The sequence below is a fragment of the Macaca fascicularis genome, chromosome 10, assembly GCF_037993035.2.
Source record: "Macaca fascicularis isolate 582-1 chromosome 10, T2T-MFA8v1.1".
NCBI lineage: Eukaryota > Metazoa > Chordata > Mammalia > Primates > Cercopithecidae > Macaca > Macaca fascicularis.
Window position 1 is genome coordinate 105,113,721 of NC_088384.1, and position 56,684 is coordinate 105,170,404.

At 41.8% G+C, this 56,684-nt stretch overlaps 1 protein-coding gene across 13 annotated transcripts; it reads left to right on the top strand.

The window, feature by feature from the left end:
• The first annotated feature begins 702 nt into the window (after positions 1–702).
• Positions 703–48,537, top strand: CSE1L (chromosome segregation 1 like). 13 transcript variants are annotated; one of them, XM_074005515.1, is made up of 27 exons: positions 703–814; positions 10,604–10,688; positions 11,804–11,949; positions 12,760–12,855; positions 15,988–16,130; positions 18,955–19,056; positions 19,128–19,273; positions 19,937–20,027; positions 21,254–21,361; positions 22,760–22,852; positions 24,841–25,008; positions 25,122–25,251; positions 26,649–26,714; positions 27,182–27,384; positions 28,492–28,576; positions 30,048–30,109; positions 35,195–35,331; positions 36,457–36,560; positions 39,134–39,231; positions 40,360–40,510; positions 40,969–41,177; positions 42,162–42,259; positions 42,354–42,439; positions 43,454–43,535; positions 45,786–45,932; positions 46,386–46,617; positions 48,297–48,537. In XM_074005515.1, exons 4-27 carry the CDS (start codon positions 12,771–12,773, stop codon positions 48,384–48,386), a joined length of 2,916 nt encoding a protein of 971 aa, XP_073861616.1. In that variant the 5' UTR covers positions 703–814; positions 10,604–10,688; positions 11,804–11,949; positions 12,760–12,770; the 3' UTR covers positions 48,387–48,537. The 13 variants fall into 13 exon arrangements, 7 of the variants coding, with proteins under 7 accessions (XP_073861616.1, XP_073861618.1, XP_073861617.1 ...); XM_074005517.1 differs by having other exon boundaries at positions 10,604–10,656; positions 11,800–11,949; XM_074005516.1 differs by having other exon boundaries at positions 10,604–10,656.
• Positions 48,538–56,684: the final 8,147 nt, after the last annotated feature.

The window sequence follows — 56,684 nt, forward strand, 5'->3', positions numbered from 1 at the left end:
GACATTTGCGCTGGAATCTAAACGTAAAGAAGGAGCCAATAATTCAGGGATCTAGAACATCCCAGCACAGGGAACAGCAAGTATAAACGCTCTAAAGTGGAAATAAGCTTGGAGCTTAGAGGAACAAGAAGAAAGTGGGGTGGCGGAGCTGAGTGAGGGTGAGGAGGAGGGAAGCAGAAGGTGATCAGGGCAGGCAGGGACCAGATTATGTAGGTTTGTCGGCTGTAATGAGTACCAAAAACTTACATACCAAGCCAGGCGCGGTGGCTCACGCCAGGAATCCCAGCATTTTGGGAGGTCAAGGTGTGCGGATGACTTGAGGCCAGGAGTTCGAGACCTGCCTGGCCGTGTCTCCCTCTAAAATAGAAGCTCCAAGAGGGACAGGAAGTTCTCCTGCGTCTGAGACCCTATGTGCATGACCTTGAATCGATCAGCATTGAACAATTCCTACGTGCCAAGCCCTGACATCAAAATAGGTCACAAGCCAGCAGCCGCTCGCTGAATCTGCGTTCCTCTTTGGAAAACGGAAACCGTGAAGCCTGTTGGAATGGTCAGAGCCAAAGGGCATTGTCACTTGTGACATCAGCGCAGAAACAGAGCGGGGTCCGGATTGGCCCTTAGAACTTGGGTGGGGACAGAGCATTCCTGGCCCCGCCCCCTGCAGCGGGCCGCTCGCGCATGCGATCTGGCCTCAGCCTCGCTGTCGCGCCATTTTGCCGGGGTTTGAATGTGAGGCGGAGCGGCTGCAGGAGCGGGTAGTGCCAGCTACAGTCCGCGGCTGGGGTTCCCTCCTCCGTTTCTGTATCCCCACGAGGTGAGGCGCGGGCCGTGCACGGCCTACCAGAGTGTCTCTTGGGCCCCAGCTGAGGAAGGGATGAGGCGCTCCCGGTACTTCCGAGCGCTAGGGAGTGAGAACCGCGCCTCTGGGCGAGAGCGGAATGTGGGCCCGGGGCTCGGGCGGTGCGCTGAGGCAAGGTCTTCGCCTCCCTAGGCAGCGCTCGCCGCGCCTCGCGCCGTCCTAGGTTTCTGACCCAGGCCCGACGGCTCCGGGGCCTGTGAGGGGTGAGGGCAGCTGAGGCGCGGCCTAACGCGAGCTTGCGGATTGCCCGCCCTTTCCTCTCCATCACGGCGCTGATTGGTTGCGCCTCCGCGTCTCCGCTCGGAAAGGCTGCTTCTTATTGGTCGCGCTCGCGTGTCCGTTCTCTGCGACGGGGGCCTCCAGCAGCGCGAGCTGGGTGTGCGGCTCCGAGGCCTGCCCAGGCGGGGACTGCGGACGCGTGGAGCTGCGGCTGCCGCGCGATCCCCCCTTGCCCGAACTCTAGTGAAGCCCCCGAACTCACCCTCTCTAACCTCTGTACTTGAATCCCTGACTGTAAAACGGGCATCGTGATCTCACTTTGCTGAATCGTTTGTGAGAATTCTAGTCGGTACACCCGGGACATAGAAATCCCCTGTAACAGGGGGGTTCCCTCATTCTGGGAGAAACGCTGTGCCGTGGTGGTTCGGAGCATAGACTTTGGAATTATATCGCCTGGGTTCATTCCAGACGTAACCTCTCTCTAGGGGTGTAACTTGGGGCTGGTCACCTTAGCTCACTGAGCCTCCATTTCCTTAGCTGCAAAATGGGTTTAATAACGGAATCTACCTCGTAGAGTGGCTTTGAGGATGCTCTGAGTTATTTACCGGGGTTTACAAAGGTTGCCTGGGAGCTGATGGTTGTTTATTCATCTCTCCCACCCATCTTTCTCCTTAGCCAGTATGGTTTTCTGTTTTCTTCCATATTCCAGGCTTATTCCGATTTAAAATTATTTGCACGTTCCTTTTGTTTGCTGGGGAATTACCAACATCATTTTTGCAAGGCAGGCCCCCTCCCAAGTTTCCCTCACCTTAGGCCTCCGCTAACCAACCTCTTTTCTTTTTCTTTTTTGTGAGAGGGAGTCTCGCTCTGCCTCCCAGGCTGGAGTGCAGTGGCGCGATTTCGGCTCACTGCAGCCTCCGCCTCCCGGATTCAAGCGATTCTCCTGCCTCAGCCTCCCGAGTAGCTGAGACTACAGGTGCATGCCACCACACCGGCTAATTTTTGTATTTTTATTAGAGACGGGGTTTCACCATGTTGGTCAAGCTGCCTAATCAACCTCTCTAGGACCCTTCTCTCATGGCTGTCCATCAACATCACCTGGTTTATTTACTTCATAGCATTTACTAACAATTACTTATTGCTTACTTGTTTATTATCTTTCTCAACTGCTAGAATGTAAGCTGTTTGAGAGCAACGACCTTGTCTGTCTTGCTTACTTCTCTCTCCCTGGTGGGTGCCACCTCCCCCTCGCCCCCACCGCCCCTGTGCTTGCCACATGGTAGATGCACAAGTATTATTCTTCCTTGGAGGCACAGAAGAGGACCCTTTACTCTTGGATTCCACCAATTGTTCTTTTTCGCCTCACCTTGGACCCACATCGTCAGATCTTTGGCCTTTCTTTGTATGTCTTTTTTTTTTCTTTTTGGCATGCTTTCAGAGGATCCTAATGGACCTAGTCGCTCCCCTCCTACAACCCTTTATCTTTCACTTCTTACCACCAGTGCAAGGGAAGTCTCTCTCCCCTTCTGATTACTTCTGCTGGTTGGGGTCTGGGATAGGATTGGATGGATGCAAGAGCAGTGCTCTAGTTTTGGAATTAATTTGTTTATTTAATAACTTTATTGAGCATCCACTTAATCTCTGGGAATATAGTGAAAAAGCAAAAATGGAGAGGGTCCCTTCCCTTGAGAACCATGTATTCTCGTGGGTGAAAGAAAAAACATTAGATAATTTCAGATAGTGACAGAATTATGTGACAGGTGAAGAAGGCTTTTCTGAGGAGGTGATCTTTGGGTAGAGACCAGCCATTAAAAGGTGAGGGGCAGAACATTCCAGGTAGAGAGAATAGAAGACTCAGGGATAGGAACCGGCTTGGAATATTGAAATATTTAAGGAATATCTTAGGTTCCTAGAGTGTTATGTGAAGAAGGGAGAAGTATCCAGGACCCGGATCATAGAAGGCTTTGTAGGCAATGTAAGGAGTTTGGATTTGATTCTAAGTGGTATATTCCTATGATTAGAAAGCAGAGGGTAGGTTGAGGTGTTGGGATATGTTCTTCATATATGGGTGCCAGATAGTTTTCATTCATTGGATCTCTTTCCGTATTCCCAAATTTAAGGCCTCGGGAATGGTTCTCTAATGTGTTGAGGACATATCTAAGAAAAAGGCAGATATCTTGGATCAGCTTATGTCACAGATGTCTGTGAGATGGCTTTGGAAAACAAGGCTTTTATTCCAGAAATCTCCACCTATAACTGAGGGCCTATGGGAAGATGCTAGACTTAGGTCTGGCCATTCATTCAACAAGAAGAACTTGGAAATTTAGATGTCAGGCATAACTGATTTATTGTGATGCTTTTTTAAATTTTTAAATTGTGTATTGATAGGGATTTCCAAAGATAGTTCCGTGGAGAAAGAAAAGTATCACCCTCTCATTTAAAGGTGATAAAAATGAATTATTCTCTCTCTCTTTTTTTTTTTTAAAGACACCATCTTACTGTGTTGCCTGGGCTGACCTGGGCTCAGCCTATCCTACCTCAGCCTCCCAAGTAGCTAGGACTACAGGCATGCACCACCACACTCAACTAATTTTCATATTTTTTTGTAGAGATGGGGTTTCACCATGTTGCCCATGTTGGTTTCAAAATCCTGGACTCAACCAATCTGCTTACCTCGGCCTCCCAAAGAGCTGGGATTATAGGCATGAGCCACCCTACTTGGCCAAAATAATTTTTTGTTTCTAGTTTGAGTCATTTTTAGATCAGTAACACTTTTTGCATTTATATATTGCTAATATTTCAGAATGTCAAAGTACCTTTACTTGTGGTCACATAAGATTAGACCTTGATCTTGTTGATAATTATGAATACCTGCAGAATGTTCTCTAAAAGTCCCTGATTTCTCTCATTTTCTCAAATCAAAGATAAGCTTAGAATTTGGTTTTATAGACTTTATCAGTAAGGCGATATAAAAAGGATTTGTTGACAAATAGTTCCTTAAAGAAAATTTCCAAAGAATAAACTTTGGGAGGCCAAGGTGAGTGAATCACTTGAGCTCAGGAGTTCTGGACCACCCTGGGAAACATGGGAACCCCGTCTACAGAAAGAACACAAAAATTAGCCAGGTGTGGTGGTGCGTGCCTGTATTCCCAGCTACTTGGGAGGCTGAAGTAGAAGGATGGCTTGAGCCCAGGAGGCAGAGGTTTCAGTGGGTCAGAATTATACCGCTGCATTTCTCCAGTCTAGGCAACAGACCCAGACCCTGTCTTAAAAAAGAATATTAAGATTCTGGGATCTATGTAGTATTTTAACTTTGAGGGATTATAACATGCATATTTATGTAACCCCTCACTTTTTCTAAAACTTAAAAATAGTCCCACCCTAGCATCTCAACTTAATCATTTTAGGTTTCATTCTATTATGTGGTTTTATTTATTTATTTTTATTTTATTTTATTTTATTTTTAGAGACAGGATTTCACTCAGTCACCCAGACTGGACTGCAGTGGCAAGACTGCAGCTTATTGCAGCCTCGACCTCCCAGGCTCAAGCGATCCTCCTGCCTCAACTTCCCTAGTAGCTAGGACCACAGGAGGGTACCACCGAGCCCAGCTAATTTTTAAAATTTTTGTAGAGACAGGATCTCACTATTGTTGCCAAATCTGGTCTTGAACGGTCCTTGGGGTCAAGTGATCGTCCCATCTCGGCCTCCCAAAGTGCTGGGATTACAGAAGTGATCCATCTTGCTCAGCCTGTTGTGGTTTTAGAATCTAAAAGGTCGTGTCCACCTCTTCCTGTTTGACACAGTCAACCAACCAAAATAAAGATGAAGAATAATATTTTTGATGGAAACATCAAAGGTATCTAGCTTTTTAAAATAGTACAACAAATATATAATAGGTGCTCATCACTATTGTAAGACTCTAGGGAGATAGCAGTGAACAAAGCACAAAGTCCCTGCTATCGATGGAGTTTGCAATCTAGTGAAGAAAGAAGCACAGTAAATGACAAAAGAAGTTAATATGCCTGATAAAATGTACTTGGAAAATAGTAGAGTAAGGGCATGGAGAGTAACTGAGGTGAATCCTCTTTTAGATAGGATGGTGCAGCAGGCATCTCTGAAAAAAAGATGACATTTGAAAAGAGTCCTTTCAGGCCAGGCACGGTGGCTCATGCCTGTAATTCCAGCACTTTGGGAGGCTGGGGCGGGCAGATCACCTGAGGTCAGGAGTTTGAGATTAGCCTGGCCAACATGTTGAAACCCCATCTCTACTATAAGTGCAAAAATTAGCCAAGCGTGGTGGCATGCACCTGTAGTCCCAGCTACTTGGGAGGTTGAGGCAGGAGAATCGCTTGAACCTGGGAGGCAGGGGCTGCAGTGAGCTGAGATCACGCCATTGCATTCCAGCCTGGGTGACAGAGCAAAGACCACTGTCTCCAAAAAAAAACAAGAGAGTCCTGAATGAGAATGAAGTAGGCAGTGAGAACCATGTAGCTTTCCATGGGCAAAGCTCTGCAGGCAGAGGGAACAGTAAGTACAGAACCCTGAAACAAAAGTGAAAGCACTGGCATGTTTGAACAGGTAATACAGGATAAATCTTTTTTCAGAGACAAGAGTCTCACTCTGTTGCCCAGATTAGAATGCAATGGCATGATCATAGCTCACTGCAGCCTTAAAATTCTGGGCTTAACCTATCCTTCTGCCTCAGCCTCCAGAGCAGCTGACACTACAAGTGCTCGCCACCATGCCTGGCTAATTTTTTTTATTTATTGTAGAGACAGGGTCTCACTTGTTGCCCATACTGGTCTTGAATTCCTAGCCTCAAGTGATCCTTCTGCCTCGGCCTCCCAAAGTGCTGGGATTACAGGCATGAGCCATTCTTCCAGGCCAGAACAAGTCTAAAAGTTCACTTTCTTGAGGTACTTTTGAATAAACACATTTAATTGTGGCAATTAAGTTGGTCATTTGTTCATCTGACATTCATGCAACTGAGTTCCCACATTATGTTGGGGCTGCTAATGATTGATCCTAAAGGAATAATCTCCAGTCTTGGCTGGAAACTCACATTTTTCTGGGTGACTGACATGTTGTGACTTATGCTTTAGGTCATACAACAAATGCTTACAAAATATGTACTGTGTGCCAGATAATGCTGAAGGTCCTGAGCATACAGACAAAAGTCCCTGCCCTCAGGAGCTTGCAGTCTAGTATGTGTGTGAGACGACAAAGAAGTTAAAGATGATTTCAAATGAGGGTAATTGCTAACACAGTAAAACAAGGATGATGTAGATGGTAGTCGTAGAAGGCCTTTTTGAAGAGTTGACAGTGGGCTGAGTGCTGAATGGTGCCCATTATCAAATTAGAGGATGAGCATTATTATGGTCAGGGAGAACTCTTGTGGCCAGTTTGTAGAACAGAAGGCTTTTGTGCCTGGAATGTAGCAAGAGCCAGGAAGAGGTACGACATGAGGTCAATAGATGCCAGATTGCGTGGACTCTGCTGTGGTAAGGGATTTGGTGGTGGTGGTGGTGGTGGTGGTGGTGGTGGTGGTTTTGGAGACAGGGTCTCACTCCCATTGCCCAATCTGGAGTGCAGTGGCCTGATCACAACTCACAGCAGTCTCAACTTGCTGGATCTACAGGTGTGTGCCACGACACCTGGCTAATTTTTTGTATTTTTAGTAGAAACAGGGTCTTGCTGTGTCAGCTCAGGCTGGTCTCAAGCCGGCTCAAGCAATCCACCTGCCTTGTCCTCCCAAAGTGCTGGGCTTACAGGTGTCAGCCACTGCACCTGGCCAGGAATTTTGGTGTTTAATACAAGTAATTATGAGGAATCTAAGGAGTTTTAGTTGAGAAATAATACAAATGCTAGAGAAACATAATGAAGAAAGTGAAATGCAGATTTATTAAGAAGTGTGTTTTTAAAAATCAAGAAAATAAGCCCTGTGTGGTGGCATGTGCCTAGTCCCACCTATTCCAGAGGCTGAGGCAGGAGGTCTGCTTGAGCTCAGGAGTTAGAATCCAATCTGGACAATACAGTGAGACCCCCTGTCTCTCTCTCTCTCTCTCTCTCTCTCTCTCTCTCTCTCTCTCTCTTTAAAAGACAGAGTAGATCTGTGAATCTCCCCCTGCACCCTCCCCAGGCAAGTTTCTAACAAGCTACCTTGCCTGAATCCCCAAAGGTAGAATAAATTTGCGTATGGCAAAGAAAGGCCAATTTTCTTTAACTCAGATACACTGATGTTAATGATTTAACCTGACCACAGCAAACTAACTTTTTTTTTTTTTTTTTTTTGGAGACTGAGTTTCTCTCTTGTTGTCCAGGCTGGAGTACAGTGGTGCAGTCTCACCTCACTGCAACCTCTGCCTCCCGGGTTCAAGTGATTCTCCTGTCTCAGCCTCCCGAGTAACTGGGATTACAGGCATGTGCTACCATGCGTGGCTAATTTTTAGTAGAGACAGGGTTTCATCGTGTTGGCCAGGCTGGTCTCAAACTCCTGACCTCAGGTGATCCGCTCCTCTCAGCCTCAGAGAGTGCTGGGATTATAGGTGTGAGCCGCCACACCTGGCCCAAACTTTCATGATTTCATAACCGATCCAACATTTCAACACAGAAAAAAGGAATAGGAAGATACATAGATTAAATCATTGCTTTCCAAAGTATGTTCTATTGAAAAGGGGTTCTGTAGCCAAATAATGGGAGAGACTAGGCAATCCTCCCACCTCAGCCTCCCAAGTAGCTAGGACTACAGGGCCCCACCACCATGTCCGGCTAATTTTTTGTATTTTTAGTAGAGATGAGGTTTTGCCATGTTGCCTGGGCAGGTCTTGAACTCCTGGGCTCAAGCGATCCATCTGCCTCAGCCTTCCACCAATGGAGACTCTGAATTAATCTATGTAAACCAGTAACTTTGTGAGTTTAAAGTGCTTTGTATTGTGAGTCTCCAGAGTGGGGCAGGATATAATGTGTAGTATTTTCCAAACTTGTGACATAAAAAAACCATAAAGGGTGTAGCCTCTCAATAGATTGTATGTGTGGTTTAATGGGACTTGATTTTCACACCTATAGAGTGGTACACCCTGGATTAGAGGGAGTGATTAGGTAGGTGGTGGGCTCTACTCAGTCAGTCAGAACATTAGCTTCCTGTGATAAACACATTTTCTAATTAAGGGGAAGGACTGCAGCATGTAGAATACAGATAATTCTCTTTAGAAGGTTGGGGTTTCTGGCTGTTGGGGAGTGCCCTGCATAAGCACAGCATTAGATATATTTTCTTATTTTCTGGCTTCCTGCTGCTCAGTTGTCCTCTGGCTGCCCTCTTTTCACATCAGCCTTTCTATTGTGTTGTGAGTGCTTTCACTCTAGGTCAGTCCTCTGTCATTTCCACCTGAGAGGCAGCCTTGGGTAGTAGAAAGAGGGTAGACCTATAGAGTCGGACTGATTTGAATCTGATCTTTATTTATTAACCATGTGTGACTTAGTCAACCTGAGCGCCCTTCTTTGTGTGTAAAATGGTTGTGTGGAATAGATGATACAAAGCCTATGAAAACATCTAGCATCATGTGCCTAGTTCATACATGTGACACCTCCCCCATTCTGCAAACCATTAACAGCCCAAAGGTCCTCTACTCCACTTACTCCACTTTCATTACATTTTTACCCACTTCAGAAAACCTTCGTGGCTTCCCCATACATTAAATCATGGCACTCTTCAGCCAAGTATGGAGGAACCTATATGATCTGATCTTGATCTCCTAGTCCACTATTCTCTCTTCCCATCTCTGTTACTTTGCTCACACAATTTATTTTGGCAGGTGTGCCCTTGTCCTACTTTGCCTATTCAGATATACATATTTTTCAAGGTTCAGCTCAAGGCTTAGGCTCTGGGAAACTCTTGGATGGCCACATAACCCCGTGACTCCCTTCTTAACCTCCTAACATTTAAGGTGCTGTCTTTGTGATTCATTTGGCACTTCAGAGGACACATGTTTCAGAATTTTGGATTTTTTTTCGATGCATGTAGTGTGGATTACACAACATCCCCAGTGGGGCTTGGGGTAGCATCCTGTAATCAAACATATTGATATTTCTTTAGTGAAACAAATTTTCATACTAAGTGAGATAAATCTATGTTGATAGCCTCGGGCAGTTTAGGCTGGTTTTGCTGCCAAGTGAGTTTGCCACAAACTTTTTTAAAAAAACAAACTTTCAGTTTTTTGATTTTTGAATTTCATCACTCTAGTAAAGGGTGTATAGGCCTGCACTTGGCATTTCAGTTGTGTCTTGTCTTCCGAAGCTCCTTCCGTATACGAACAAGAACTTGATTGCATATTGTCATAGACATTTTAAAAATAAATGGGTCCTGGCATGGTGGCTCATGCCTGTAATCCCAATGCTTTGGGATGCCAAGGCAGGAAAATTGCTTGAGGTCAGGAGTTCAAGACCAGCCTGCACAACATGGTGAAACCCTGTCTCTACAAAAAATACAAAAATTAGCCAGGCATGGTTTATTGCGCCTGTAGTTCCAGCTACGCAAGAGGCTGAGGTGGGAGGTTGTGGCTTGAGCCCTGGAGGTTGAGGCTGTGGTGAGCTATGATCATGCCTCTGCACTCCAGTCTGGGCCACAGAGCAAAACTCTGTCTGAAAAAATAATAAAATTATTTAAATTCCTGACTGTGAATGTGTAATAGATATAAGTGATTGTAAGATCAGAAAAGTATGAAGAGAATAAAACTCTCCTTATATCCATCACCTAGATGTTATCACTGTTCTGCATTTTGGAGTGTATTTTTGTTTTCTTCTATATGTGAAGTTTTTTTGCATAAATCGAATTATGATATCCTTGAACTTCTTCCACTGACCTTTTTTACATTTTAAAAAAATTGTGTGTTTAATTTTTTTCTTCTTTTTCATAGAAGCCTCTGGTTAATTTGGTGCATGATTTCCCTGAAAGGGCTCCACTTTCCCATCTACATGTGGCTATGTATCTAAAAGCTGCCTAATAGGATCTAAGCATAAGTGGAGTTTTCTAAAATTTTGTTTGTTTGTTTGTTTTTTGTTTTTGAGACAGAGTCTCACTCTTTCCGAGGCTGGAGTGCAGTGGCACAATCTTGGTTCACTGCAGCTGCTGCCTCCAGGTTCAAGCGATTCTCCTGCCTCAGCCACCCAAGTAACTGGGATTACAGGTGCATGCCACCACGCCAGGCTAATTTTGTATTTTTAGTAGAGACAGGGTCCACCATGTTGGCCAGGCTGGTCTCAAACTCCTGACCTCAGGTGATCCACCCCCCTCAGCCTCCCAAAGTGTTGGGACTACAGGTGTGAGCCACTGCGCCCCCCCTAAAATAGCTTTATTGAAGTACAATTTACATACTATAAGATTTATCCATTTTAAGTGAACTGTTTGGGAAATTTTAGTAAATTTATGAAGGTTATGCATGTGTCACCACAGTCCAATTTTAGAACATTCTGTCACCCCCAAAAAGTTCCCTCAGTTTGCACCTAATTTTATCATCTCACCAACAGGTTGAAGACCATAAAGCTCCATTGATAAGATTCCCAGGATTTGTGGTCTGTTGGTAATCATGCACATCTGACACTTGTACTTTGTGTATGTGCTGTTTCTATGGTTTTTTTTTTCCATTTTCCTTTTAATTGGGTGGGTTCAGACTCCTTTTTTTTCCATTTTTAATGACAAAATTGTATATATTTACGATATGCATGTTTTGAAATATATGTACACTGTAGAATGGCTAAATCATGCTAATTAACATATATATTACTTCACATGCTTGGGGGGGGTGTGTGTGTGTGTGTGTGTGGTGAAAGCACTTAAAATATACCCAGTACTTTTCAAGTATACAATACATTTTTTTTTTTTTTTTTTTTTTTTTGAGACGGAGTCTCGCTCTGTCACCCAGGCTGGAGTGCAGTGGCTGGATCTCAGCTCACTGCAAGCTCCGCCTCCCGGGTTTACGCCATTCTCCTGCCTCAGCCTCCCGAGTAGCTGGGACTACAGGCGCCTGCCACCTTGCCCGGCTACGTTTTTTGTGTTTTTAGTAGAGACGGGGTTTCACTGTGTTAGCCAGGATGGTCTCGATCTCCTGACCTCGTGATCCGCCCGTCTCGGCCTCCCAAAGTGCTGGGATTACAGGCTTGAGCCACCGCGCCCGGCCTACAATACATTATTATAGTCACCTTGTTGCACAATAAATCTCTTGAACTATGTATTTCTTAGCCTACGTTTTACTAGTTAAATCGGCGTAGGCCATTTAGTCAGCTTAAAATTTGTGGACTGGGCACAGTGGCTCACGCCTGGCAGGCCAAGGCAGGAGGATCGCTTGAGTCCAGGAGTTTGAGACCAGCCTGGGCAACATAGTGAGACCATGTCTCTACAAAAAATTTTTTTTTAATTTGTCATCTGTTAGATGTGAAGTTTTTTGGTCACTTACAAGCATATTCTGTGATTTAGTTTTGTTTAAGCTTTATGAAAACTTCTAGAATCATAATCTTAGCTGTCATCTTCTGAACTCTAGAAGTTATCTCCCTAGATGCAAATTCTTAGCACATTGTTTGTAGTATTTGCGATTACATGTTGTACATGAAGGAATTTATTGTTTCTTTAATCTCAGAACTTTACGTGGGATATTTATTTGCTGTTTAAAATTTTAATTTCTTATTGTGGGGCGTTTTTTTGTTTGTTTTTTGTTTTTTGTTTTGAGACAGGGTCTTGCTCCATCACCCAAGCTGGAGTGCAGTGGCACCATCTCAGCTCACTGCAACCTCCGCCCCCAGGCTCAAGACATCTTCCCACCTCAGCCTTCCGAGTAGCTGGGACCGAAGGTGCCCACCACACCTGGCTAATTTTTTGGGTGGGTTTGTTTGTTTGTTTTGAGACGGAGTTTTGCTCTTACCGCCCAGGCTGTAGTGCAATGGTGCGATCTCAGCTCACTGAAACCTTGCCTCTCGGGTTCAAGTGATTCTCCTGCCTCAGCCCCCCCGAGTAGCTGAGATTACAGGCTCCTGCCACCATGTCTGACTAATTTTTGTATTTTTAGTAGAGACGGGATTTTACCATGTTGGCCAGGCTGGTCTCAAATTCTTGACCTCAGGTGATCCGCCTGCCTCAGCCTCCCAGAGTGCTAGGATTACAGGCATGAACCATCATGCCCAGCTTCAATTTTTTTGTAGTTTTGGTAGAGACGGGTCTCGCCCTGTTGCCCAGGCCGGTCTCTAACTGCTGAGCTCAAGCAATCCACCTGCCTCAGCCTCCCAAAGTGCTGGAATTTACAGACCTGAGCCACTGTGCCCAGGCTCCTAAGGTCCTCCAGTGATTTTTTTTTCTTAACCTTTGTAAGGCCTTTCCCATAGCATTGAATCGTATAAACTTCCTGATGGCTTCGAGCAGTCCTTCAGCTTTTTTTTCTTATGACTATCTTTTTGAAATTTTGGGATTTTTTTTCATCTCCCTTATCATAAAATTGTCTCACTGTTGTTTTGGGGGAAAAAGACACATCTCATTTGCTGGACTCTTGCCTCAATAAATAAACTCTTTATTGCCCATACAAGAAACAACAGATGGATGACTTTCAGAGGGACCCATAATATAAATGGATTTTTTTAAAATGTAAATCACTTTTTCCTTAAGTGACCAGTTACCCAAACCTCATTTTATATTTTAGATCCTATAGCAATGGAACTCAGCGATGCAAATTTGCAAACACTAACAGAATATTTAAAGAAAACCCTCGATCCTGATCCTGCCATCCGACGTCCAGGTAAAGAAAATAAACGTTTTTTGGTTGATTAATTCCTTCAGGAGAGGTGAGAGAAACCTATGTATTATCTGCCTCCTTATAAATACATTTAAAAAAAAGATTGGTTCTCAGCCATAGTTTATATGTGTTACAGCTGCTATACCATGGTGTGTTTCTTTTTTTGAGTAAAATAGCTTTTATTTGGCATCTTCTGGGATTAAAAAGTACTAGTTTAGGGATAAAAAGTACTGACATGTTTAGAATGCTTTGTCTTTGACCTTTCCAGAATACCCACTTAAAACCTGCCTGCTTTAGAGATAAAATAATTAGGGCATAGAAAGGAGAGTAATTGCCTAAAAAGTGATTAAGTGAATGAAACCAAATAATCAGTTACTGTCTTTTAGTTTTCTGTTGGGTTTGATTTAACTAACATATTTTAAGACCTGGAGCTTTTTTTTTTCTTTCTTGAATCTGACCAGATTCCATTAAAAACTTAGAAATAAAATTTTGATCTCAGGTGTTCACAGGACTCAGACGTTAAGTTAAATGAGGGAGATAGGCCAAATAGAGACTGGTAATATCAGGAGAATACATGCCCTGGTTAAGTGGCAAGTGTTTTTTGGAACTAGCTAATTTTGGGGATTCAGACAAGTTTTGCAAGATCAGATTTCCAATTTTGCTTGAAAAATAAGGATATTTATATGAAGTGCCCTCAGTTTTAAATATTAGCAAGTAACTTCAAAAGATTTTGGGGCCGGGCATGATGGTTCATACCTCTAATCCCAGCACTTTAGGAGGCCGAGGTGGGCGGATCACGAGGTCAGGAGATCAAGACCATCCTGGCTAACATGGTGAAACCCCGGTCTCTACTAAAAAATACAAAAACTTAACCAGGCGTGGTGGCGAGTGCCTATAATCCCAGCTACTTGGGAGGCTGAGGCACAAGAATCGCTTGAACCCAGGAGGCGGAGGTTGCAGTGAGCCAATATTGCCCCCACTGCACTCCAGCCTGGGTGGCAGAGTGAGACTTTGTCTCAAAAAAAAAAAAAAAAAGTGAAATACAGTGCAAACCAAACTACTTCTGGGCCAGATACGTCTTGTGAGCAGTCAGTTATTGATCCTTGATGTGGGCCATATTAAAATGCTCTTAACCTGTTTCTTCAAAACTTACCAATGTGCATGCTCATAGAGGATTTTGGAAGGGTTCCATGAGGAAGAGAATGTGTGTTATATATGATGAATAGAATCATGAACATGTTAATGCATCTGTCCTATTCTGGAAAAGTCTTCGTGGTTTCTGAGACGGCAAATTAGTTTTTCTATTAGTGTGTAAAGAAGTAATGTGTTCCTGGATAAAGGGAAGTTAATGGCTCTAATCTTCTTAGACTTTCAAAGAAAGCCGTTGCCAACACTATTAATTTTTTTTTTTTTTTTTTTTTTTTTTTTTGAGACGGTGTCTCACTCTGTCGCCCAGGCTGGAGTGCAGTGGCGCAATCTCCGCTCACTGCAAGCTCCGCCTCCTGGGTTCATACCATTCTCCTGCCTCAGCCTCCCAAGTAGCTGGGACTACAGGCACCCGCCACCACGCCTGCCTAATTTTTTGTATTTTTAGTAGAGATGGGGTTTCACCGTGTTAGCCAGGATGGTCTCCATCTCCTGACCTCATGATCTGCTCGTCTCGGCCTCCCAAAGTGCTGGGATTACAGGCGTGAGCCACTGCGCCCGGCCAGTTTTTTTTTTTAAATAGTGTGTGAGGCAAGGGTACACTATTGTGAGGCAATAGTGTATGAATTCAGGACAGAGTGTAAAAATAATCTGGTGTTTCTGGGAAGTTGGGAACATAGCATTTCTCAGGGATTGAGACTGACTGACAAGACTGACTCAACTAGACTTTTTGAGACTCCTTGAGTGTGCAGAAACATACGCATATGAATATTGTGGTAAGTTGAAAGAAATGAACATAGAAAGGAACAGACTCAAACTCACTTCCTTGGTATTTATCACAATTTAGGAAAGAGACTTGGCAATTTACATGGGTTTTTCCTCAAATCATGTATGTAGTGTGTTGCCTTGTACAAAATGCTGGCTACTATGTGGAAGAAACAAATCGTTCTGTACTCATATAAAACGCTAGTATGTCCCCTCCTGAAGAACATTTTTCAGTTTAACAGTCCTCATCCTTCAAAAAAAACAAGATAAGCACAAAGCAGGGAGAGTTTGAAAATGTCAGTGAAACTCTTGGGACTCAATCAGAAAGAGGGAAGGTGTTAAATGATACATGAAATTAACTTTTCAAAAAATATTAGAATCTTTGGTGTTGCCTTATGAAGCTAAAGATAGAAAAAAATTAAGAGAAACACTGTACTGCCATCACACGTGATAAACCCAGGAAATTTATCCCAGAATGTAATCTGGGTTGAAAAAATATTGGTAAATTTTTTGGATAAATTCATTGCTGGTATTAAGAAATTTTTAGTTTTTTTTTTTTTTACTTCGACAAAAAGGCTTAGGGCTGGTAACGTAGAATAAGGACTGCACTAAAACTTTTTCAGTGGTGAAGCCTAGCTGTGTGATCTTGAACAAGTTGCTTAACCTTAGTGCCTGGATTTTTTAAATGCTACCTACTTTTCTGGGTAATAGTGACGACGAGATGAAATTTTATATTTATATATATAAATAAATATAAATATATATAATATATACTTACATATATATGTAAATCACTGGACCCATATGGCTAATAATAATAGGATGAATTGACTCATTTGCTCTTCATCACTAGCCTATAGAAGAAATATTAGTACTAATAGTACTAATAATACTCCTTTCTGGAATAAAACATGGGTATATGAAGTCTTGAAGTCACTTAATCTCTCTGGGAAGCAGCTTCTCTTACAGATGAGATGATCATCCAATTAGGCCACTTTATAGGTTTGTGAGAATCATGTGAGTTAACGGATGGTAAAGTGATTTGAAAACTGAAGCATTATATAAGTTTAATGTAACATTATATAGAATCCATTTAATAGAAAAGTGAGGCCCTGTAGACCCACAAATAACCTAATCTTTTCTCTTTTTTTGATATGTATGTGATACATATATTAGGTGGAAAGATTTTTATCTTAGTCATCTAACATGAAAATTCTTTTACAGCTGAGAAATTTCTTGAATCTGTGGAAGGAAATCAGAATTACCCACTGTTGCTTTTAACATTACTGGAAAAGTCCCAGGATAATGTTATCAAAGTATGTGCTTCAGTAACATTCAAAAACTATATTAAAAGGAACTGGAGAATTGTAAGTATTTTGTGAATAATTTAATACCCTGTGTGTTTATAAGGTTTATATAAGCAGTGTTCTTCAAAGATAAGGCACGTGCTTGTAGTCCCAACTACTCTGGTGGCTAAGGCAGAAGGATCACTTGAGTCCAGGACTTCAAGGCTGCAATGAGCTATAGTTACACCACTGTACTCTAGCCTTTTAGTTATACAATGAGACATTGTTTCAAAAAAAGAAAGGATTCAGATATGGATCAAAGATAAAATTAAACAGGACCTTTTTCCAAAGCTTCTGTTATTTCATTTGAATTTATATAAATTTGTCCAGCTTCATACCTCAGGTTGCTAGGGAGTGAGACTTGGTCTTAATCTCCATTATGTTTGGAATTTACACTTTACTCACTGCCTAGTGACGAGACATTGTGGGAAGACAGTCTGAATAAATGAAGTGATTTCTGATGTTGGAAAATTAAAGCTGAGAAGAAATCAGATACATAGAAAATTTGCAGAATTTAAAATAATTTAGATTTCAAATTTTTGATAAGGTATTTTGCCCTGTGTCTTGTGGGATATGTGTATGTATGTATTCTAATTTTGAGATTAAACCTATTTTATAACAGGTTTAATGATTAATAAATTATAAATTAAGAAACAGGCATTTTTTCCCTTAGCTTAGGACAGTGGTTCTCAATTGGGGGCAGTTTTGCTCACCAGGGGACATTTGGCAGTATATTTGGAGACATCATAGCTGGGGGATTGCTACTGGAATCTAGTGGGTAGAGGCCAGAGATGCTGCTGTGCATCCTACAGTGCACAAGATAGCTTCATACAACAAAGAATTATCTGAGCCAAAATGTCAGTGATGCTAAGGTTGAGTAGGCCTGGCTCATGATAGAGAAAAAGATGAGGCTTTTTTGTAGTGATAGCAGATGTTACAAAGTATTAGCAGTTGACAGAAATCATCAGTTTATCTAAAAAGTCAACTTTAAACCGCTCAAAAACTTCTTAGAGTCTTACTTTTTTTCTCATTCCATAAAAGAGAAAGTAAATATTGTTTTAAGCCTGTATAATTTCTCAAGTATCACCATGAGTGGTAAAGAAATCTTAGAGGCCAGGCGTAGTGGCCCATGCCTGTGATTTCAGCACTTTGGGAGGCTGAAGTGGGTGGACTGCTTGAGCTCAGCAATTCAGGACCAGCTTGGGCAATAAAGTGAGACCCCATCTTTACAAAAAATATAAAAGTTAGCGAGGCATATGGTGGTGCATGCCTGTAGTCCCAACTATTAGGGAGGCTGAGATGGGGGGATCGCTTGTGCCTGAGAGGCAGAGGTTGCGATGAACTGAGATCATGCCACTGCACTCCAGCTTGGGCAACAGAGCCACATACTGTCTTTTAAATCTCAGAATGTTTAAAAGTCCATCTCTACTGGTAGACATGCCAGCCCTCTCCCTCTATTTTGGTTTGTAAAACTAGTGAGACTTCTAGAATCTCTTTGGGTGATATAATCTAGGATGCATTCTAACTAGTAATGGTCAAGAAATTTTCATAGAGGACTGGATATGGTGGCTCACGCCTGTAATCCCAGCACTTTAGGAGGCTGAGATGGGAGGATTGCTTGAGGTCAGGAGTTTGAGACCAGCCTGGACAACAAAGTGAGACCCCCATCTCTACAAAAAATTTAAAATTAGCCGGGTGTGTCATGTGTGGTGTGCATCTATGGTCCTAGCTCCTTGGGAGGCTGAGGTGGGAGGGATTGCCTGAGTCTGGGAGGTGAAGGCTGCAGTGAGCCAAGGTTGCATGCTACACTCCAGCCTGGTTAACAGATGGAAACCCAGTCTCGGGAAAAAAAAAAAAAAAAAAAATTGGAAAGATTTTTGTTCTAAAGTGAGAGCTAAATTGAAGCTTTTGAGGATGTGTATGGATTAAGTAGCATATATCTATAAAGATTTTAATTATGTGTCCTGATTAGTTTACATATAAAATGAAAAATTTTTTTTTTTTTGAGACGGAGTCTTGCTATGTCGCCCAGGCTGGAATGCAATGGTGTGATCTTGGCTCATTGCAGCCTCTCCCTCCCAGGTTCAAATGATTCTCCTGCCTCAGCCTCCTAAGTAGCTAGTGTTACAGGTGCCCACCACCACATCCAGCTAATTCTGTATTTTTAGTAGAGATGGTTTCACCATGTTGGCCAGGCTGGTCTCGAACTCCTGACCTTGAGTGAGCCATCACACCTGGCCTAAAGTGGGAATTTTTTTGAGACAGAGTCACTCTTGTTGCCCAGGCTGGAGTGCTTGGCACCATCTCGGCTCACTGCAACCTCTGCCTCCCAGGTTCAAGTGATTCTCCCACCTCAGCCTCCGGAGTAACTGGGATTACAGGTGCCTGCCACCACGTCCGGCTAATTTTTGTATGTTTAGTAGAGACATAGTTTCACCATGTTGGCCAAGATGGTCTCAAACTCCTGACCTCAGGTGAGCCACCTGCCTCGGCCTCACAAAGTGTTGGGATTATAGGCGTGAGCCACTGCGCCCAGCCTAAAATAGAAATTCTTAATTGGCATCAAGGAGTAAGAGAAGTTCACTAATTTGTATGTAAAATATTTGCATTTGGGAGGGAATGTACATTTTTCTGGGGAAAGGGTTCACGCTTTTTCCTTTTTCCTCGCTAATTCCTTCACAGATTATTGAAGGAATCTGTGACCCATTCATGTAGAGGGAAACTAAAGACCAAACCTTCCTCTGTTTTCTTAGAAAATTAGGAAATAAAGTTATGTTTTACCTAAAATCATAAGGATATGAATATGGATTTTGGGTTACTTCCTCAGTTACTGCTTTGCTTTTAGGTTGAAGATGAACCAAACAAAATTTGTGAAGCCGATCGAGTGGCCATTAAAGCCAACATAGTGCACTTGATGCTTAGCAGCCCAGAGCAAATTCAGAAGCAGGTAACATCACTCTGCTTTTTACATGGGCTTCTCTGTAAAGCTCTCATCTAATTAATCTTTTCCTCTCCCAGTTAAGTGATGCAATTAGCATTATTGGCAGAGAAGATTTTCCACAGAAATGGCCTGACTTGCTGACAGAAATGGTGAATCGCTTTCAGAGTGGAGATTTCCATGTTATTAATGGAGTTCTCCGTACAGCACATTCATTATTTAAAAGGTATTAATGCATAGATTCATGTTTTTAAAATACTTTTTAAAGTTTTATTTGCTTGTGTAAACAGTTATGTTTTTGTGACTGTTGTCATTCCTTTGAATGTGATCATCCTGGAATGAGTCCTGAAGTTTCTGTATTGTGTTTGTTACTTCTCAACTAGGATATTTATTTCATACTGCTCTATTACCTATGAAATACTTAGTCTTAATAAACTGCTTGATTTCTTTAAAAAGAAAACTGGCTGGGCATGGTGGCTCACGCCTGTAATCCCAGCACTTTAGAAGGTCAAAGTGGGTGGATCACCTGAGGTCAGGAGTTCGAGACCAGCCTGGCCAACATGGTAAAACCCTGTCTCTACTAAAAATACAAAAAAAAAAAAAAAAAGGCCAGGCGTGGTAGTATGTGCCTGTCATCCCAGCTACTCGGGAGGCTGAGACAGGAGAATCACTTGAGCCTGGGAGGTGGAGGCTGCAGTGAGCCGAGATCAAACCACTGCACTCCAGCTTGAGCAACAGCGAGACTCCATCTCAACAAAAAACAAGAATTCCCTTTGAATTTCAGAAAACCATCTATCCGTAGATGTCCAATCAGCATCTATCCTTGAAGACCTAAAGTAAGTACATAAAAAAAACTTGTAAATGTATCTGTTTTACCTTGCTTTTCTAGATACCGTCATGAATTTAAGTCAAACGAGTTATGGACTGAAATTAAACTTGTTCTGGATGCCTTTGCCTTGCCTTTGACTAATCTTTTTAAGGTATGGAATGCATCTAATGCATCTTGATGGTATTTTTAAATTAATGTTTTAAATTGTTTGAATGTTTGTATACATGTTAACAGAATGCTTTGAAAGCTTATTTGATAGATAATGTTTAGAGCATTTCTTTTGAAAAATTTCAAACCTACACAGAAATAGAGATGCTATCGTGAACTCCCATCTATTATGACACAAATTTAATGGTTAGCAACGTTTTATTTTTTCTGTTCCCTTTCTTAGGAATATTGTAAAAGCAAATTCTAAGCATCATATCATTTCACCCAAGTATTTGAGTATGTGTCTCTAAACATATTTTTATTTGACTATGTTTGGAGTTTAATTAATTTATATATTTATACATTATTTTACAGTTTACAGGATGCTTTCCTGAATGTGTTCTTGGCGTTTGCAAGAATCCTATAAGATTTAAAGAAATACATAAATACTTTTTTTCTTTTTTAAAGACAGGGTCTCACTCTCATTGCCCAGGCTGGAGTGCAGTGGGGCATGATTATAGCTCACTGCAGCCTCAACTACCCAAGCTCAGGTGATTCTCCCACCTCAGCATTCCAAGTAGCTGGGACTACAGGTGCACACCACCACTCCTAGCTGCTTTTTCTCTTTTTTTTTTTTTTTTGAGATGGAGTTTCGCTCTTGCTCACTGCAACCTCCGCCTCCCAGGTTCAAGCAGTTCACCGAGTACGCTGGGATTAGAGCCTGCGCCACTGCGCTTGGTCAGTAAAACCTGTTAATTGCATTTAGAATGATAAAGACTCACAATCTCTTAAGTGACTGTATATTATTTAAAAGCCAAGGCCATGCATGGTGGCTCACGCATGTAATTCCAGCACTTTGAGAGGCTGAGGCGGGTGGATCATGAGGTCAGGAGATCGAGATCACCCTGGCTAACATGGTAAAACCCCGTCTCTACTAAAAATACAAAAAAATTGCCGGCCGTGGTGGCAGTCGCCTGTAGTCCCAGCTACTTGGGAGGCTGAGGCAGGAGGATGGCATGAACCCAAGAGGCGGAGCTTGCAGTGAGCCGAGATTGTGCCACTGCGCTCCATCCTGGGTGCAGAGCGAGACTCCGTCTCAAAAAAATAAATAAAAGCCAAATTTTGGAGAAGAAATATGAATAGTCTCAGCTTAGTGCAAGGCTATTTCACTAAGATCAGCATGCTGGGTTTACGATGCACTAAAACGGTGTTGCTATATTCCTTTCCAAGGCCACTATTGAACTTTGCAGTACCCATGCAAATGATGCCTCTGCCCTGAGGATTCTGTTTTCTTCCCTGATCCTGATCTCAAAATTGTTCTATAGTTTAAACTTTCAGGTAAGTTAATTTGATTTCTTGCTTTTGGTTCTTACTCTTCGATGTTAGAGAGTTTTCTTTCTATTTGATAAGACTTTTTTGCCAGCATTGATTTTTCTAAAAGACAAGGTTTTTTCTGACTCCCCCTATTTATCTATAGTCTTCTGTTTTACGATATAGTTCCTACAGATGCTAATGAGATGTTTCATGGAAAAAAGCAGTATTCTTTTGTATCTGGTAGGTTAGCAAAACCCACCATCCTAACTTATTCTTGGAGAGTCACCCTGTACACTGTTTTACTGACGGCATTAAGAAGCTAGATTTCTGAGGCCTTCCTCTTTGGTTCATTTATATGGGTATTAACATTTGGGGAATCATGTTTTGGTTAGGGGTTGCTGTCCAGCTTATACAAAAGGACTTGTATTGGAAGCCATATGAGGGAGACAAAAGGCTTGAAGTACCAGACTTTGAAAGGGGTAAGAACTAGTAGTATTTCAGAGGAAACATAGCCACAGGGTTATAGCAGGGAATGCCTAGTTACCCTGTTGCTACTGAGATAGTGGCCTCCAATCATTTTTTCTGTTCTTAGCCATTAATTCAAGATTCAGGACCAAGAAAGGGGTGTTAATTGGTACAGATTGTTGCTATACTGCGATGCAAGGAGGACCTAGCCCATTCATTGTTTGTAGCCAGTACCTGGACTTATCTTCACAACATGAATAAACTCATAGTGGTAGGGAGAACATTCCCCAAAAGGAAATTGGGTTGTTTTAGCTAGAATAGGAGATGAACAGCCCAAAAGGACATGTTCCACATCAGTGTTCAGCTGGATAGCAGTTTGAGAAGTTCTTACTTAAATGAGTACTACTGTTATTTCTTGCACCTTTTGAATTCTGAGAAGTCAGGTTTAATGAAGCTCTTGATAACTTGTCTGGCAGGGAGACCAAGGAAAGAGGCATAATCTGCCCTCAGGGGACTTGTACCCTCATTAAGAAGGCAGTACTATGCCACAAGAAATCAATAACTATAAGACAATTAGTTTGTCTGCCTTGGTGGTCATCTTACAATAAATGTAGTTCAGAAAAGAAAGGGGATGTATTAGTATTCCCTGAGCTTGAGCTTTGTAAGGAAAGTCTTCATATAGTCTTAGCTGAACCTTGAAGGAAGATTTAGATTAGGACAAGAACTAGAGGTGGCATCATTTATAGCATACAAACAGGCAGAAGTCAGAATGCTTTATACAGCTGCCAGATGTAGCTGGAGCAGAGAATTCTTGTCAGAATAGGTAATGCTCAGGCTGTGAAGCCTGTGTATAAAATGTTTTGTCCACATGGTGTTTGTCCACATGGTGAAGGAACTTATAAAAGTAGTGTTCTTAATATTTTAATCAAAAGTTTCAAGTCAGTGTTTATTCTGTAGGATCTCCCTGAATTTTTTGAAGATAATATGGAAACTTGGATGAATAATTTTCATACTCTCTTAACATTGGATAATAAGCTTTTACAAACTGATGTAAGTATTTAAAATGTTGCCTGAGTGGTCTTTTTCTTTCATTAAGAGTTATTTGGCTACAATCTAGAAACCTATTTACTCTTGCTTTGTTAAAAGATAAAATTTCAATACTATAATAATATTTGATTCTATTTGACGTTACATGTTTGGTATGTGCAGTATACAGAATTACTCTTACCATGGGCCTGGCTTAAGCCATAGTATACAGGTAAGGCTGTTTCATTACATTATTGAAAGTGAGGCTTTAAAGTAGTCACATTGTGGATATTTCATGAAATAAAATTATTTTTCATTGAAGATACTAAGAAAACTTAAAACTCTATAATGGTAGCCCCTTTTTAAAAATCGTCTGGCCAGGCATGGTGGTTCACACCTGTAATCCCAGCACTTTGGGAGGCCAATGTGGGAGGATCCCTTGAGCCCGGAAGTTCAAGACCAGCCTGGGCAACGTAAGGAGACCCCATTGCTACAAAAAATAAAAATAAAATTAGCCAGACGTGTTGGCTCATGCTAATGGTCACAGCTACTGAGGAGGCTTAGTTGTGAGGATCCTTTGACCTTGAGCCCAGTAGGGCAAGCCTGCAAAGAGCTTTGACCATGCCACTACACTCCAGCCTGGGAGACACAGGGAGACCTCGTCTCAAAAAAAGAAAAAATTTTCCACAGCTCGAGAAAGAGAGAAAATGGTAAAAGGTTGTAATTTGTAAAGATTTCTGATACAGGTTTTATACTGTGTACTTTTAAACATACAACACTTATTCCGTGCTACTCATTTGTTAATATATTTATGACCTTTCCGAAGAGACAAAAGACAAAATATTAAGAATACTTCAATACCAAATAAACTAAAAATTGGTGATTCAAATCAGGTTTGATTTCTTTCTGGGGTACAGAAAGAAATCATTACTATAGTTGTACAACAGATTTTGTCTCAGAGTTTGACTATATTAATAGGAACTTTAAAAGATGTAGCTCTCATGAAATAATTATTTCAGTCCATTGGGGGAAAAACTTCAGAAAACAAAACTTTTCTTCACACAAAAGTCTCAAGGAAATTTTTTGGATAGAATTCTTACAAGGACCTTTTTGCCCAGTTAACTATGTGCTACCTTGTGTCGTTTTACATCCCTATTTATGCCTTGAGTAATCAGTGTGAGGGAGTTTTGGTTTTGGCTTTGGTTTTTGGTCTCCCTCTGATGTCTTCCCCTGTCTCACTCTGTCACCAAGGCTGGAGTGCAGTGGCGTGATCATGGCTTACTGCAGCTTCAACCACCCTGGGCTCAAGTGATCCTCCCACTTCAACCTCCCAACTAGCTGGGACTATGGGTATGCGCCACCATGCCCAGATGATTTTTTTTTATTTTGGGGGCTTGCTGTATTGCCCAGGCAAGACTCAAACTCCTGGGCTTGGCCGGGTGCAGTGGCCCATGCCTGTAATCCCAGCACTTTGGGAGGCCGAGGCCATCCTGGCTATCCTGGCTAACACGGTGAAACCCTGTCTCTACTAAAAAAATAAAAATAAAAAAATTACCCAGGCGTGATGGCAGGCATCTGTAGTCCCAGCTACTCGGGAGGCTGAGGCAGGAGAATGGTGTGAACCCGGGAGGCAGAGCTTGCAGTGAGCTGAGATCGCGTCACTGCACTCCAGCCTGGGTGACAGAGCAAGACTCCGTCTCAAAAAAAAAAAAACACTCCTGGCCTCACGCCATCCTCCCGCCTCAGCCTCCCAGAGGGCCGGGATTACCAGCGTGAACCACTACACTAGGCCAGAATATACTGTTTGAATCTAATACGGAAATATTTTGTAATTCAGCAACTTATTTGAAAGACTTGGTGAAAAGATTGATGGTGACATAGCTGTAGTTTACAATAACTGATTTGATTTGGATTTAATTGATAATGAGTCTAGTTCAGGAATTTCAGTTACTCCTCTTACTTATGTTAGCATTAGAGTTGTATGTTGGAGTTTTTGTTTTCTTTTATGTGAGGATGAAGAGGAAGCCGGCTTATTGGAGCTCTTAAAATCCCAGATTTGTGATAATGCTGCACTCTATGCACAAAAGTACGATGAAGAATTCCAGCGATACCTGCCTCGTTTTGTTACAGCCATCTGGAATTTACTAGTTACAACGGGTCAAGAGGTTAAATATGATTTGGTAAGATGACGGTGGAGAAAAATAATTAAAAGACATTCTCTCCCTATCTTCCCAAGAAATAAGCTGTTGAGTTTTGCTTTTAAAAATATTCTTGTTTTTGTGTTTTGTTCCAGTTGGTAAGTAATGCAATTCAATTTCTGGCTTCAGTTTGTGAGAGACCTCATTATAAGAATCTATTTGAAGACCAGAACACGCTGACGAGTATCTGTGAAAAGGTTATTGTGCCTAACATGGAATTTAGAGGTAATTATGGCAAAAGTATATTAGTATAAATTTACTAAGTCTTTGTTATTTGTAATATATTCAGTCTAATTAATTTATTACTGAATAAAACTTGTATATCATTTATTTCTTATTTTCTAAACCAAGACAGAAGATGTAGTATCTGTAATGAGTTTTCTTGTGCCATGTGAAGGTTTTCTCATGGAAATATTAAATAAGACTTCAAAAATTCCTTTACATTAAGACGATAAGCTACCTGGAATCTCTGTTTAGCGAAAGAATTTGATTTTGTTTCATTTATTGTTTCACTGAATTTTTAGCTGGCTTTGTGTATTTATTTATTTGAGGCAGGGGTCTTGCTCTGTCACCCAGGCTGGAGTGCTGAGTATGGTGCTGGGATTACAGGCATGAGCCACCATGCCTGGCCAGGATTGTGTTTTATATCAAAATAGTTATTAGATCAGTGGTTCTCAAATTATGTCTAGAACAAAATAAGGAAATTAAGGACAATATAGCATGAGATTTTATTTCCTGTTGTGTTTTCATAAAAATATGTTTAAAGGATAAATCTTCTGGCTGGGTGTGGTGGCCCATACCTTTAATCCCAGCACTTTGGGAGGCTGAGGTGGGAGGAACACTTGAGCCCAGGCCAAAATGGCAAAACCTTATCTCTACAAGAAATAAATTAGTTGGGTATAGTGGCATGTGCCTGTGGTCCCAGGTACTCAAGCGGCTTAGGTGGGAGTTTTGCTTGAGCCCAGGAGGTGGAGGCTGCAGTGAGACATGATCACACAACTGCACTCCAGCCTAGGTGACAGAGTGAGACCCCATCTCCAAAGTGTGTGTGTGTGTGTGGATAGATTTTTTTTTTTTTTTAATTTATATGATAAAAATAGAGATGAGATCTCGCTGTGTTGACCAGGCTGGTCTCAAACTCCTGGCCTCAAGCGATCTTCCCATTTCAGCCTCCAAAAGTGCTGGGTTACACGCACGAGCCACCATGCCGGCCAGATCTGACATTGTCCACTCTACTTATTTGTTGTTGAAATGACTTTAATGAAATAATAGTGATTAAAATTAGGTTGTTGGTTTTTTAATCTTATTTGGTGAAATTTAAAGCTGGCATTCTGATATTGATCCCTAACATTTTTGACAGTTGCAGGTGTAATCCAATTCTGGGGAAATTGTCACATTAGAACAAGTGAGCCTGTCTCACAGTTGTGTGAATTACCTAATACCTCACCTTTCAGGGTAGCATTTGCTGCTCTAGATAATGATTAAGAGTATGTGAAGTAGTCATCTGATAGGAAAGAATTCTTTGCTGTAGAACAAGGCAGTTCTACATACTCTTCTGCATTCTCAGCTGTAAAGTACAGTGACGTCTTTTGGAGTGTTATCTGAAATATCTCTCTCTGTAGCTGCTGATGAAGAAGCGTTTGAAGATAATTCTGAGGAGTACATAAGGAGAGATTTGGAAGGATCTGGTGTGTATCTTGGTTTTTTAGTTACTAGTCTTTTAGCAAGCCAGTTTTAAGGTGGTTCTCTTTCTAGTAAATGGGAGAAGTGGGATTGAGCATAAGTGTTTTTTCAGCTGGCTTTCGTTGAGAACTGTTGTCCTTCTTCAGCTTGTCTTAAAAAGCTCTTATATGTGACCTGCATGAAAGTATCAAAAGTTGAATCATTTGTCTATTCTTACATAGTTAGTATTTATCAAAATTCTGTGATTCTGTGACCTCTTTAGTTTCATTTTGATTTCGTATTTCTTGGGGGATTTTTTTTTCATTGTTTGTGTTGCTGATAGCTATTGGGTGGCCGTTTGTGTTTTGTTCTTTTTTTTTTCTTTCTACAATCATAGCCAAATTATTCCAGGCAATTTGTTTTCTTATAAATTGGGTCAGTTTGTTGTTAGTTGTTTTTTTTCCCCATAATATATTTTCTTTTCATTTCATAGATATTGATACTAGACGCAGGGCTGCTTGTGATCTGGTACGAGGATTATGCAAGTTTTTTGAGGGACCCGTGACAGGAATCTTCTCTGGTTATGTTAATTCCATGCTGCAGGAATATGCAAAAAATCCATCTGTCAACTGGAAACACAAAGATGCAGCCATCTACCTAGTGACATCTTTGGCATCAAAAGCCCAAACACAGAAGGTAAATATTTTTAATGTGGTTTTGTTTCTAAAACAGACATCAGTGACACCCACACAAGTCAAAAAGAAATAACGTCTCTGATAATAGAGCCTACTCTGCCAGATAACCTATTAATTCTGATTTAAGATTTATATAATCTCTGAAGATGGCTTTATGTTGATGTATTGAGCACTTAAGTTTCTTATAGACCAGAAAATTGATTATGCCCCACTTGTTACCTTAGCTGAGATCTGCTGTATAAAATATGCTTAACTTAGCTGTTCTTTAATTTTGGAAAGTTTATTGTCTATTAGTATAGTCTTATTTTACGTTTTTACTTTTTTGAGACAGAGTCTCGCTTTGTCACCAAGCTGGAGTGCAATGGCGCGATCTCAGCTCACTGCAACCTCCACCTCCTGAGTTCAAGTGACTCTCCTGCCTCAGCCTCCCAAGTAACTGGGATTATAAGTGTGCACCACCACACCTGGCTAATTTTTGTATTTTTTGTAGAGACAGGATTTTACCATATTGGCCAGGGTAGTCTCCAATTCCTGACTTCATGTGATCCTTACACCTCCGCCTCCCAGAGTGCTGGGAAACAGGTGTGAGCCACCATGTCTGGACAATATAGTCTTATTTTATATTTTATACATAAGCAATTTGTGTTTTGAAGTGTTCTTTTTCTTTTCTTTTCTTTTCTTTTTTTTTATTTGAGACATCATCCAGGCTGGAATGCATTGGCAAGATCTCAGCTTGCTGCAACCTCTGCCTCCCGGGTTCAAGCAATTCTTGTGCCTCAGCCTCCCGAGTAGCTAGAATTACAGGTGCATGTAACCACACTGGCTAATTTTTTGTATTTTTAGTAGAGATGGGGTTTTGCCATGTTGGCCAGGCTGGTCTTGAACTCCTGACTTCAAGTGATCCACCCGCCTCAGCCTCCCAAAGTGTTGAGATTACAGCCGTGAGCTCCTCTACCCAGCCAGTACAGTCTCATTTTATACATAAGCAGTTTGTGTTTTGAAGTGTTCATCTCCATTTTTAACGTGGTTTTCTAAACTTGCCTACATTTCTAATGTAGATATATACAGGTATTTTGTTATCTTACCATGTTATGAATTTGCTTTTCAGCATGGAATTACACAAGCAAATGAACTTGTAAACCTAACTGAGTTCTTTGTGAATCACATCCTCCCTGATTTAAAATCAGCTAATGGTGAGTTGTGAAATTCTTGCTTTTTTTACAGCTTACCACACTATATCTGCAATTAAAAACATGGCTTCCTATCCTTGTTCCCATTCATTCTTTTTTTCTTTTCTTTTGAGATGGTGTCTCACTCTTACCCAGGCTGGAGTGCGGTGGCGTGGTCTCCACTCACTGCAACCCCTGCCTCCTGCGTTCAAATTATTCTCCTGCCTCAGCTTACCAAGCAGCTGGGACTACAGGCACATACCAGTATGCCTGGCTAATTTTTATATTTTTTGTAGAGACAGGGTTTCCCCTTGTTGGCCAGGCTGGTCTCGAACTCCTAACCTCAGGTGATCCACCTGCGTTGGCCTCCCAAAGTGCTGGGATTGCAGGCATGAGCCTCCATGCCCTGCCTATTATTTCTTTTATTAATAAAATCTCAAATGGTTTCCCCAGGTCTTGTCCATGTGAAATTAATTATTGATAAAATATTGCTTGATTAGGAAGAAAATAGGAATAAGTACAACTAAACTGTAACTCAGTTTTGCTACCTAGTGGATAAATAATTATACATTGGCTTCCTTTTTTATTTGAAAAATGAATTCTTAAAAATTGGAGTACAGTTCAAAGAACTAGAAAATTGATAAATATTAAGGATATCTTTTGGCTGGGCGCAGTGGCTCACCCTTGTAATCCCAGCACTTTGGGAGGCCAAGGTGGGCGGATCATGAGATCAAGAGATCGAGACCAACCTGGCCAAAATGGTGAAACCCCGTCTCTACTAAAAATAAAAAAACTAGCCGGACGTGGTGGCACATGCCTGTAAGCCCAGCTACTCGGGAGGCTGAGGCAGGAGAATCGCTTGAATCCAGGAGGCAGGGGTTGCAGTGAGCTGAGATCGTGCCACTGCACTGTAGCCTGGGAGGCAGAGCGAGACTCTGTCTCAAAAAAAAAAAAAAATTAAGGATAGTTTCTGATGTTTATGAATGTATTCCTCTAGATTCAGATATATTCTTTAAAAAAAAAAAAATTTTTAATGTGGGAAATTTATATACACCTAAAGGTGAAGAGAATATTGTAATACGCTCCTATGTGACTATCATCTAGCTTCAAGAATTATTAACATTTAGTGATCTATTCCTTTCATTTATTTCCCTACCACTGGAATAATGTAAAGCAAATTCCAGCTAGAGAGACATGTTTCTAATTCAGAATAGCTTCACTTCTGGGAATGTAGGTAGACATGCTCACCGATGCATGGTCCAGCTCATTTTTACTCAATTATATAATATGTGTTCCTTTGTCATGAAATAGGCATGAGGAAAAATAAAATTATTTATAATCCTACCAAAATTAATGGCTAAATAGTAAATCATTATATAATTAACTGTGCTTTAATTACTTGACATTTTATCATTTTTTTGTAACTCTGATGATATCACTAATTTGGAAGTAATGATCCTTACCACTTAACTATGGCTTTCTGTTTTTTTAATAGTGAATGAATTTCCTGTCCTTAAAGCTGATGGTATCAAATATATTATGATTTTTAGAAATCAAGTAAGTAGCTTTTTATTTGTTACATGCTGCTTAATCTCTTTAAGAGTTTTATTATGTACCACCTTCTTGTCTACTGTGCAGTCATTTTATATCCACATCTAACAAAATTAACAGTGATTTCTTTATAACTTAGAATTTCAGACCATGCTTAATTTTCCTCAGATGTCTTTTTGCAATTACAGTAATAGAATTGGAATCTAGATACTGTCCACACATTGCTTACAGTTGATTGTGTCTTAAGTCTCTTAATTTACAACAGAGAGGTCCTTCTTTCCCGCTTTTTGTTTGAGATAGAGTCTCATTCTGTCACCCAGGCTGGAGTGCAGTGGCTCCATCTTGGCTCACTGCAACCTCTGCCTCCTGAGTTCACGTGATTCTCCTGTCTCAGCTTCCCGAATAGCTGGGATTACAGACACCTGCCACCACACCTCGCTAATCTTTTGTATTTTTAGTAGAGACAGGGCTTCCCCATGTTGGCCAGGCTGGTCTCAAACTCCTGACCTCAGGCGATCTGCCCACCTCGGCCTCCCAAAGTGCTAGAATTACAGGCATGAGCCACTGCACCCAACTGCCTTCCTTTCCTTTATTTATTTATTTATTTTTGAGACGGATCTCGCTCTGTCATCCAAGCTGGAATGCAGTGGCTCGGCTCACTGTAACCTCTGCCTTCTGGGTTCAAGCAATTCTGCCTCAGCCTCCCTAGTAGCTGGGATTACAGGCATCTGTCACCACGCCTGGCTAACTTTTTGTATTTTTAGTAGAGATGGGGTTTCCCCATGTTGGCCAGGCTGGTCTCAAACTCCTGACCTCAGGTGATGCACCAGCCTTGGCCTCCCAAAGTGCTAGGATTACAGCCATGAGCCACTGCACCTGGCCTCTACTCTCTTATGCTTGTTGTTGGAGAAAACACTCATTTATCTTAGAGAGTTTCTCGCATTTTACTTTTGGCTGATTGCATCCTAATGGTATACAGTCATCCCTCAGTATGCAAGGGGTATTGGTTCCAGGACCCCTGAATATCCCAAAGTTCATGCATAGTTAGGTCCCACATTTGGCCCTGCAGAATCCTCATACATGAAAAGCCAGTCTCCCATATACAGATTTTGCATCCCAGGAATACCGTGTTTTCTGTTTGCATTTGGTCTAAAACAAATCCAGCCAGGCACGGCGGCTTGTGCCCGTAATCCCAGCACTTTGAGAGGCTGAGGCAGACAGATCATTTGAGGTCAGGAGTTTGAGACCACCTTGGCCAACGTGACAAAACCCCATCTCTACTAAAAATACAAAAATTAGCCGTGTGTGGTGGCACACGCCTGCAGTCCTAGCTACTCGGGAGGCTGAGGCATGAGAATCACTTGAACCCAGGAGGGGGAGGTTGCAGTGAGCCAAGATCGTGCCATTGCACTCCAGCCTGGACAACAGAGCAAGAGTCAAACCTGTGTTGTTCAAGGGTCTCCTGTAGTTTATGTTGTCCCTCTAATCCCCATATTTTCTATATCGGTAAATCTGGGGACTTGATTAGACTTAGATTCCTTGGTCGGGGGTGACACAAGAAAGCATCATAGGTATACTTTCTGTTTCATTTTATCAGGATATACACAATATCTGGTGGCCTTTTTTTTTTTTTTTTTTTTTTTTTTCATTTTGGCTCAATGCAAGCTCCACCTCTTGGGTTCACGCCATTCTCCTGCCTCAGCCTCCCAAGTAGCTGGGACTACAGGCGTCCGGCAACACACCTGGCCCTTGGTTATCCATTTCTAATGATGTTAAGAGTGATCAGTGGATTCAGATGAAGGAGAACGTTACATTGTCAACACTTTTTAAGTAGCATTTTAAAAATTGAGATATACTTTACATAATAGAAGTTTTGCCATTTTATTTATTTTTGTTTTATTCTAATTTTTTTTTTTTTTTTTTTTTTTTTTTTTGGAGACGGAGTTTCCCTCTCGTTGCCCAGTCTGGAGTGCAGTGGCACGATCTCGGCTCACTGCAACATCCGCCTCCTGGGTTCAAGCGATTCCCTTGCCTCAGCCTCCGAGTAGCTGGGATTATAGGCATCCGCCACCACGCCCGGCTAATTTTGTATTTTTAGTAGAGACGGGGTTTCTCCATGTTGGTCAGGCTGGTCTCAAACTCCCGATCTCAAGCAATTCACCTGCCTCAGCCCCCCAAAGTGCTAGGATTACAGGCGTTAGCCACCGTGCCCGGCTTTATTCATTTATTTTTGAGACAAGGTCTCACTGTCGCCCAGTGCACTACTACGATCATAGCTCACTGCAGCCTTGAACTTGTAGGTTCAAGCGACCCTTTTGCCTAAGCCTCCCTGAGTAGCCAAGACTATAGGTGTGTGCCACACCACCTGACTAATTTTTTATATTTTTTACTTAGTTTATTCTTTCCTTCTTTTCTTTTCTCTTTTCTTTATTTTTCTGTCTTCTGTCTTTTTTTTTTTTTTTTTTTTTTGAGAGGTAGTCTTGCTCTGTTGCCCAGGCTGGAGTGCAGTGGTATGATCTCGGCTCACTGCAGCCTCCGCCTGCCAGTTCACGCAATTCTTCTGCCTCAGCCTCCCGAGTAGCTGGGATTACAGGTTCCTGCCACCATGCCCAGCTAATTTTTGTATTGTTAGAAAAGACGGGGTTTTACCATATTGGCCAGGCTGTACTCAAACTCCTGACCTCAGGTGATCCACCACCACCTCAGCCTCCGAAAGTGCTGGAATTACAGGCGTGAGCTACCCATACCCGGCCCATTTCTTTATTTTTTGAAACACGGTCTCGTTCTGTCGCCCAGGCTGGAGTGCAGTGACATGACCACAGCTCACTGCAGCGTTGAACTCCTGGGCTCAAGCAGTCCTTCCACTTCAGCCTCCCAAGTAGCTGGAACCCAGGCATGTGCCGCCACGCCCAGCTAGATGGCATTACTTTTAAAAAATGAATTGAGAAAAACAATAGAGAATACCTGCTTCCCCAGTTAGAGTGTGTTGGAATTTGCCAATCTTAAATGGTATCTATCTCATTGCAGTTTTAATTTATATTTGATTTATTTTGAGTTCAATTAAGCACCTTTCCATTTGAAGGGTCCATTTTCATTTCTTTTCTGTGAACTGTGAATTCATATTCTTTTGCCCATTTTTCTATCTGATTGTTGGTCTTAATTTTTAGAGAACGTGTAGTTTTTCTTCTGATTCTTAATGCCTAGGTCTGAGAAAAAAAAATGTTTTTTCTGAGATGTACTGAGAAAAATTTACTGAGAAAAATGTACTGAGAAAAAAATGTACTGAGAAAAAAATCAAAATGTGCAGTCATTTTATTCCTTTGATGTCTTTGCCCAGTAAAAGTGGTGCCATCTTGCAAAATATTTTAAACACACAAGCAGGAATAAAACAATATGATGATTACTGAAATAATCCTCGAAAATCTTAAAACTCCAGGCCGTATTTATTTATACATACATATACAGTGGAGGTACTCCAGGTGCTCCCTGCCCAGTCAGTGCCTTTCTCTCTATAGGTAATTACTGTCATGAATTCAGTGTATTTTATACCCATGTAAGTGCTTTTCTTATACTTTCACTACGTGTTTATGTTTCTGCAAAAATTATTTAGTATTCTGTAGGTTTTAATTTTTTTTGTTTTTAGATGGAGTCTTGCTTTCTTGCCAAGGTTCAAGCCATTCTCCTGCCTCAGCCTCCCAAGTAGCTGGGACTGCAGGTGCCCACCAATTTTTGATAGAGACAGGGTTTCGCTATCTTCACCAGGCTAGTCTCGAACTCCTGACCTCAGGTGATCCACCCGCCTCAGCCTCCCAAAGTGCTGGGATTACAGTCGTGATTCACTACGCCTGGCCTAGGTTTTAAATTTTTGTTTATATAAATGACATCATACCGTGGGTTTCATTTTTTGTTTTTGTTTTTTTTTTTTAAAGACAGAGTCTTCGCTCTGTCGCTCAGGCTGGAGTGCAGTGGCATGATCTCAGCTCACTGCAAGCTCTGCTTCCCTGGTTCACACCATTCTCCTGCCTCAGCCTCTTGAGTAGCTAGGACTACAGGCGACTGCCACCATGCCCGGCTAATTTTTTTTGTATTTTTTAGTAGAGACGGGGTCTCACCGTGTTAGCTAGGATGTTCTTGATCTCCTGACCTCGTGATCCACCCCCCTCGGACTCCCAAAGTGTTGGGATTACAGGCGAGAGCCACTGCGCCCAGCCTTTTCTGTTTTATTTTGAGAATGGGGTCTTGCTCTGTTGCCCAGGCTGGAGTGCAGTGGTGCGATCATAGCTTACCTCAGTCAGGAAATTCTGCACTCAAGCGATCCTCCTGCCTTAGCCTCCCTAGCTGATGGGATTACAGGCATGCTCCACCATACCCTGCTACATCATGACTGTTTGTGCTTAACATCGTTTTTGAGTTATTCATTTAGTGCCTAAAGTGAACCACCTACCTCAGCCTTTCAAGTAGTTGGGACTACAGGAATTCACTACCATGCCCAGCTAATTTTTTATTTTTTATTTTTTTAAATAGAGATGGGGTCTCGCTATGTTGCCCAGGCTGATCTTGAGCTCCTGAGCTTAAGCGATTGTTCTACCTTGGTTTCCCAAAGTATTGGGATTACAGACAGGAATGAACCATGATACCCAGCAGGCTTTTCTAGTTTAGACTAATGAATATTTCAAATTTAGAGGTTTTTAATGAAGATTGTTCTTATATTTGTTGCTTTTTGGGGGTGGGGAGAGAACAAAAAATGAGACACAAAAAGGTTAAATAAGTTTTTCAAGAAATATCTGCTACTGATAATTCTTAGGTTTGGTGAAATCTTAGTCTGCTTCTCTGTGATATTATTCTATGGTATGTTGATTTATCTACAAGATGTTATTTATCCTCATAGTTTTGTGCTCTGAAAAGGAGAATTTAGAAAGTGGAAACTGAACCATTATGTGCAAGTAAAAGTTTGGATCTGGGCAGCAGCATCATCTATTAGAGCTTAAAAATAGCAAATTGTTTAAATCAACAGGCCCTTCTCTTCCAATTGTTTTTTACTCAAATATGGAATCATTGCATTTAGAGCATGTATATTATTGTGTTTTTTAGGTGCCAAAAGAGCATCTTTTAGTCTCGATTCCTCTCTTGATTAATCATCTTCAAGCTGAAAGTATTGTTGTTCATACTTACGCAGCTCATGCTCTTGAACGACTCTTTACTATGCGAGGGCCTAACAATGCCACTCTGTGAGTATTTTATTCTAAAGTTTTTAAGCCTGGGATAGGGGCTGTACTGTGCTTCTCAAAGATATCTCTGAATGTTTTCATAATTTCACTAGCAGGAAAACAAATGTCTGCTTTTTATTCATTTATACTGTCTCATTCTAAAAGGATTTGAGGCTGCTTACCAGAATAGCTGCATTATGACAATACAATTAAATAAACTGGAGCCGAGGAAAGTAACTGGAATAAAGTTAACAAACAGAAATGTGTGTCAAAGGATCCTATATAGTAGTTAAAGAAACTCTAGATTTTATTTGGAGTCTCTTAGCAGCCAAGGCAAAGAGGGAAACTTGGGGAGTTAAAATTTTCACAGTGTCTATGAGATTAAAATTAAAGCAAGAGAATACTGTACAATAGTAGTAGTGGTGTTCTCAGCAACATCATGTAACAGTTATTTTCATGTGGCTGTTTGCCTAATGTCACTTATTTCTGAGATATGACCAAACCGAATGAAAGTAATTCACTAGGGGCCAAGAAAATAGCTCTTCTGGCCTGAACTAAGGATGAAATATAGAGGAATGGATGGTCTGCCTGTCTTTCAGGCCACTGTTCAACAGTATTATTTCTTGAAATTAAGCTTTGGGTAAGAGATGGAAAACAGTTCTAGGTTCTTTCCTTCATCAAGAACTTGAAGTACAGATACTCTCAGTGGCCAGTTAAGAGTAGAAAGGACATCCTTTGAGGTGAGTCAAGCCAGTACCTATCTTCAGGCCCAGAATTTATACAGAAAACAGTTCTGAATCTTGCTCCACCTCCAAAAAAAAATAAATAAATGATGGAGACTCCTGAGATTCTGAGTTCTGTTCTCAGTGGTAATAGTTACAAACCAGGGACAACTGTTGCAACATTAGATGTTGTTGGGTTTAGCTGGCTTTTTGGTTCAGTTGTATTTGGTTCTCGATGTGCCTTCTTAGGAGATTAACATGAGCACATGTAAAAAAGTTATTTTCCTAAACCATCTATCAATTGTCAGTGGTGGGAGATGGCTCAGTTTTATGCTGAGAAGGGTGACATAGTGGTTGCCAAGGTTAATCCACAGTGACAAGCTCAAGAGTTGGTAGTGACTGAAAGCTGTTTTTTCATCTATAGCTTTACAGCTGCAGAAATCGCACCGTTTGTTGAGATTCTGCTAACAAACCTTTTCAAAGCTCTCACACTTCCTGGCTCTTCAGAAAATGAATATATTATGAAAGGTAGGCTGTTTCCCTGGTGTGCAGACTACAGGTATCCAATCTCAGATTGTAAGGGTAAGTATAACCTGAGTTATACTTCAGGTTATACGGTCTATGAACCAGATAATGTTTACCAAGGAGTAAGTTAGTTTAGGTATTTCAAAATGAAAAACATTATCTTGTTTACTGTTGACAGTAATCTTTTTTTTTTTTTTTTTGAGACGGAGTCTTGCTCCATTGCCCAGGCTGGAGTGCAATGGTTTGATCTCAGCTCACTGCCACCTCTCCCTTCTGGGTTCAAGTGATTCTCCTGCCTCAGCCTCCTAACTGGGATTACAGGCGCGCCCCACCATGCCCGCCTAATTTTTGTATTTTTAATAGAGACAGGGTTTTGCCATATTGGCCAGGCTGGTCTCAAACTCCTGATCTCAAATATCTGCCTGCCTCAGCCTCCCAAAGTGCTGGGATTAGAGGACACTGCACCTGGCCAACAGTAATCTTAATTTGATATGGAACCTCTCGTTACAGAAAATGTAGCAAAGCCCTTTTTTTCTTCCCTAGGCTGAGTTTCTTTAAGGCAAAGAAGAGATCATGCAACATTTATTAACTGCATGTTCATCTTGGTAGGGGCGAAATGTGGGTGCCTGTGGTAGACTATACAAACCGTCTTCTTACATACTGCCAAGGACACAGGCAGCTGTATGCATCCACAGTCCGGTGTATCCATCCACCAGGCACTACATTAGTTGGGTGTCCTGGTGCCAGCTCTGAATTTAGAGACAGTCTCAGTGTTTTTCACTGTTGAATCCCAAAAGCCTAGCACATTGGGTCATAGGAAGCACTTTTCACAGAAACTCCCTGATCCTTCCAGTCGGGATCAGAAATCCTAGAGTGGCTGTGTGTGTCTGGGTGTATGTTTCCAACACTGTCCTTCCCCCAACAATGATGTGTAATTACTGTTGTTTAATGTCTTTTTTTTTTTTTTTTGAGATAGAGTTTGACTCTTGTTGCCCAGGCTGGAGTGCAATGGCACAATCTCAGCTCACTGCAGCCTCACCCTCCTGGGTTCAAGCATTTCACCTTCTTCAGCCTCCCGAGTAGCTGGGATTACAGGCATATGCCACCATGCCCAGCTAATTTTGGATTTTTAGTAGAGATGGGGTTTCTGCATGTTGGTCAGGCTGGTCTCGAACTCCCAACCTCAGGTGATCCACCCGCCTCGGCCTCCCAAAGTGCTGGGATTTCAGGTGTGAGCCACTGCACCCAGCCTTAATGTCCATTTCTATGAGAGCAGCTAACTAGTTTGTGGTCTTCATTACTGTGTTTTTAGGGTATGTAAGTATACACAGTATATAATACCTTCTCTGTACAGCTGTATGAGTGAATGAAATAATTATGTGCCAGACTAGTGGAGGAGCACCAATTTATCCTCTACCCTTTTAACCCAGGTCAGGGAAAGATTTTCTCTAGGAAGTGATGTCTAAGCTGAGATACGACCTAACCGAATGTTAGGTGTGAGGGATAGGTAGCAATCTGTTGAAGGGTGGATGAGTCTTTGGCTCTGGTAAAGGAGGAAACATTATGTGCACAGTTCAGGAGGCAAGAGCAGATGGCCTTCTATCCTTTCTACCTGGCATGTATTTGGGGCTCTGCTTAGTAAACATTTATTTTGGAAATGTTATTTGTGGAAAGAGCTTTCATATATTTTTAGCTGACAAATTTCTTTTTCTCCCATGCTTCCTATTTTTAACCCATTTATGGTCTTACTTTTGAGCAATATTTTTGCAATTTGGACTCTCTGTGGCTTTACATGTATTTTTAGAATTTTTTAAGGCTCCTAATCTCCCTTTTTTTGAGTGAGGTGGGTAGGCAGTTTTCTCTTTCAGTTTCCTGTAGTGTGAGATCATGTTTCCTTTAGGCTAGGGCTAAACATTTTCTGATGCTGATTTCTTTTTTTTTTTTGAGAGAGAGTCTCACTCTGTCTCCCAGGCTGGAGTGCAGTGGCATGATCTTGGCTCACTGCAACCTCCACTTCCCAGGTTCAGGTAATTCTCACACCTCAGCCTCCCGAGTAGCTGGGACTACAGACGTGCACCACATACCTGGTTAATTTTGCTATTTTTAATAGAGATGAGTTTCTCCATGTTGGCCAGGTTGGTCTCAAACTCTGGCCTCAAGTGATCCGCCAGCCTTGGCCTCCCAAAGTGCTGGGGTTACAGGTGTGAGCCACCAAGCATGACCTCTGCTACTGATTTCTAAGAGAAAGAGACCCCCAAACAGTTCTCTCAGACTCACCTGCTCCATTCATGTCAGCTCACTGTTTCTTCCTCTTAGCCTCTTTAGTTCATTATTTTTTAAACCTTGAGCCTTCTAGAAATACTTATTTCCCAGCTAAATTTTGTTGCCAACCCCTGTCCTAATTTTAAAAGGAAGGGAAATTTAGATTATTTTTAAATGTGGAGAGCTATCTTGGGGTCGTCTAAGCATCTTAAAATTTAGTTGATGAATTAGTGCGCTTTTTTTCCCCCCAGTCGCTCTCTTATTCTGAAGTTTAACTAAACTCTATTTGTTTTTGCTGTTTTTATATTTTACAGCTATCATGAGAAGTTTTTCTCTCCTACAAGAAGCCATAATCCCCTACATCCCTACTCTCATCACTCAGCTTACACAGAAGCTATTAGCTGTTAGTAAGGTAATAGAGCCAATTTTGAAAGTGGGGTTCCTTTTTTATTTGCTCCAAACTGTTTGGGCCTCAGAACTCTTTGGCATTACGTGAAGCTTTAGAGAAGGTCTATGAATTCTTACTGACGAGCCGCTAATGTACTTTTCTGAAACTGTGGGCATGCTGCTAGATTGGAGACATAATAGCAGTCACTTTTAAGTGTATGCTAGAAGCTTGAATACATTTTCATTCTCATTACAAAAGTAACATGTTTATTGTAGAAAAAGAAAGTGCAGATGATCCAGAATTACCTTAAATAGAGTTAAGTAGGCTTTGCACTAAGATATAAAAGAGGCTATCTGGACTTCCATGAAATGATTATTAAAATTCCTTTGTGTTTTCTTCCTTACTCTTACTTCTCAAAAGGAAAGTTTACTCTTCGATCAAAATTTTACAGATACTTAGATTCATGTTTATTAACACTGTTTTAGAAATAAAATATCAGTTTAAGGCTGACAATTCCTTTTTAGATGCTATTCTTGATCTTATGAGAATTACATCAATTCATAGGAAGTGTTGGAGGGATTTTGGAGAACAGAGTGATTATTGTTCAACTGAGTAAGGGTCTTTGGATTACTTAGGGCCTTGAGGGATGGAGGGGGAAGGGAACCCAAGTCTCCACTTCCCATACGTATACAATCTCATGTTCTGATTCAGATTTGTATGCTAATAGCCTTCCAAGAACCTATTTAAAGAAAAACGGGGTTTTGTTGCTTAAAAAGAACATAAAAAACTACTTGTTTGGGGGATTATCACTCAATAGACATAGACATTGCGGCCCACAGAAGTTAAGGCTAGTGGCATTACTAGGACTTAGTATTTCTTCTCTGCAAGGGCACATGGGTTTAAGACAAGTTACTTACAGCTCTGGGAGCTGAGGTTTGTATAAGCAACTCTGTAACTCTGAAGTATTTTTTTCATAGTGGACTTTGGGCCATTAAAAAAAATTCAGATGAACAAGTACTAGATTGTTGTAATTGGTGTTTTTTTCTTAATTTTGATTTTTAAAAAATAAGATGGCCTCTATTTTAAATGTGTTTTATAAAGGTTAAGTGTGGATTATTAGCATCATTGGCTTTTTTTTTTTTTTAATTTCAGAACCCAAGCAAACCTCACTTTAATCACTACATGTTTGAAGCAATATGTTTATCCATAAGAATAACTTGCAAAGCTAACCCTGCTGCTGTTGTAAATTTTGAGGAGGCTTTGTTTTTGGTGTTTACTGAAATCTTACAAAATGATGTGCAAGGTAAGTTAACGAAAATTATTTTCTTTGTAATGGAATAAAATTAACATTGCTGGCCGGGCGCGGTGGCTCAAGCCTGTAATCCCAGCACTTTGGGAGGCCGAGGCGGGCGGATCACAAGGTCAGGAGATCGAGACCACAGTGAAACCCCGTCTCTACTAAAAATACAAAAAAAAAAAATTAGCCGGGCGCGGTGGCGGGCGCCTGTAGTCCTAGCTACTCAGGAGGCTGAGGCAGGAGAATGGCGTGAACCCAGGAGGCGGAGCTTGCAGTGAGCCGAGATCGCGCCACTGCACTCCAGCCTGGGCAACAGCGTGAGACTCCGTCTCAAAAAAAAAAAAAAAAAAAAAAAAAAAAAAAATTAACATTGCTATAAAATGTAGCCTGCCTAAGCGATGTGGGCCTTTTGTGTCAGCCATTCCTTCTGAAGCTCACAGCTCTGTTTTTACTTTTATCAACAGAATTTATTCCATACGTCTTTCAAGTGATGTCTTTGCTTCTGGAAACACACAAAAATGACATCCCGTCTTCCTATATGGCCTTATTTCCTCATCTCCTTCAGCCAGTGCTTTGGGAAAGAACAGGAAATATTCCTGCTCTAGTGAGGCTTCTCCAAGCATTCTTAGAACGTGGTTCAAACACAATAGCAAGTGCTGCAGCTGACAAAATTGTGAGTCAGGTTTTGGTATAATTGTAATTTTATAAAGTAGCTTGGAGAAACTGGGGATGGCAGATGTTTGGAATTTTTTTATTTAAAATAAATTTAAGGCTGGGGGCAATGGCTCAAGCCCACCACTTTGGAAGCCTCTAGTGGAAGGATCCCTTGAGCCAAGGAGTTTAAGACCAGCCTGAGCAACATGGTGAGACCCATCTCTACAAAGAAAAAAAAGCTTTTTAATTAGCTGGACACAGTGGAGCATGCCTGTGGTCCCATCTACTTGGAGGGCTAAGGTGAGAGGGTTGCTTGAGCTCAGGAGTTTGAGGCTGCAGTGAGCCATGATCTCACCATTGCACTCCATCCTGGGCAACAGAGCTAGACCCTGTCTCTTAAAAAAATGTAATAATAAGGGAAATAATTCCTAGAAAATGTTATGGTATGTTTTATTAGAATTCTATATCCTTTAGTTATTTATATCCATGATGGAAAATTGTAAAAACAGAGCCAAACAGGTTGATTTTAAGAACTTAACTTTGGTCAGGCGTGCTGGCTCACACCTGTAATCTCAGCACTTTGGGAGACTGAGGTGGGCACATCACCCGAGGTCAGTTCAAGACCAGCCTGGCCAACATGGTGAAACCCTGTCTCTACTAAAAATAAAAATTAGCTGGGTGTGGTGGCGCGTGCCTGTAATCCCAGATACTTGGGAGGCTGAGGCAGGAGAATCATTTGAACCTGGGAAGCAGAGGCAGTGAGCCAAGATCACCCCATTGCACTCCAGCCTGGGCAACAGGAGTGAAACTCCGTCTCAAAAAAAAAAAAATTAATAGCTATGTGGGAGGAATTTTTCCCCATATGTTCCAGAAATAATTAAAGAGAAAAGGATAATTAGATTATTACGGTATGAACTCTGTTTTAAGACACACATCATGTTTAACTTTTTGAATAATTATTCCTGTTGGTTAACCATTTGCTCTTGGATCTCATTTCTTACAGCCTGGGTTACTAGGAGTCTTTCAGAAGCTGATTGCATCCAAAGCAAATGACCACCAAGGTTTTTATCTTCTAAACAGTATAATAGAGCACATGCCTCCGTGAGTATGACTGCTTTGTGCATTTATTCAGAAATTTTGTTAGGTGCTCAGAAAAGTGCTGAATTTATATTGTTGATTTTTTTAAATTCTTTAGTGAATCAGTTGACCAATATAGGAAACAAATCTTCATTCTGCTATTCCAGAGACTTCAGAATTCCAAAACAACCAAGTTTATCAAGAGTAAGTAAAATCATCTGGATGTTCTGCAGAAGTAATGAAAGAAAGTAGCTAAAACTCTTAGACTTTATGGTTGCAGATAAACTTTTTATCCATTTTAAACTTTATGCAAAAAATACTTGGCCACGTGTGGAGGTTCACACCTGTAATTGCAGCACTTTGGGTGGCCAAGTGAGGCGGATCACCTGAGGTCAGGAGTTCAAGACCAGCCTGGGCAACATGGCGAAACCCTGTCCCTACGAAAAGTGCAAAAAAATTAGCCAGGCATGGTGGCATGTGCCTGTAGTCCCAGCTGCTTGGGAGGCTGAGGTGGGAGGATCACTTGAGTCCCAGAGGTTGAGGCTGCAGTGAGCCAAGATCATACCCACTGTACTCCATCCTGGGTGATAGAGTGAGACCCTGTTTCAAAAAAAAAAAAATATTTTAAGGGCCTGGTGCGGTGGCTCTCATCTGTAATCCCAGTACTTTGGGAGGTGAAAGTGGGAGTATTCCTTGAGCCCAGGAGTTAAAGACCAGCCTGGGCAACATGGTAAGACCCTGTCTCTGCAAAATAGCCAAGCATGGTGGTGTGTGCCTATAGTCCCAGCTACTCAGGAGGCAGAGGTGGGAGGATCCCTTGAGCCTGGAAAGTTAAGGCTGCGTGAGCTGTGATCACCCTATTGCACCCAGCCTAGGTGACAGGGTGAAACCTTCTCACAAGAAAAAAGAAAATAGTTTAAGATGTTTGTGTTCTCCAAACATTTAGTGTCAGTCATATTGTGTTCCAGAGGTTGGTTTATGGTTGGATACCAAAACATTTTTTCAATAGAGAGAATGATATAAGGAAATATAAATCAAAGAGAGATGGCATGTAAAGGTCTAGGATAGAAAGGCAAGTTTGTATTTATTAGAAGGCAAGTATTGACGCCACAGCCTTTGGATGTTAATGATTATGCATTGGTTTATTTTGCAGACTTCTCAATTACCAGTTCAGTGTGTGAGTTCTCTGTGTTGATATTCTGCATCTTCTTTCAACAGGTTTTTTAGTCTTTATTAATTTGTATTGCATAAAATATGGGGCACTAGCACTACAAGAAATATTTGATGGTATACAACCAAAGTAAGTTTGTTTTTATTATTTTTTAAAGGAAGACAATGTTTTGACTTTTTTTTTTTAGTACAAATCAGTATCTCTGTCTTATAGATGACGTTGTGGTTCTTGGTATGGAGATAGTATCTGTGGTTTTCAAAATATTCTTAGGTATTGGGTGTAAAGAAAAAGTAGTCCTGGCCCGGCTCACGCTCGTAATCCCAGCACTCTGGGAGGCTAAGGAGGGAGGATTTAGCTCAGGAGTTTGAGACCGGCCTGGGCAATATAGTGAGACCCCATCGCAAAAAAAGAAAAAACATCCTGGAATCATTGTTCTAATCCTCTAGTTAGAGGCCCCTCTACACGCTGGCATTCTCCACAGCCAGTGTTCTGTATTATGTTAAATGGTCAGTGTTGTCTCCAGGAGCCTGCCTTATTCAAACTAACAGCAGAAAACACCACATGTTCTCACTCATAGGTGAGAATCGAACAGTGAGAACACTTGGACACAGGGCGGGGAACATCACACTCTGGGGCCTGTCATGAGGTGGGGGGCAGGGGGAGGGATAGCATTAGGAGAAATAAGTAATGTAAATGATGAGTTAATGGGTACCGCAAACCACCTTGGCACATGTATACATATGTAACAAACCTGCACGTTGAGTACATGTACTCTAGAACTTAAAGTATAATTTAAAAACCAAAAAAACCCTAACAGCAGAATTTTCCTTCCCCCTTTTTAAAAAAATCATGCTAATCTTCTCCATATTGTTCCAATTTTAGTATATGTACTACTAATGCAAACGCAGCAGAATTTTTCAAATGAGAAATACTTAGGACCAATAAAACTTTGTTTTTGACTTATCTGTTAGATATGCAAAGAATGTATCTAGGTGGCATTTCCCATTAGGGAATAAAACAATTATAACGAAAATAAAAAGAACAACTATTAGGGAAAATTTCTTTGGAGACGGTTAGATCACTGTACCTCAGTTATGTCTCAAAAATTCTACATTGACTAAAAAATGAATTACTCTGGAAAGCAGACCAGAAAACATGGCTTCCGGCAGTAGGGGATTTTGAGGAAATCTCATGCACTGCTAGTGGGAGCCTGAATTAGCATGATCTTTCTGGAAAGCAAAACATAAGGACTTTTTATCCAGAGCATTAGAATTGCCATACTCTTTGAGCCATATTTCCACTTCAAATAATTGATTCTATTAACACATAAACTGAGGATTTTGCATCATTTAGAATTGTGGAAAGCTTCACTTCTAGCATGTTTGCAACAACATAGAATGATTGGCCAAATTATTTTAAACAGCCATTAGCATTTATATACCTGCAGGTATGTAAGCAAAGACAGTTGGGAAGCTTATAACCCAAAAATGTTAAAACTAGTTGTTTCTGGGTGGTGGGATGATGGGTGATTCTTTTTTCATTCTTTGCTCCTCTCTGCCTTTGTTTTGTTTTGTTTGAGACTGGCCAGGTGTAATTTTTTTTTTTTTTTTTTTTTTTTGAGACGGAGTCTCGCTGTGTCTCCCAGGCTGGAGTGCAGTGGCGTGATCTCGGCTCACTGCAAACTCCGCCTCCCGGGTTCATGCCATTCTCCCGCCTCAGCCTCCTGAGTAGCTGAGACTACAGGCGCCCGCCACCACGCCTGGCTAGTTTTTTTTTTGTATTTTTAGTAGAGACGGGGTTTCACCGTGTTAGCCAGGTGGCTTGAGCCACCGCGCCCGGCCGCCAGGTGTAATTTTTAAAGAAAAAAGCAGAGAGGTCTAGGAATGGTGACTCACGCCTATAATCCCAGCACTTTGGGAGGCTGAGGCAGGTGGATCACTTGAGGTCAGGAGTTCGAGATCAGCCTGGCCAACATGGTGAAACCCCATCTCTACTAAAAATACAAAAAATCCGCCGGGCATGGTGGTAGGCGCCTGTAATCCCAACTACTCAGGGGGCTGAGGCAGGTGAATTGCTTGAACCCCAGAGGTGGAAATTGTAGTGAGCTGAGATCGTACCGTTCCACTCTAGCCTGGGCAACAGGAGCGAAACTCCGTCTCAAAAACAAAAAAAAGATTATGGCATTTGGCTTCAGGGTAGAGGTGTGATGGGATTTTTTTATGTTTTGACTTTCAGTCTCTTCAGCTGATCAAAAACAGCAGTCTTGTTATTTAGTAATTTATTATATTCATAAGAAGTAACTGAGTGTAAATAACATCTATTTTACTATTTCATTATAGTGATGGTCTAATATTGAGTGGATTTATTTTGCTTTAATAGAATGTTTGGAATGGTTTTGGAAAAAATTATTATTCCTGAAATTCAGAAAGTATCTGGAAACGTAGAGAAAAAGATCTGTGCGGTTGGCATAACCAAATTACTAACAGAATGTCCCCCAATGATGGACACTGAGTATACCAAGCTGTGGTAAGAACTTCGTTTTAATGTTTTTGTAAGTTATAGCTTCCTTCCCATATGACTGCAAAATTAACAAAGCTTAGTCTCTTGGGGGCCAAGAGAATTTTGGTCTGATCTCAGCTTATCCACAAGCTACCATCAATTCCAAGACATGATTTCTGGATCCTTCTGGGCCTAGAATGATCTTGTTTCCTGGTTCTTTTTCAGGGGGATTCATGGACCCCTTTAGGAGTCTGATCTAGGTTATCTCTAAGACAGTTTTATGACAGAAGCCCACTAAAACTGACTTATCTTTAAGGGGAAGAACTGAATAAGCCAAGAAAAGAACCATCTTAATTTCAAAGGTCCCTTTTTCTTGAGACTATGAGTCTGTAATTTTGTGTCTCTGAGTAATTGCTGCTTTTAAGTCTTCAGGGTATTTTCTTGACCTTTTTATCTCTTGCTTTCTTCCATCCAATCCAGGACTCCATTATTACAGTCTTTGATTGGCCTTTTTGAGTTACCCGAAGATGATACCATTCCTGATGAGGAACATTTTATTGACATAGAAGATACACCAGGATATCAGACTGCCTTCTCACAGTTGGCATTTGCTGGGAAAAAAGAGCATGATCCTGTAGGTCAAATGGTGAACAACCCCAAAATTCACCTGGCACAGTCACTTCACAAGTTGTCTACCGCCTGTCCAGGAAGGGTAAGTTCTACTCTGTGATAAATGAAGACTTTAATGGGAGGGCAAAAGGATAGTAGTTGTTCTGGTGTCTGTTTTCATTGGTGGGCATAATAAAACTAAATCTCATTGAGTTACAGCAAGCTTATTTTCTTTAATTAAAAACACTGAGCCCCTTTTTTTCTTGTATTATGTACTACAAATATATATATATATATATATATATATATTTTTTTTTTTTTTTTTTTTTTTTTTGAGACAGAGTCTCGCTCTGCCGCCCAGGCTGGAGTGCAGTGGCGTGATCTAGGCTCACTGCAAGCTCTGCCTCCTGGGTTCACGCCATTCTCCTGCCTCAGCCTCCTGAGTAGCTGGGACTACAGGCGCCCGCCACCTCGCCCGGCTAGTTTTTTTGTATTTTTTAGTAGAGACGGGGTTTCACCGTGTCAGCCAGGATGGTCTCGATCTCCTGACCTCGTGATCCGCCCATCTCGGCCTCCCAAAGTGCTGGGATTACAGGCTTGAGCCACCGCGCCCGGCCTACAAATATATTTTAAGTGAATGGATTTAGGAGTGAGAACAAAGGAGGAAAAATCCCTTCATTAGAAATGTGTTTATTTCCCAGATCGAAGTACTCCATCTGTTATTAAAATGTGGTACCATTTTTTCACTTTTATTTTATTTATTTATTTATTTTTGAGACAGGGTCCCTCTCTTATCCAGGCTGGAATGTAGTGGTACAATTATGGCTCACTGCAGCCTCAACCTCCCAGGTTCAAGTGATCCTCCTGCCTCTCAGCCTTCCAAGTAGCTAGGACCTACTGTACCCAGCTAATTTTTTATTTTTTTATGGAGACAGGGTCTCCCTGTGTTGTCCAGGTTGGTCTCAAACTCCTGGGCTCAAGCCATCCTTCTCCTTCAGCCTCCCAAAGTGCTGGGATTACAAGTGTGAGCCTGGCCACAGTTTTTTTTTTTTTTAATTGCAGCATACTCAGAAATTAATAGATCACGGCATAAACCTAATAATGGCTGTATAGTTGCATTTTGTCAGCACTTATTATAGAGTTCTTACATGTTACCTGATAAAATATATATTTTTCAAGCCAGACACACTGATTTATGCCTGTAGTCCTAGTGCTTTGGGAAGCCAGGGCTGCAGTAAGCTATTATGGTGCCACTGCAATCCAGCCTGGGCAACAGAGCGAGGTCCTGTTTCTTAAAAAACGTGTGTGTGTGGTGTGTGTATATATATATATGTATATATTTTTTTTCATTGTATTATTACGGAGACTTTCAAACATACATAGAAAGAGCAGAATGAAGCCTGCATGTACCCAGCTTCAATAATTACCAGTATCTTGCCAGTTTTGTTTCATTTGTTTCTCCTTTTATTCTCTGTATTGAGCAAGTCTTAGACATCATATCGTTTCACCTGTAAGTACCTCATTCTCCATCATTAACCAGTAAGGACTTTTTAATTAACCACAATACCACTATCACACCTAATAATAGTAATTCCTTATGGATCTATTCTTTAGACCTGTTTTTGAAGGCATTAAAGCAGTTGAGTTTCTGGAGAATCTTTGGATGGTGATTAATGATTGGCTGCTCTTCCCAGAGCTGTGGCAGCTTTCCCGTGGAAGATGGGGTTTGTATTGGTGCACCAAGATCTCCAACAGCCAGTGTTTGTTTCCCATCTCTTGTAGGTTCCGTCAATGGTGAGCACCAGCCTGAATGCAGAAGCGCTCCAGTATCTCCAAGGGTACCTTCAGGCAGCCAGTGTGACACTGCTTTAAAATGCATTTTTCTAATTGGCTAAACCCAGATGGGTTTCCCAGGAAATCACAGACATCTGAGCACAGCTGCATTAAAACAAAGCAAGTTTTCCTTTTGAACTTGTCACAAATTCCATCTTGTAAAGGATATTAAATGTTGCTTTAACCTGAACCTTGAGCAAATTAGTTGGTTTGTGTGATCATACATTTATGTGGGTGGCTTCTAGTTTGCAACTTCAAGGGACAAGTATTAATAGTTCAGTGTATGGCACTGGTTTGCGTTGAATATTTGCACGGTTTGGATAATCTTAAATTTTGACGGACACTGTGGAGACTTTCTGTTACTAAATCCTTTTGTTTTGAAGCTGTTGCTATTTGTATTTCTCTTGTCCTTTATATTTTTTGTCTGTTTCTTTACGCTTTTATTGGAAATGTGAGTAAAGAATTACTTGTGTTACTTGCCAAGCAGTGCACATTTCATAGTTTTAAATCTCTAATCAGCAATAAAAATCCTAAAATATGTACCTAAGAACATCTTAAGGACAGGTTTTCGGTGCTCTCTCATGCTTTTGTAAACATGAAGAATTTCTTTAAATTTCTCCCTTTTCCTTTCCTGGACTCTATAAAATCCTAATTTCTAAATCATATAAACTCAGATTATTTAGTCTTTTTTAATATGGGGGAAGGGGCATTAATATAGATTTGGGACTTATTTACTAGAATTTTCTATAGCAGTTCCTAGGTGGCAGTGTGAGTTTTGGGTAGGTGACTCCTCTGGGAGAAATGCTCTGCCTGGCTTAATGGGGTGGTGGTTGAGAGTACTTGAGACTGTGGATGTTTGATCTCTTTCATCTCTGCTCTTTCCTGGAGAGTGGAGGTTACTTGGAACTTTCCAAACCCAGACACCTTAGAACCATGTCGTCCAGTGGTGGATCTGGCAAGGATGCCTGGTGAGGTTGGTTGCACTGGCTCCCTCCCTTGGCCTGGCCTATGGAATTGTATAGCATTCGTTTTTGAGGAATGAAGAATCAGTATCTAAATTTTGTGAGGCACAGTTTATTTATGCTGGAATTGTTCATTGTCCATTCAGTGTAAACTGGAACTTTCGTCTTCCAGCTCAAGTGATTTCTCACAGGAGTTATCAATAACCCTCACTCCCCCCTCAAGATGGAGTCTTATTCTGTTGACCAGGCTGGAGTGCAGTGGCACAATCTCAGCTCACTGCAACCTCCATCTCCCAGGTTTGAGCAATTACCTTGCCTCAGCCTCTCAAGTAGCTGGGATTACAGGTATCCGCCACCACACCCAGCTAATTTTTGTATTTTTAGTAGAGATGGGGTTTCACCATGTTGGTCAGGCTAGTCTCGAACTCCTGACCTCATGATCCACCCGCCTCAGCCTCCCAAAGTGTTGGGATTACAGGCGTGAGCCACCGCGCCCGGTGATATCTTTAATTTTAGGCACTTCACTCGAATGGTTTTTCTTACTTTTTTTTTTTTTTTTTTTTTGAGAGAGTCTCTGTTGCCCAGGCTGGAGTGCAGTGGCATGATCTCAGCTGATCGCAACCTCCACCTCCCAGGTTCAAGCAATTCTCCTGCCTCGGCCTCCTGAGCGGCTGGGATTACAGGCACACACCACCATGCCTGGCTAATTTTTGTATTTTTAGTAGAGACGGGGTTTCACCATGTTGGCCAGGCTGGTCTTGAACTCCTGACCTCGTGATCTGCCTGCCTCGACCTCCCAAAGTGCTGGGATTAAAGGCTTGAGCCACTGTGCCCGGCCACTTGTTGTTTCTGTAATGTTGCGTGAGAAATTTCAAGCTATCTTATGAACCATCTACTCATTTAAGTGCTTTGTTGTTGTCGTTGGTTTTGACACAGTAATGGGAATACTACATTTTACATTATTACTTTGGCTTAAGTGGTCGTTGGTGGAGATACTGAGATATTACTGGAATCCATTTTTAAGCCACAAACAACTTATGTGGAAAGTCTGGGATGGACAACAGGGAATTGCTGGTGATGGTTTCTGTATGTTTTTCACTCACGTGAGCTCCTTAAGTATTTGGCTTCGCTCTTGCTGAAGCTGCTTGTGAACAGTGAGTCAGTGCCCAGCAGATACCGTTCTGGAGGCTGCTTGATTCAGCATATTAAACTCAGATTGTGTTCCAGACGTTTTCCTTCTTCAGTTCAAAAGGCTGAGTAGTAGATGGTGTGCCTTTTAAAATAGTTACTGAACAGCAAGACTAGTACATTTACTTACTTTACCACAGTTCATTAATTACCAGACATTTTTTTTAAATGCCTTCTACTGAAGTTGCTTATTCAATCATCCAAGACAGTTTTTATATCTGGCTTTAAAGATTTTAGGACATGGTGGACAGAAACTGCTGGAGTGGTTCTTTCACAAGCCTTAGTGACTGTAGCTCAGTGGTGATGCACACCACTGTGATCTTGAGCAAACTATTTGACCTCTATGCCTTTATTTTCCTCTTCTGAAAAATGAGCGTATTACTCACCTTCAAGGTGGTTGTTAAGAATGAGATGGTGCATGTAGAGTACTCAAGCAGAGAACTTATGCAGAGTAAGCACGCATCAGGAAAAGCTGCGGGGGGAGCGGAGGACTTGGCTGGGAGAAGCGTTTGTTAGGGAGCACACTTGCCAAGCCAACGTGCTGCATCCCTGGGAGGTGAGAAGGCTTTGTGGGGAAGAGCCCGGGCATGGGCGGCCCCACCCACACCCCAGGATGTTTTTACAGAAGGGAAGTATTGCCAAGTTTCTCATCAGAGCTAGGTCCGTTCATTCTCCATGGTATTCAATCATGTCTTTTAACAAGCTGATTTTTAAATAACTGAGTTTTAAAATTATTTTTATGTATTTATTTTTTTGAGACGGATTCTTGCTCAGCCCAGGCTGGAGTGCAGTGGCGTGATCTTGGCTCACTGCAACCTCCGCCTCCTGGTTTCAAGTGATTCTCCTGCCTAAGCCCCGAGTAGCTGGAATTATAGGTACGCACAACCACACCCAGTTAACTTGTGTATTTTTAGTAGAGACAAGGTTTCACCATGTTTGTTAGGCTGGTCTCAAACTCCTGACCTCAAGTGATCCGCCTGCCTCAGCCTCCCAAAGTGCTGGGAGTACAGGCGTGAGCCACTGCACCTGGCCACTGAGTTTTTATTTTAAATGTATTTTCTTTGTGGGAAACTTGGAAAATACAGAAAAAATATTTAAAAATTAAAAATCATTCATATTCCAACCTACATTAAGCATTTTGGTTCATTTGAGATCATTCTGTATATAGTTTTGTAATTTTTTTTTAACAGTAGTTACTTGGTAAACATTCAGTGGATATATGTGATTTATCATTAGGATATTTCATTACCAGATTATGTAATTGTAGCCATTGTTGAATGTCTTGGAGGTTTTCTTATTTTGTAGACAACTTGAGATGAACATCTTTATGCATCAATCTTTATTTCCTGAAGGTGGAATTACTGAGCCAATTTTCTTGTGCAAAGTTCATGTCAATTTCTTTAACACACCTTTACCTACACTGGGCATTATTTCTTTGGCTGCCATTTTGATAAGCAAAAATGGTATTTTTTCCTTACTTCTGAGGCATAATCAGATTGGCATTTAATCAAGCTATTACATACATGTGGTAAAATTCATTTTTTTCTTTAACTTTTTTGTTGTTGTTGAGAGGGAGTCTCGCTCTCCTGCCCAGGCTGGAGTACAGTGGTGCAATCTCAGCTCGCTGCAACCTCTGCCTCCAGGTTTCAAGCAATTCTCCTGCCTCAGCCTTCTGAGTAGCTGGGATTACAGGCACCTGCCACCATGCCTGGTTAATTTTTGTATTTTTAGTAGAGACAGGGTTTCATCATGTTGGCCACGTTGGTGGTACAGTGACAAGCATAGCTGCTTTCCAATTTACTTTATTTTTTTGTTTGTTTTTGAGACAGAGTTTCACTCTCCCACCCAGGCTGTAGTGCAGTGGCACGATCTCGGCTCACTGCAACTCTACCTCCCAGGTTCAAGCGATTCTCCTGTCTCAGCCTCCCAAGTAGCTGGGACTACAGGTGCGCACCACACACCCAGCTAATTTTTTGTATTTTTAGTAGAGGCGGGGTTTCACCATGTTGGTCAGGCTGGTCTCAAACTCCTGACCTCAGATGATCCACCTGCCTCGGCCGCCCGAAGTGCTGGGATTACAGGCATAAGTCACCAAGTCCAGCTGAGCCGGGTTTACTTATTTTTAATAAAGACAGCGCCTTGCTACATTGCCCACGCTGGTCTCAAACTTCTATCCTCAAGCAGTCTTCCCACCTTAGCCTCCCAAAGTGCTTGGATTACAGACGTGAGCCACAGCACCCAGCACGTGTGGTAAAATTGTCATAATAAACAGGGATTGTAACTGAGCAACAAGTTTCTACCCTACCCCTACTTTCGCTCTTGGAGGCACCACTTGCAACTAATGCTGTCCATAGTTCTCCTATGGGTTTCTTCCTTAATTCTTCACCATTACATTCATCTTAATAGGTGTCTTTTTTTTTTTTTTTTTTTTTTTTTTTTTGAGATGGAGTCTTTCTCCATCACCCAGGCTGGAGTGCAGTGGCATGATTCTGGCTCACTGCAGCCTCTGCCCCGGTCAAATGATTCTCCTGCCTCAGCCTCATGAATAGCTGGGATTACAGGCACCCACTACTATGCCCAGCAAATTTTTGTATTTTTAGTAGAGATGGGGTTTCACCACATTGGCCAGGCTGGTCCCGAACTCCTGACCTCAGGTAATCCACCCACCTTGGCCTCCCAAAATGCTGGGATTACAGGCGTGAGCCACTGCACCTGGCCTAAGACAACGGTTAATCCCTTGCTATGAAATTAAGGATTTAGTTTACATTACTACTCCTACCGTCCAGGTTTTAAAGTGTGGTCCCTGGCTTCAAATGTTGCAAGTTCCAGGGGCTTTTTCACTTTATGATAAGAAGGTGACACATCCTCAGCAGAAACTGTAAAGTACCCATATGACCATTCTGTTTTTCACCTTCAGTATTCAATACATGAAATATTCAACACTTTTTTTTTTTGGACATAGTTTCGCCGTTGTCACTTAGACTGGGGTGCAGTGGCGCCATCTTGGCTCACTGCAACCTCCGCCTCCCGGTTTCAAGCGATTCTCCTGCCTCAGCCTCTCAAGTAGCTGGGATTACAGATGCCCTCCACCACACCCAGATAATTTTTGTATTTTTAGTAGTGATGGGGTTTCACCATCTTGGCCAGGCTGGTCTCGAACTCCTGACCTCAAGTGAGCCGCCTACCTGACTCTCCCAAAGTGCTGGGATTACTGGCTTGGCCTCAACTCTTCATTATTAAATTGGCTTTGTGTTAGATGATTTTGCCCAACTGTAGGTGAATGTAAGCATTCTGAGCGTGTTTGAAGTAGGACAGACTAGGATAGTGGGTCGGTTAAGTGTGTTAAATGCATTTTAACTTACGATATTTTCAGTTTATGGTGAGCTTATCAGGATGTGACCCCCATCATAAGTTGAGGAGCATCTGTAATAGCATTTTGTTTTTTAAAAATATTTAATCATCTTTGTCAATGTCTCTTGAATCCTCAGCATTGACAACGAAGATATGTCCCCACCCCTCTGCCTCTCAGGCTTGCTAACTGGTGGGTTCTGCTTTCACTTTCACATTGTTAAAGGAGATGGTGTTTCCAGTTTTCTGTGCATTATCTGTAGTTCCCTTTTAAAAGCTGAAGCTGATAAATACTTTTTATGACAGTGTAAACTGGGCTTAGTGCTGTGTCAAGCAGTGTGCAAAGATTACATTTCCCCCTCCCCATGTCTTGACTTCTGCATCCCTCCAGAGAGAATGAATGTTCATAAGGTTAAGGTCAAATGGAATAGAGTTTGCCTCTCATATTTCATCAGTTGCTCAAAGGCATTCCCCATTTTAACTTGTGTTTGGATCCTTTCTCGTGGTGGTTTTTCTGGACTTTTATTAGCTTTGTCATCCTGGGTATTACATGCCCCTGGATGTTCTTTTTACAGTCCTGGCTCGTGAACCAAAACAGTTTTTGGTTTGGTAGGCTGCTAGGGCTCCCATTGGGGCCTCTCCATTCTGGTGTTCCTGGGCAGATGGGCTCCTATCCCTACTGGTCTGTCCCGCTGGTGTTTAGGGCCCTGACTTCCACTTTGCAAGGTCACCTTTCAGGATTCATGTGTATCCACTTTCCTGTGTCAGAAACTCCCTGCTGCTGCCCTCCCCCTCCTCTTTGCTGTCATTAATGGCCTCTCATTGTAGGAGATAAACATATGCTCAGCCTAGAATACCACATGATGTTTGTTTTCTTGATTCATTGCTTTTTGCCTATTAGCCTTGTTGTTCTTAAGTAGTTCGTTTTTCTAGTGTGCTGCTTCTTTCCCCTCAATGACCCCTACCCCAAAACAGTGCCTAAATACCATTCATGCAGGCTTTGATTTGAGAATCAAACAGGTTCACACTCTTTATTCCTGAGAAGTACAGAAACTTACCGAATCTCACAGCTGGATAAAGCCGGGATTGAAACTCTGGCAGCTTTGCTTTTGCGCAAGAGGTGGCAGAAAAAAGATCAGCTGTGGTAATTAGGGCCCATGGGGCCGAGCATCATCACCCCGGGAACCGTGGGCCTTGCTGGGCCAAAAATAGTGTGGTCCCTGGGCTGCAAAAGTTCTAAGCATTTCCGGTTTTCTCAGCTGAAGTTTGATTCAGCCTTCAACCGTGTTTACATTTTTCTTGTTCATAAATCCAAGGAACCAGGAAAGAAACTTACTAAGACTCAGAATTTTCAGGCACACATTACAAAGTTGCCAGCACATTTTCAACCACCCACCAGGTGCGCATATTCTCTGCATACAGCGCAGACACCCATCAGAGGTTAGCACAGCAAAAGGGCCAAGTGACTTCCAAACTACAGAGAATCTCAGGCCATCTGCCTTGGGAGGTCTTCTGGCAGCCATCACAAATAGACTGAAAAAGGCAAATCCTACAAAGAACACAGTCTGAAGAAGTGACACACAGGATGCTGACAGACCCTTAGTAGAGATCCTTATTCGAAAGGGGCATCAGCTGCTTGCTAATCCATCCAGGGTCAGAAAGAGACTCCTAGTGAAGCCGCTACTGCATTCTAAGGAGTGGGGACAACCACCAGCCAGACTGGAGCAGCCCAGCTCTGAAGAGAAGGGGCTGTCACCTGATCCTGCCTGTGTCCCATCAAGCTCTGGGGACCAAGCAAAATCAGAGCTCCAGGCACACCTCAAAAATCAGAGCTCCAGGCACACCTCAAAGCTTGCCTGACAACTGATGGAGCCAGTGTGTGCACTGTAGGTAAGGTCGTGATAGAGCTACCTGGGGAAGGATGGAAGACACGTTAAGATTTATGATTGGGGCCGGGCACGGTGGCTCAAGCCTGTAATCCCAGCACTTTGGGAGGCCGAGACGGGCGGATCACGAGGTCAGGAGATCGAGACCATCCTGGCGAACACCGTGAAACCCCGTCTCTACTAAAAAATACAAAAAACTAGCCGGGCGAGGTGGCGGGCGCCTGTAGTCCCAGCTACTCGGGAGGCTGAGGCAGGAGAATGGCATAAACCTGGGAGGCGGAGCTTGCAGTGAGCTGAGATCCGGCCACTGCACTCCAGCCCGGGCTACAGAGCGAGACTCCGTCTCAAAAAAAAAAAAAAAAAAAAAAAAGGCCGGGCGCGGTGGCTCAAGCCTGTAATCCCAGCACTTTGGGAGGCCGAGACGGGCGGATCATAAGGTCAGGAGATCGAGACCATCCTGGCTAATACGGTGAAACCCCGTCTCTACTAAAAAAAAAATACAAAAAACTAGCCGGGCGAAGTGGCGGGTGCCTGTAGTCCCAGCTACTCGGGAGGCTGAGGCAGGAGAATTGCGCGAACCCGAGAGGAGGAGCTTGCAGTGAGCTGAGATCCGGCCACTGCACTCCAGCCTGGGTGACAGAGCAAGACTCCGTCTCAAAAAAAAAAAAAAAAAAAAAAAATTATGATTGGATACGGGGCTTGTAGGCAACTTCCAAATTACTTTTAAATTAAAAAACCATCGTAGGCCAGGCACAGTGACCCATGCCTCCTCCTAGCACTCTAGGAGCCCAAGGTGAGAGGATTGCTTGACCTCAAGAGTTTGAGACCAGCCTGGGTACACAGTGAGACTACATCTCTATGAAAAAAAGTTCATAATTAGCTGGGCATAATGGCACATGCCTGTAGTCCCAGCTACTGAGTAGGCTGAGGCAGGAAGATCAGCCTGAGCTTGG

Coding starts and splice junctions, on each gene's coding strand:
- CSE1L (XM_074005515.1), top strand. CDS start 12,771: ATGGAACTCAGCGATGCAAATTTGCAAACACTAACAGAATATTTAAAG. Junction 22,853..24,840: donor ATAAGCTTTTACAAACTGAT/GTAAGTATTTAA, acceptor CTTTTATGTGAG/GATGAAGAGGAAGCCGGCTT. Junction 30,110..35,194: donor TTATGATTTTTAGAAATCAA/GTAAGTAGCTTT, acceptor TGTGTTTTTTAG/GTGCCAAAAGAGCATCTTTT.